This window comes from Hemiscyllium ocellatum, chromosome 8 (assembly GCF_020745735.1).
Source record: "Hemiscyllium ocellatum isolate sHemOce1 chromosome 8, sHemOce1.pat.X.cur, whole genome shotgun sequence".
NCBI classification, from domain to species: Eukaryota; Metazoa; Chordata; class Chondrichthyes; order Orectolobiformes; family Hemiscylliidae; genus Hemiscyllium; species Hemiscyllium ocellatum.
In genome coordinates this window covers 88,420,565-88,492,653 of record NC_083408.1, presented here as the reverse complement: position 1 = coordinate 88,492,653, position 72,089 = coordinate 88,420,565, and the positions used below count along the sequence as shown (strand labels likewise).

General features: G+C 41.5%; 1 protein-coding gene across 2 annotated transcripts; it reads right to left on the bottom strand.

Moving 5' to 3' along the window:
• Positions 1–22,028: 22,028 nt before the first annotated feature.
• Positions 22,029–59,293, bottom strand: snapc1b (small nuclear RNA activating complex, polypeptide 1b). 2 transcript variants are annotated; one of them, XM_060828540.1, is made up of 11 exons: positions 59,207–59,293; positions 54,171–54,295; positions 53,923–54,079; positions 48,447–48,606; positions 45,710–45,850; positions 44,106–44,213; positions 43,738–43,893; positions 40,587–40,652; positions 36,844–36,906; positions 33,786–33,912; positions 22,029–24,175 (listed from the first exon to the last, which is right to left on the bottom strand). In XM_060828540.1, the coding sequence occupies exons 3-11, from the start codon at positions 54,048–54,050 to the stop codon at positions 24,138–24,140; spliced, it is 987 nt and encodes a 328-aa protein (XP_060684523.1). In that variant the 5' UTR covers positions 54,051–54,079; positions 54,171–54,295; positions 59,207–59,293; the 3' UTR covers positions 22,029–24,137. The 2 variants fall into 2 exon arrangements, with proteins under 2 accessions (XP_060684523.1, XP_060684522.1); XM_060828539.1 differs by having other exon boundaries at positions 59,200–59,247.
• Between the last annotated feature and the right edge of the window lie 12,796 nt (positions 59,294–72,089).

Sequence of the window (72,089 nt, the reverse complement as noted above, 5' to 3'; positions counted from 1 at the left end):
ACCATGTGGAAATGCTGGACAGCACTTATTCAACTGAGTTACACAACTGTTGATTTTTATTTGGCAAGGCAGTGAGGAAGACAGCATTGCTGCTTTGAATGAAATAATTCTAAGAATTGCATTCTCATCCTACTCCATGCAGGCAGTGGTTTGTCTATCAGTCAGTGCTGAGGTACCCTGCATCTTTGGCGAATAGAGTTTAGAGGTTAACATCATTGACAATCAGATCCTGCTGGTATCCACAGTTTGATTCTAAACCACTGCAGAATACCCACGCCATAGTTTGTTAAAAACTCAAATAATCCCTATTCATTGTCAATTATTTCCCCAAACCACAATGTCCAAGGCAGAAAGGACAAACCTCCTTTATACATTGAAATCTCCCAATGGGTAAACATACTCTGTGTTGGGGATTCAACATCATTTGTCTAAGGGTATTCATGAAGTTAATGGGTTCAGTTTGAGTTGAGAGGGAAATGTAGAGAGAGAGAGAGAGCAAGAGAGAGTGTGTGCGCGTGCGTGTGTGTGTGCGCCTGCACGCTTGGGTGTGCATGTGAGAAAATAGGTTCTGTAATGAGTCCTGTAGTCTTGCAGTTGTTTTGACCTTTTTAGATGCATCGACTGGGACATTTGGGATAAGAGTTAATCTCTAGATAGCAATTAAACAAACACTTAAATGGCCCTCACTGTGTTACATTATCTTGGTAAAGATCAATGGAATTGGTTAACTAACAGGAATACACTGTACCAAAATGCCCTTTGCCGTTCAAATAGATTCTGGCTAAGCTTACAAAATGATTGGAATGTCAAGCAATGAATCAGGAAGCAGACAGTCCAAAATAAATGCAATGATTTTTTATTGTTCCTTTGGTTGAGCTCTAAGCAATCCCACTCTTGACTGATATGTGGTTAACTAACACTGCTTTAATGTTAGCAGGCTGAACTCCATTCCAACTAGCTGAACTGTCAAAGGATTTGGATCTAAACTGTTAACTGTTGGTGACAACATACTATTCTGACGATCATTAATGTGTGAAATTCTCTTCTTCAAGATGTAGCTGAGGCTGGGTCATTGAATTTACTCAAAGTATTTAGATTGATGTTTATAAACTTGAGAGCCAAGGGTTGTGAGGGCAGGCAGGAAAGTGGAGTTGAGACCACAATCAAATCAGATCAGATCAGTTCAGATCAGATCTTACTTAATAACGAAGAATCATATGGACTACTCTTGCTCTAAGTCCTTATGTTTCTACATTTGTAGATTTAGGAGTGACTGGAACACGCAGCTTTATTTTCAACTCATGCAAGAATTGAAACAGCTCAGAATAAGAAAGTTTTACAATGTCATAAGTGACCTTCTGTAATACTAAATCAAAGTATAGGTAGATAAACAGTTTGATATATTCAACTGTGCTAACTTTTCCTTGCACTACTTTTCAAAAAAGACAAGAATCTATTTCCATTTTTTTGACTGGAGCTGCAAACCTTCAAATTGACTAAGACCATGCTTGAATGGCTTGTCTTCTCTCGACTCAGCATTTTGCTATTGACCTCGACTACGTTAACAGTGGAACTAAAGACATTTCCCCAAGCAAGAGGAAGCAAATGAGGGGAAATGGAAGGTAAGTTATGATAAATACCTATTTACATATCACAAGTTACTTTTATATACATGTACTTGGATCGCTAAACAGATTTCAATATTCTATCAAATGTTGGGATCTTAACAAAGATTGGATATGTATAACACAAGCAAAAAGTAACTTGAAGCATGGCAAATTAATAAAAATGCAATAAAGTAAAGGGTAGTTATTGAGGTTGAAGGCAGATCCAACAATGTTCCACAAGAATTTGTGCTGTGGCCACTGGTATTCGTAATGTATATAAATGAGCTACATTTAGTAACTCATAACAGCATTAAAAATTGCAAATGATACTAAACTGTGGAGTACAGCTAACACTGAAGAAAAATGCAATATACAAAATGACAATCCAAAATGAGCACATGGGGCAGTTAAGTGGCAAAAGAACTTCTATTTCACTTATTGTAGAAGACAAGTTTTGCAGGAAAAATAAAAAATTCACATAAATGTAAGTTCTTGAAAACTTATTCACCTTATGAATCATTAGAAGTTTAGCATCTAAACTCAAGGGGTCTTCAACCCAGGAATCATCTCATTGTTTTATTTCCTACATTAGTCTAACTGGCTGAGGCAGTAGTTGTAGATCCGCTAAGAAAAATTACAGAAGAAAGAAGGGGCTAACAAAGACAACTCAAAGACAAAGATTAAACCAACCCAATACATCAAACCTAACTGAACTATATACTATTCCAACTGATCTGCTGCAGGAGACATCACATTTTTACAGGTAAAAAATGAGGTCTGCAGATGCTGGAGATCACAGTTGAAAATGTGTTGCTGGTTAAAGCACAGCAGGTCAGGCAGCATCCAAGGAATAGGAAATTCGACGTTTCGGGCATAAGCCCTTCATCAGGAATGAGGAGAGGGTGCCAGGCAGGCTAAGATAAAAGGTAGGGAGGAGGGACTTGGGGGAGGGGCGATGGAGATGTGATAGGTGGAAGGAGGTCAAGGTGAGGGTGATAGGCCGGAGTGGGGTGGGGGCGGAGAGGTTAGGAAGAAGATTGCAGGTTAGGAGGGCGGTGCTGAGTTGAGGGAACCGACTGAGACAAGGTGGGGGGAGGGGAAATGAGGAAACTGGAGAAATCTGAGTTCATCCCTTGTGGTTGGAGGGTTCCCAGGTGGAAGATGAGGCGCTCTTCCTCCAACCGTCGTGTTGTTATGTTTTGCCGGTGGAGGAGTCCAAGGACCTGCATGTCCTCGGTGGAGTGGGAGGGAGAGTTAAAGTGTTGAGCCATGGGGTGGTTGGGTTGGTTGGTCTGGGCGTCCCTGAGGTGTTCTCTGAAGCGTTTCGCAAGTAAGCGGCCCGTCTCCCCAATGTAGAGGAGGCCACATCGGGTGCAGCGGATGCAATAGATGATGTGTGTGGAGGTACAGGTGAACTTGTGGCGGATATGGAAGGATCCCTTGGGGCCTTGGAGGGAAGTGAGGGAGGAGGTGTGGGCGCAAGTTTTACATTTCCTGCGGTTGCAGGGGAAGGTGCCGGGAGTGGAGGTTGGGTTGGTGGGGGGTGTGGACCTGACGAGGGAGTCACGAAGTGAGTGGTCTTTGCGGAACACTGATAGAGGAGGGGAGGGAAATATATCCCTGGTGGTGGGGTCCGTTTGGAGGTGGCGGAAATGACGGCGGATGATACGTTGAATACGGAGGTTGGTGGGGTGGTAGGTGAGAACCAGTGGGGTTCTGTCTTGGTGGCAGTTGGAGGAGCGGGGCTCAAGGGCGGAGGAGCGGGAAGTGGAGGAGATGCGGTGGAGGGCATCATCGATCATGTTTGGGGGGAATCTGCGGTCCTTGAAGAAGGAGGCCATCTGGGCTGTGCGGTGTTGGAACTGATTCTGGGCTGTGCGGTGTTGGAACTGGTTCTGGACTGTGCGGTGTCTGAGAACCAAAGTTAGAAAGTTGATCTAAAAATATAGATCCTGAAATGTGCAAAACGGAGTTTCACTTGCACTGTTCTGCAGTCACTGTATTGTTTAGATTTGATTTATTTTCATTCAATGGTTATGAACCTTTTGAACAGTACTGATCGGATTAGAAATATAGTTATATGGCACACTGAGTTTTGTTAAATGTTGATATTCTTCCAAAAGAACCATTATCCTCACACTAACCATCATTCGAGTTACTTTTTAATAAGCCATCTCAGTCTACATTGATGGCACTATGCTCTACTTCCTTCCTCAGTCTCAGTCCTTCAGCAGACAGGTTTCTTCCATCATTTTGCCCACGAAAACACTAATCCACACTATTACCAGTGAGGTGTGACTTTTCCAATGCCTTCTGTACTGCTGTATCATCCTCCATGCTGTAAGGAATCTAATCGAATCTAATCTAAAGCAGGTAGAGAGTCTAGTATACCACAGTCCGCTTTCGCATCCATAATCACCATCCGTCCCTCATTCCCCAGAGAAGTGGCCACCATTTTCCATTTAATTTTAAATAGGACTGCCCCTGTCTTATCTCCATAATCTTCTCCAACAGTAGCTCCTGCTTACACCTTCCTCCTCTATCATTCACTTAATGCTCTGCTGTGGCATTATCTGGTTGTTCCCTCAGCTTGGGAACTTTCCCCTCAGATACTGGACCATGGCACTACCAAAAGTGAGCAAAGGCAAACCAGAAGAGGTTCTGCCAAATAATTTCAATCTTGTCTTATGGCAGCCTTTCAGAGCTTCTTAAAATCACTAGCTCCACAGTGATTTTCCAAAGATCTTTTTTCTCACTGCCACACAAAGTGGTTTACAACTGAGCGCACAGAGAAAGGCCATTGATTTTATGCTGCAAATTAACCTCCTCCCACTCAGTTTATCAGCAGAGAGGAAGTATATATACACATCCTTTTGTTCTCTTTGCTCTAATGAACAGCTTCCCCTTAAAAGCATCTGCCCTGTTTAGGTCTGGCAGTGCATGCCGAGATAAGAGTGGAAAAGTTAGGAACTCGCTCACACTTAGCAAGAATATAGCAACATTCTGAGATCACCTAGACTTTATTGGATATCTGAACAGGATTGCATTGCAAACATCTTGCTCAAGTCCTGTCACTTTTTTCCCCCCTAATTTGTGAATATCCTGTCGTGATCGTGAACAATTCAAAACTCCGGGAGAGATTAAATTGACAGCTGGCCAGGAGACCTACCGTCTAAGTAAACCGACGTTAGCTGAAAACAAAGGTATGTTTACTGACACTCTGCGGTAGTTTTATTTTGAGCTATTGTAGCCATCTCTCGCCCCTCAGAAAAATGTTAAGCTTCTGTAATAGGTCGTTCCACCGACAAGAGCGGAAAGGTAAAGGGGCCACACGCCACCCTCACCAGATTAGGGATTCAGAAGGCTAAACAGGCTGGCCGCACATAGGTACCACCCATACCTCACTGCATTGTAATAACAGAAAGCTTCTTTCTTCGTAGCCCGAGGTCTGCCCAGCGGTGCAGCTAACTCACTTGTTTTCATCGCCATTTCAAACATAATTTCTTTTGGTGCTCCACTATCTATAATATTAAACCAAATTGGTGGCTCAGCCAACCAGTTCCCAAAGCGACTCGTCCCCCCTCAAAATAAAACACACCCCCGCCCAACATGCAATCGCTTAGGAACACTTGGGTATTCAAATACAATAAAATAAACATTGATGTCAGCCCAGTAAAGCCGACTGTCTGATAGTCGCTGCATTCTTCAAAGTGTTTCCGAGAATCCGGCACCTATTGGATCTGAGCACTTGCTCTAATTGCATCCTAATGGATGTTACCAAGCCCCAGCCCGCTTTCTGTTTAACATCGACTGACGCTGCACACTTACTATCTGTCGCCATAATCTGGTCACGTCCGCTGCAGAGTTAACCCGGCCAGCCCTCCCGGTGGAAATTCCTTAGGCAAATCCCAAACATGCAACACAACAACCGCTTTCCACTCGCCTCCTCTAGCAGCACTGCGATCTCTGCAATATCTCTTAACTCCTCCTCCTCCTCTTCCAGCCAGCGCCAATCCCTATCGTCAACTCGCTTTCCTCTCTTCATGAATCTTCTCGTGTGATGAATAGTAAAACCGGGGCTATTATGCCACAGTGGTAGTGTCCCTATCTCTGAGCCAAGCAAGGCCCATTCAAGTTCCGCCTGTTCCAGGGGTGTGTCATAACCTGTCTGATCAGGTTGAATTGAACTTATTGTCACTTGTACCCAGGCACAGCAAAAGGCTTTGTTTTGCCAGCGATACAGGCAGATCACAGAGGTAAGTGTCATAGAGAAGTAAATAATAGGTAAACAGTGGCAAAAACAAAAACACAGGTACAGGCGAATGTTAAGAGTTTGTGAGTCCATTCAGTATTCTAACAACAATAGGGTAGAAACTGTTTCGAAACCGGCTGGTGCATGTGTTCAGACTTCTGTACCTTCTCCCCAATGGTAGAGGTTGTAGAAAAACATTGCCAGGATGAGATGGGTCTTTGAGAATGCTGGTGGCCTTTCCTTGACAGCGAACCTGGTAGATGGATTCTGTAGATGGGAGATTGGCCTTTGTGATTGTCTGGGCCAAGTTCATCACTCTCTATAACTGTCTCCGATCTTGAATGGTACAGTTACCATACCAGGTATCAGACAGAATGCTCTCGATAGCGCACCTATAAAAGTTGGCAAGAGTATTACCTCAGCTGCCTGAGGAAGAAGACACATTGTTGTTCTTTGTAACCAGTGCGTCCACATGAAGAGTCCAAGAAAGCTTGTTGTGAATGACCACTCCCAGGAGTTTGACACTCTCCACTCATTGCACCTCTGTGCTGTTAATGTCTAGGGGGACATGAGTAACATCTCACCGAAAGTCAATAATGAGTTCCTTGGTTTTGCCGGCATTGAGAGCTAGGTTGTTCTCAGTCTACCATTCTTCCAGGTCTTCCACCTCCTGTCTGTTTTGCCATCTGAGATTCGACCGACTATGGTGGTGTCATTAGCGAACTTGTAAATGGCATTAGTCTGGCATTTGGCGATGCAATCATGGGTATACAGTAAGTACAGTAGAGGGCTGAGTACGCATTCCTTGGGGGGCTCCAGTGTTGAGTGTTAATGAGGATGAAATATTGCCCCGAGTCTTTACTGATTGTGGCCTGTGGGTCAGGAAACTGAGGATCCAGTTGCAGAGAGTAGGACTTAGTCCAAGATCACTAAGTTTAGTAATCAGTCTCGAAGGGATAATAGTGTTGAAGGGTGAACTGTAATCAATGAGTAGGATTCTTACATAGCTGTTCTTGGTGTCAAGATGCTCTCGGGAGGAGTGAAAGGCGAGTGATATGGCATCTGACATGGATTTGTTGGTCCAATAGGCACATTGGAGTGGGTCAAGAGTAGTGGGGAGGCTGGAGTTGATTAATGCTTTCAAACCACTTCCTGACCACTGAAATTGTGGCCACTGGGCAGTGGTCATTGAGACATGCTGCATGAGCCTTCTTCGGCACAGGGATGATGTTGGCTCTCTTGAGGCAGGGACAGTGGCCTGCTGCAGGGAGAGTTGAAAATGTCCAAGAAGACCTCTGCCAGTTGATCTGCATGTACCCTTAGTGCACGGCCTGGTACTCCGTCTGGTCCCATCGCTTTCCTTGGATTCACATGAAGGAAAACTGATCTGACCTCTGATACAGTGACTGTTGGGATAGGTTTATCAGGACTTATCAGAATAGGTGTTACCTCTCCGCCGAAGTTCTGCTCAAAGCGAGCATAGACGGCGTTGAGACGATCTGGGAGTGTTGTGTCATTGTCTGCTATCTTGCAATGTCTCTTTTTAGATCCTGTGATGTCATTAAGTCCTTTCCATAGTCGCCGGGTGTCTGTCTGGGTCTCTAGTTTGGATCGGTATTGGTCCTTGGCTATCTTAATAGTGCTGCCAAGGTCCTACTTGGATTCCTTATATTTGAATGGGTCTCCTGATCTGAAGGCCTCAAGCCTGATTTTTAGCAAGTTCTGTATGTCCTGATTCATCCCGGATTTCCTGTTGGGGAACACCTGGATTGATTTCCTCGGTGTGCAGTCCTCCACACATTTGCTGATAAATTCTGTGACGGTGCGGACTGTTTGAACATGGTAGACAGCACTGGAGTTGATCCTCTGCCTCCTCTGACCAGAAGTGGACCTGTATCCACGAAGGGGTCTCCTGCTTGAGTTTTTGCCTGTAAGCCAGAACAAGAAACATGGCATTGTGGTTGGAGTTCCCGAAATGAGGGCAGGTGATGGAGTGGTCGACATCTTTCACAGTGGTGTAGCAGTGGTCTAAAACGTTCAGGTGCCTGGTGGGGCAGGTGATGTTCTGGTGGTACTTGGAAAACACCTTCCTTAGATTGGCTTGATTGAAGTCGCCAGTTACAATAAACAAGGCCTCGGGGTTTTCCATCTCCAGGGTTAATTAGAAAGATCTAAATGAAGGAACAGGGCTGGAGTTTGAGATGGTGATTTAGAGTTATACAGCATAGAAACAGACCCTTTGCCCACCATGGCCCACCAGGTCTATGCCAACCAAAAATAACAAGCTACACTAATCCCATTTACCTGCACTTAGTCCATAGCCCAACAAACCCTGGCACTTTCAGTGCTCATCTAGATGCTTCTCAAATGTTACCTGTCAGGCAGCACATTCCAGATTTCTACCAACCTCTGGTTGAAAACATTTTGTCTGTCTGTTCTCCTCTAAGCCTTATTTTCCACTTTAAACCTATGCTCTCTGGTCTTAGACATGTCTGCCCCGCGGGAAAGATTCTTACGATCTACTCAATGTGTGCCTGTCATAATTTTGGTATACCTCAATGAGAACCCCCCCCCCCCCCCCGCCCCAACCTCAGCCATGGTCAGGTTGCACATCCACCTTGAAGCCCACTCTCATCTCTCAGGCTGACAAGACCGCAAACCTATTGGAAAATCACAGACAATGAGCCTCCACCCTTTACCTGCCTCGTTCACAGTCACACCCTCCTGTCTCTGATCACTGAGTATATCAGAAGACCCTATCCTATATGGTGTGGCTGCATCCTATTACAAAGAATACATTGTGGATTCAGTCTTCAGTAAACTCTGAGACTAAGGTGCAGACAAATTTACCTTGGACCGTAATAGTATCCAGGAGTTCCCACATGCAGCAGCCTTGACACATCACCGGAACTGCCATCCTTGATGAGTTTAATTATGTTACTCACTTCTGATGTACTTTATATATTTTGTTAATGTTACCATAACTTATCTACTATGTTAAATCTTATGAATTGAAAAGAACTTAACTACTTACTAGAGAATAACCAAACAGCTAGCCCCTTTCTCAGTAGTATAGCATGAACAATTCCAATGAATCTAGCTGTCTCTGACAGCCTGCCAGGAAGTCTTTTTCTCACCTGGTGCTCTAGATGATGCTGACTGCCTGTCTTAGGGTCCGTCTCTCACTTGCTCCTCTGGATAAAATCAACAGAGATTTACAAATGACATAGTGAGAGGAGCGGTACAGCTTTAATACACAGTTACATTATAAATCTTGCAAAACATTAAAATTAACTTTTCAACCCTAACATCAGTTGCTTCTGACAGATGAACCTGCATTGACAATGCAATCATGTGTTGTAAACCCATCACATCCACTGGTCAGTAGCTGGGGGAAGCCTCATTTTCCAAACACAGCACCATATTTCTGAACAGTCCTCTGACTCCAATTGCTTCACAGCAGTAACACATTAGCTCAGCACAGTTTTAGGTTGTCCTGGGAATGTGAAAAAAAAATAAATCATTCCTTTTATTCAAAAGATCCATTTAAATGATTTGATAAGAAGGTTGGATGAGGAGAATCTCACAGGCTGTCAAATACCCATCTGTTGGCTAGAGAAATTCCATTCTCTAGTATCTTATTCATGGCAATGGTTCCCAGTTGCCTTCCTGAACACACATTGACACCTGCAGCAATAAAAAATAAAGAACTGCAGATGCTGGAAATCAGAAACAAAAACAGAAATTTCTGGAAAAGTTCTGCAGGTCTGGCAGCATCTGTGAAGAGAAATCAGATTTAACATTTCAGATCCAATGACTCTCCTTCAGAACCTTTCTTCAGCTCTGACCTGAACATTAAGTCTACTTTCTCTTGATACCTATGGCATTGTGTTCCAGGTGAACAATGTCTGACCAGCTCCAGAGTTTTCACTTGAAACTCCTTCTAATATCTTGAACTCCTGCAGAAAAACAAAGTCTCATCCCTTGGTCAGACTCTATTTCACTTCCCAGTTCCTCGCACTCAGTTAGAATGATTCCCTTCACCTCGCAATTGCAAATACAGATGTTGACAATGTATAACATATTTATTTCTCAAAAGAAAAAGAACTATTATCCAACTTCACACTTTAATTTATTTTACTGAGAGTTCAGATATATTCAAGACTGGAAGCTGTTTCACTCCCACATATTTAATTTCATCCCTAACGATTAGCATGGATAGAGAACTGGTTGGCTGACAGGAAATGGAGAATAGGAACATTCACAATATATATCATACAGAGTAAGCATTTTAGGACTGAGAAGAGGAGACATTTCTTCACCCGGAGACTGGTGAGCCTGTAGAGTTCACTACCACAGAAACCATAGAAATGTCATACCTGACAAATTAGGTGGAATTTTCGAGATGGTGATCAGGTGTGGAGATGACGGTAGTGCAATAGACAATAGATGCAGGAGTAGGCCATTCAGCCCTTCGAGCCTGCACCGCCATTCAATATGGTCATGGCTGATCATTCATAATTAGTATCCTCTTCCTGCCTTATCTCCATAACCCTTGATTCCACTATCTTTATAGATTTCAGCAAAGCTTTTGCCAAGGACAACGGAGGACTGATAAAGAAGCTAAAGATCATGGGATAAAGGGAAACTTGGCAAGTTGGATCCAAACTTAGCTATGTTACATTTTTCTGAGAACTATTACAAATTTCAGAAAAAGGTTCAACCAATTTGTCCCAACGACAGTCCTACAAGACACTGAAATCCCAGTGAAGAGCCACCCATCTTTCTACAGTAAAGAAGACAACTGAAACAAGCGTATTTATTTTCTGGAGCTTTCTTCTTACAGACTTTTAAGCACAGACCAAACACTTGGGCTTTCCAGAAACGTAGCTTCCAGTAAGTTTCTGACCAGCATTCTTCCTAATGTAGCATGTCAGCCTTTATTCCCTAGGAAAAAGAAAGGCATGACTGCATTTATTGCAGGGAGATTTGAATACAAAAAAGAAAGAGTAAGGAAGTCTTGCTATAGTTATACAGGACCTTGGTGTGGCTGCATCTCATGGACTAAGTGCAGTTTTGGTTGCCGCATTTATGGAAAGATAAATTATTAATAACTTGGATATCACAATAGCTAGCTATATATTAAAGTTTGCTGTTGACACAAAGATTGATGGCACAGGTCAGTAGTGATGAAGCGAGTATAAAATGTCAAGGGACATTATTAGGATAACTGAGTGGGCAAAACATTGACAGCTGAATTGCAACACAGCCAAATGGGATGTCATCCATTTTGAGCCACCAAAAGATAGTACTAAGTTTCATTTAAATGGTAGGAATAGAGAATATCCAAATAAATTTAGGCATTCCTGTTCATGGATAACTAAAATGAAGTAATACAGCACAAGCAAAAACAAAAATGCTTTATAAGAAGGCTAGATAATAATGAGAAGTAAATTTTGCTACAGGCGTACAATACTCAAGTTATCTGAGAGCACTGTATGCAGTTTTTAGAACTGCACCTTGGAAAGAGTTAAGACGGAATACAATTCAGCTTCACCAGGATGTTACCTAAATCTGAAGATTCAGATTATCAGGAGAGATTTCATAAATAAGGTTTGTATTGGAATGTAGAAAGTTAAAAATGCATTTGACTGCACTAAGATTTTGAATGAAATGCTAAAGAAGATAAACTTTTCCTTTGATGGGTGAATCTAAGATGAGGAACGTAAACTTAAAATCAGTGCAAGGCTATTCAGAGGTTGGGAAGAACTTTCTGCAAAGGGTATGGTGGCAATGTGGAACTCTATACCGTAAAAACAATGGATGCTCAGTCAGTTCCTAATTTGAAACTGATATGGATAGATGTTTCCAGAAGAAAAGGTTAGGCAGCCAAGGATGGTGTACTCCAGTTTTCACAAGATCCTGTGTGTCTCAAGTTCAGTGCTAGAATCCAGTACAGTTGGTTCTGCTATACAACATGAATTGGCTATAATGCGATTGAACAATATAGACCATTATTTGTAGAACATGAACCTTCCTTACCTGTATTGGCTATAACTTGATTCTGGTCCCATTGGTTTAAATGATGTTTCTATTATGTGATTTTCTTATAACACGGGATCGCACGGGAACGGAACTATCTCGGAACAGACTGTATGTGGAACTGCTGAAAGTAGATTTCATTCTACAGTGTTCTCTCATCCATGATGAACTTGTTTCCTCATACCTAGGAAAATTTGGTCCCCATGCCCTTGGGACAGTTCAGGAAAACAGAGGAAGATCCCTCGTCAGAACTGTATAATTAATTTTCATTTAAAGAATGCGACTGTGAGTGAGATATAGCAAAGCCAATTGTGATCTGAAATACACAGTAAGTTCCACTTGAAGGATTTGCTACTGAAGCTGCATCCATTTATTACTAACTTCACCCCATGTAAAAGTGGGGCAGTACAAAAATAAAGAGGGCAGGTTTTACATTGAAATTTCAAGAGGGATCCATCACTTGCATGAATTCTCTACCCAGGAAGCTGCTAAGGTTATTGTTAAGAATAAGCCTAGAATACTTTACCGCCTACACTGTTTAGGTGCTTCTGCAAGCTTCCTTTCAGCAATTTCAGACAGAGACATCTTTCTCTTCCCACCTAACTGTCATGCGTGGGATGAGTGGGATCACTATAATCAATCCTATATATGTGAGGAGGTGAGAGACAAGTCCACCAACAAATGCATGTTTCCCTTCCACCAGAGCCTGCAGAGCACACTGTTCCCTTAATCTCTGAAGGGGTCTTCTTAAGGAGGCAGTAAGTAAGTAAGAAAGAGTAAAAGGTTTTTCTGTCCCATTGCAACCTGACCTTCAAACAGCCTCTCAAAAGGCATGGCATATTCTTTGGAGCAATAGACCTCATACAAACAAGTACTTGTACTATACGCATTACATATGGAACAACAGAAGGATATTCAGCTTCTTAAGGCTGGTCTGTTTTTCCATTAGATTATGGGTTTTGCATAATTCAACTGTCTAAGACCACGTATGTTCATATCCTTTGATTTCATTATCTAACAAAAATCTATTGATTAGTGTTGAAAATTCCCAGCATTTTTTATTTGGTTTCAGATTTGCAGGTTTTTTTCCCACATTGAGACAAGTGGTAATGCCTTCGTAATGAAGCTCTTTGCAATATTAAATGCTTAGCCATTTATATCCAGTTAACAACCATTTTAAAGAATGTTTTTAATGTTTCCCAATAAACATAATCCCCTGCAGAGCTGAAATAAACAGGACAATGTAGCATGGCTCATTACACTCCTCTGCACAGAATGTTTGCCCACACAAAATCAGAACTGAACCACCAGCATATTCAGATGAAATGTTGGCAAACGTGCTTTGCAGATTAAATACAAGTGAAAAAGTGCTGGAAATTTTAAATAAAAACAGAAAATGCTGGAAATATTCAGCTAATCTGGCAGCATCTGTGGAAGGTGACTTTGCCAGACCCCCTTTTTTAGCTTTCTGTTACAGAATAATGCTGAGGAACATAAGGAGGAAGCCATTCAGCCCTTCAAGCCTACTCTGCCATTCTAATCATGTCTGATCATCTAGCTCCATTATATACTCCCATCTTGTCCCTATTGTTCCTTGATATCATTAGTAACTACGTAACAAATGATCTCTGCCTCAAACTTAATGACAGCTTCCACCGTTCTCTGGATTAGATAATTTTAAACATTAACCATGCTCTCAGTAAAAAAGGTCCTCTTTGTTCCTTGGTTCAGAATTCTACTGCCAAGGGAAACATCTGTTCTGCAGATATTTTGTTTATCCCTTTAAGAATTGTAAGTTTCAATGAGATTGCATTTCATTTTTCTAAATTCCAGCAAGTACAGACACAGGCTCCTTAATTTCTCCTCAGAAGCAGTCCCTCCATCCCAGGAACCTAGTCTAGTGAATCTCTGCTGCACACCTTCGAAGGCAAGTACAATATATTCTTCCTTATGCAAGGAGTTTGGAACTAAATACAATAGTCCAGGTGCAGTCTTTCACTACTTTTTATAAAATTGAAGCAAGACTTGAAGCTAACATACAGTGACTTTTAAAGTCTTCTAGGTCCCTTTGGGCATCAACGTTTTCCCATCTCTCTCAATTTAAGAAATACTCCACACCTCATTCCACCCACAAAAGCAGACAGACTTATTCACATTATGCTATGCTCTTGCCCTTTCACTCAGTCCAAGTCCCTCTGAATCCAATTGCATCCTCTTCATAACTCTTATTTCCACCAAGTTTTATCATCTGTAAACTTTGAAATGTTACAACTGGCTCTCACATGCAAATAATTGATATACATTGTGAACCACTGGGGCTCAAGAACTCACCATTGTGATACCTGACTGACCACAGCCCGACAACCCGAGAATGCCCCGATTATTCTTACTGTCTGTTTCTCTGTTTGTGAAGCAATCCACATTCCATGTTACTATATTGCCCCCAATCTCATGCACTTTAGTTTTGTTCAGTAACCTCCTGAATGGGATTATTTTCAGGAAATAAGCACAGATGAATTTACTATTAGTAGAGTGAGAGATAGTGGTAACAGTGGTTTAGTAACCAAAGGCCTGGTTGAATGCTCTGGGAACATGGATTCAAATGTCTTTGTGAAAATTGAAGGAATTGGAATTCAATTCATAAATCTGGGTGATGAAGCTACTTTTAGTAATGGTGAAACAACTATCATCGATTGTTGTAAAAACCCATCTGGTTCACGAATGCCCTTTAAGGAGAGAAACTGGTTTGGCATACATGTGATTCCAGACCCAAAGCAATATGGTTGACTTTTAAATGCCATCTGAAATGGCCGAGCAAATTTCTAGGTTCAAAGTGAATTGGCAACAAATGCCAGTGAGGGCCACCTCCCTTGAAAGAGTAATAAAAAATACTAACATCTAAGGAGAAAACAAGTCAAAATATTAGGATGCAAGGGGCTACTACCTGGATAAGGCAGTATGAAAATTTAATTAAAAAGACAAGGTGGAACCGTGACAATATGTTTAGGCATAAGGTGGATGTAACCTATTCTGTTAATATTCCAAAGAGGATAAAGAGAGTCTATTTTCCAGAATCATAGCTGTATCAGATTAGGTGGGACGAACAAACAAATAAATTCTTTGAACTGGTGTGAAATTGTCACATTTACTTTACTGCAAAGTAATGACCATGTATCTGAACTGATAGGTACTGTTAAATACTAAATTATTACACCTACATTCATTCTTATGCATATAATGTCAAATTATGTGTAAGTACTGATACAATTGCAACATTTAAAAGGCATTCAGATGGGTAATTTAAAAGGAAGGGTTTGGAGGGATATGGGCTGGGTACTGGCAGGTGGAACTAGATTGGGTTGGGATATCTGGTCGGCATGGACGGGTTGGACCAAAGGGTCTGTTTCCATGCTGTACAGCTCTATGGCTCTATTGCATGGAACTCCATTATAACACTCAAAGGCATGTCACATCTGTTTAATGCCAGTACTGAAAATGTAAATTGAGTCAATCAAAATACAGAAATCATTTTTGGAGGCTAACCACAACTGTCATCCTTTTACAGAAATGAATTAATAATCTAAACACAGCCATATACATGTAAATAAAATGATTGATTCTATGTGTAAGACCAAAAGAATACTTTATTGGTGATCTCTTACCTATAAAATCCAAGATTTACAATTAGATGTATTGACATAAAATGGAAATTGATTTTTCAAAAGAATCTAATCTGGTAAATGGGATTTTTAAACCAAGTTAGAAATCACACAACACCAGATTATAGTCTAACGGGTTTATTTGGAAGCACTAGCTTTCAGAGCACTGCTCCTTCATCAGGTGGTTGTGGAGTATAAGATCATAGGACACAGAATTTATAGCAAAAGTTTAAAATGTGATGTAAATGAAATTATATATCGAAAAAGACCTGGATTGTTTGTTAAGTCTCTTATCTTTTAGAATGGGCATGTTGGTTCGGTTCTTTCGTATGTAAATTCTAGAACTTTCTAAAGATTACATTCTCAAGTGAATTATAACAATAGGTGCCATGTCGGCCGAGATAATGCATTGAGGTGCCCTGGGTGAGGCTGTCTGTGACACAATGTTCAGAATGATTCTAATATAAAAGGGATTTACAGAATCTTATATGGATTCATGCAGATTTTTGAGCAAAATAAAATGTAATTCTACAAGTACAAATTCACCCCACAAACTTATATGCGAGTGTGCATGGGTGTGTGTGGGGGGGCGTCATGAGTGTCTGTGAGAGTGTGTGTGTGTATATGTGTATGTCAGTGTAAAGGGGTATAAGTCTGTGAGAGGGTGCTTGTGGGAGTGTATGTGTGAGCTGATGAGACCGAGCTTGTGTATCAGAGAGGGTCTGTGTGAGTGTGTGGGCCTGTAGGAGTGTGTATGTGCACTGTGTGTGCATAGTGTAGTGGGGTCACCTGTAGTGTGACATGAACCCAAGGTCCTGGTTGAGGCCATCCCCATGGGTATCAAACCTGGCTATCAGCCTCTGCTCAGCCACTTTTCCTAGTTGCCTTCTTAAAGTCTGTCTTGGAAGACGGTCACCCAAAGGTCTGAGGTTGAATGTCCTGTACCACTGAAGTGTTCTCCGACTGGGAGGGAACACTCCTATCTGTTGAGACGTAAGGGGCAACTTTTTCACACACAGGAGATGGGGGAAGATACTAAACGAGTATTTTGCATCAGTGTTGACTGTAGAGAAGGACATGGAAGATACAGAATGTGGGGAAATAGACGTTGACACCTTGAAAAATGTCCATATAACAAAGGAGGAAGTGCTGTATGTCTTGAAACACATAAAGGTGGATAAATCCCAAGGACCTGATCAGGTGTACTCTAGAAGTCTGTGGGTAGCTAGGGAAGTGATTGCTGGACCCCTTGCTGAGATATTTATATCACCGACAGGTGAGGTGCCAGAAGACTAGAGGTTGACAAACGTGGCATCACAATTTAAGGAAGGTGGTAAGGACAAGCCAGGGAACTGTAGACCAGTGAGCCTGACGTCTGTAGTGGGCAAGTTGTTGGAGGGTATCCTGAGATACAGGATGTTCATGTATTTGGAAAGGCAAGGACTGATTAGGGATAGTCAACATGGCTTTGTTAAAACAACGACTGCAGATGCTGGAAACCAGACTCTGGACTAGTGGTGCTGGAAGAGCACAGCAGCATAGTCAGCACCTGAGGAGCAACAAAGTCAACGCTTCGGGCAAAAGCCCTTCGTCAGGAATACAGGCAGAGATCCTGAAGAGAGATAAGTGAGAGGAGGGTGGGGGTGGGGAGAAAGTAGCATAGAGTACAATAGATGAGTGGGGGAGGGGATGAAGGTGATAGGTCAGGTAGGAGGGTGGAGTGGGTAGGTGGAAAAGAAGATAGGCAGGTAGGACAAGTCATGGGGACAGTGCTGAGCTGGAAGTTTGGAACTAGGGTGAGGTGGGGGAAGGGGAAATGAGGAAACTGTTGAAGTCCACATTGACGCCCTGGGGTGGAAGTGTTCCGAGGCAGAAGGTGAGGCGTTCTTCCTCCAGGCGTCTGGTGGTGAGGGAGCAATGGTGAAGGAGGCCCAGGACCTCCATGTCCTCAGCAGAGTGGGAGGGGGGAGTTGAAATGTTGAGCCGCAGGGCAGTGTGGTTGATTGGTGCGGGTGGCCCGGAGATGTTCCCTCAAGCGCTCTGCTAGGAGGCGTCCAGTCTTCCCAATGTAGAGGAGACCACATCGGGAGCAACGAATACAATAAATGATATTGGTGGATGTGCAGGTAAAACTTTGATGGATCTGGAAGGCTCCTTTAGGGCCTTGGATGGAGGTGAGGGAGGAGGTGTGAGTGCAGGTTTTGCAATTCCTGCGGTGGCAGGAGAAGGTACCAAGATGGGAGGGTGGGTGGTAGGGGGGTGTGGACCTGACCAGGTAGTCAGAGGGAACGGACTTTGCAGAAGGCGGAAAGGTGGTGGTGGGTCCGTTTGGAGGTGGCGGAAATGTCGGTGGATGATTTGGTTTATGCGAAGGTTGGTTGGGTGGAAGGTGAGCACCAGGGGCGTTTGTCCTTGTTACGGTTGGAGGGGTGGGGTTTGAGGGTGGAGGTGCGGGATGTGGATGAGATGCGTTGGAGGGCATCTGTAACCACGTGGGAAGGGAAACTGTGGTCTCTAAAGAAGGTGGCCATCTGGTGTGTTCTGTGGTGGAACTGGTCCTCCTGGGAGCAGATATGGCGGAGGTGGAGGAATTGGGAATACGGGATGGCATTTTTGCAGGAGGTAGGATGGGAAGAGATGTAATCTAGGTAGCTGTGGGAGTTGGTGGGTTTGTAAAAAATGTCAGTGTCAAGTCAGTCATCATTAATGGAGATGGAGAGGTCCAGGAAGGGGAGGGAGGTGTCATGGGAAATCATGTCTCACAAACTTGATTAAGTTTTTTTTGAAGAATAACAAAGAGGATTGATAACAGCAGAGTGATGGATGTGATCTATATGGACTTCAGTAAGGCGTTCGACAAAGTTCCCCATGGGAGACTGCTTAGCAAGGTTAGATCTCTTGGATTACAGGGAAAACTAGCCATTTGGATACAGAACTGGCTCAAAGGTAGAACACAGAGGGTAGAAGTGGAGGGCTGTTTTTCAGACTGGAGGCCTGTGACCAGTGGAGTGCCACAAGAATCAGTGCTGGATCCACTACTTTTCATCATTTATATAAATGATTTGGAAGTGAGCTAAAGAGGTACAGTTAGTAAGTTTGCAGATGACACCAAAATTGGAGGTGTAGTTGACACCAAAGAAAGTTACCACAGATTTCAACAGGATCTTGATCAGATGGGAGAAGGTGAGGAATGCAGATGCTGGAGATCAGAGCTTAAAAATGTGTTGCTGGAAAAGCGCAGCAGGTCAGGCAGCATCAAAGGAACAAGAGAAGAGGGCCTTCATAAGCCCGAAACGTTGATTCTCCTGTTCCTTTGATGCTGCCTGACCTGCTGTGCTTTTCCAGGAACACATTTTTAAGCTCTTGATCAGATGGGCCAATTGGCTGAGGGGTGACAGATGTCAATTATTTTAGATAAATGCGAGGTGCTGCATTTTGGGACAACAAATCTTAGCAGGACTTATACATAGGTAAAGTCCTAGGGAGTGTTGCTGAATAAAGAGACCTTGGAGTGCATAGCTCCTTGGAAGTGGAGTCACAGGTAGATAGGATAGTGAAAAAGGCATTTAGTACACTCTCAAGAGTATTGAGTACAGGAGTTGGGAGGTCATGTTGTGGCTGTACAGGATATTGGTTAGGCCACGATTGAAATATTGCATGCAATTCTGGTCTCCTCCCTATCGGAAGGTTGTTGTGAAACTTGAAATTTTTTAGGAAAGATTTAAAAGGATTTGAGCTATAGGGAGAGGCTGAATAGGCTGGGGGTGTTTTTCTCTGGACTGTCAGAGGCTGAGGGGTGACCTCACAGAGGTTTATAAAATCACGACTGACAGGGTTAGGATAAATAGACAAAGTTTCTTCCCTGAGGTGGGGAGTCCAGAACTAGACGGCATAGGTTTAGGGTGAGAGAGTAAAGAGACGTAAGGGGCAACTTTTTCACACAGAGGGTGGTGCATGTATGGAATGAGCTGCCAGAGGAAACTGGTACAATTCCAACAATTAAAAGGCATCTGAATGGGTACATGAATCGGAAGTCAGTAAATGAGGGATATGGGCCAAATGCTGGCAAATGGGACTAGATTAGGTTGGATATCTTGTCCGCATAGATGAGTTGGGCTGAAGGGTCTGTTTCCATGCTGTACATCTCTATGGCTCCATCACTATATGAATTCAGAACAGGATTAGGCTACTCAAGGTGTTGAGTATGCATTCAGTAAAAATCGTGCGACATTGCTGCGACCCTCCAACCCCCAAAATCTGTCACCCCTCCTTGTTTACCTCTGCCTTTAAGTTATTCAAAGACTATGGGCTCAATCTTGAGTGTTTTGGTTAAGTCCAACTTGCATCAGGTTATTTGGAGGGCTCATCAGCGTCTCTGTGAAACCTCCCACCATACCTTACCAAACCTACATACCGACTCTGCCCCACAGCATCTCTCAAGCCTGAATTCTACCTTTCAGCACACACCATTTCTCAAACAACTCACCCCCCCACCCCCGGTGATATTTGTCAAAGGACTGGCATTTCTTGTACCTATGCCATCTTTACAAAGGCAGCAGTGCACCCGGAGGAGTACTGGTGATCCAAAGCGCCCCTGCTCATTGATGGACTGTGTCAAAATAAGGTGAAGATGGCACTGCATTTCTCTGACAGGGACCTGGATGTTGTGGGGGGATGGGTCCTCCTCCCTGACCTTGGAGGATGAGAATATGGAGGCTTCAGAGGAAGCATCAGCAATACTACCTCCTGCACCACAATCGCTCCCATCCCCCCACCACCCTCCAGCCCAACCTGCTCAGATACTGAGAACTCAGTAAGAACCCTAGCCATAGGATCATCAAATTCCTACAGGATGAAGGCAGGCCATTCAGCCCATTGAGTTCACACTGACTCTCCAAAGAGCATACCTACCACTTACCCAATCCCTGTAACACTGCATTTCACATGGCTAACCCAGCTAGCCAGCACATCCCTGAACACAATGGGCAATTTAGCATGGCCAATCCACCAAACCGTATATCCTTGGTCCACGGGGGAAACCCTTGCAGAGGCAGGAAGAACATGCAAAGAACACAGTTGCCTGAGGGTAGAATTGAACCTGGATTCCTGGCACAGTGAGACAGCAGTGCAAACCACTGAGCCACCATCCCACCCGTAGACAGTGCGTGTTAGTACACAATCCAATGAGCAACTCAGAGTGACAGCTCTACTACTGCCCAAGAAAGAAATTCCCCAGGTTGCAGGCATTCAAGCAACTGTGAAAACCTGGCACCTGCTCAGGCCAGGGCAGATGATGACCCTGTGGTGCCAGCAATCAGTGATTTCACTTAACAAATAGAAACCTCTGGAGAAATGCAAGGGGTCTGAGATCTTGGCTCTGAGATCTTGGCAAGGCTCAGCAAAACAAGGCAAGAATGACTTAAGGATGCAAGTAGATGCCAATTAAGCAAGCGCTAAGTCAGCAAGGGGCCATCCTGGAAATGCAGGTTGGTGAGGTCTATGCCTTTCCCTGTTCTCAAAGTGTTCCTGTCACAGCTTTCCAATGCTAGTTGCTGGTGTGCTCAGCAATGTAAATCTGCACTTGCATATTGCACTGCCAGTGAGTAGAAGTACCAAAATTGTCACAATGGATTGCCACATTGAGGAAGGGAGCATGTGGCTGGTACCCATGGATTGTGTTCTGTGCTGCTGTTTGCTCATACGTTACATGGGTGTCATTTCGAGTAAACGGTGAGCTAAATTCATCAGGCACATGCTCTGGCTTCTTTGTTGAGTTTTTCTGGCATCTAGCTAGTTTGGCAAGTTTGGTATGATAGGAAGCAAATTATTGATGAGGTAAGTTGTGGTGTTAACAAAGTGTTGAACAAGTGTTAGTCCCTGTCAATTGGTATCTTGCTGCTGCCCAGTGAGAACCTTGCCATATGATTTGTAATGACATAAGATGATCTTGACATTGAGATGGCCTTCGCCACATTTGATTATGCCCATCATCTTGCCAAGAGTTCCAAATACTCTCAACCCTGAGAGAAAAGAATTCTCCACGTATCTTAAATGGACAATCCCTATCTTGAAACTGTGAACAAGAGTTACTATGGGTGCACTTACAGCTTCCACATTAACCCATAACCATCAGCAGTTTAACCGTACAATTCTCATCCACATGGTGTTGTTGGCTGAAACATTGATCCTTAAGTGAAAATTTGCATAACTATCAGTTGTTTAATCAGGGATATTATACCATTCATCGAGGTGTAGCAAGTCTCCAATATCCTAGCAGCACTAAATCATTGAACTTCCAACAACCAACAGGCACAAATTTGACAGGTGCAACATTATGCCCTTGTTATCAATGATTTCAACCAGTTGTACATCCAATATAGACATCTCACGAAATAGAAATGATTAAGAACTTTATTAACTAATGGTGGAAGATACAAAGGAAAATAGTAGTTTAAAATGAAACCTCATACGCTACAATATTTTAATTCAACTAAAAAAAAATCCGTGTTCATTCAGGTTACAATTTAGAAAATAAATAACTCAGTGAAAAAGAATTATTTTAGCTTGTCACAATTTTCAGAAATATAAACATAGGAGTCAGTCAAGATTGTGTACTGAAATAATTGATAAATTGTATCCGAACGAGCAATTTTGTATTGGAGTGACATGCTGTATTTTAGAATTAGAGACCACTGAGAGTTAGAGTACAGGTTTGAATTGCAGTTAAACCAATTGGATGAACAGGTCTGCTTTCTGGTAGAGTTCCAGAGTGATCCCACTAAATATGAAAGGATAGGACAATAATGACCTGTGATTAATTTTAAAACTGATGGATTGAGGAGGAAAATAACACTAGTACAATTGAAAATCTCTGCTGTTACAAATACTACTGAAACATAGCACTATATCTGACTGTGTGTTGACTTACCGTTAAGTATCTAAAATGTTCAAAAGTAGTTGGGTGAGGAGGGGTTCTACTTTTCCCATCTCCTCCATTTCTAAACTGTAAACACAATTCCACCTATCACAAGTTTGAGAGTTTAACTATTTAGGGGAAAAAAAACTTGTGCATTCTGCCGATACAGTTTTAATTCAGTAACCGATCTCAAAGCTTTTACTACACTGAGATAATTCTGTATTGTTTACAGCCACTCCATTCAAGAAACAGGAGGAAAACTGATTCAACTGCAGCATGTGTACACTGAAACAAGGAGTTTAAATGAATTATTTACATTTTCCAGTGAGAATTGCACTGACCAGAAGACATCCAAAAAAGCTCCAGGCTTGATTTGTGGTCAGTCAAGTTGCCATTTCTCTGTCAGAGGTGTTGTTAATATTGGCCTCTATATTCAAAGGGTGCATATTGGAAGCACTAATCACAAACCAATGCACTGCATTGTGAAAGCAAGCAAATGAATATCAAGGATAAGATCAGTAAGGACCTTATACAATTAATGTGTTGACATTTGCTTTTCAGTAGCACTCGTGAAAGATGACTTCAGTTAACTTTTAAAGATCACCACCAACCATGAACCTGAAATCCAGATGAAGAGGTGGAATGGTGGAAACATGGCAGGACCTACAAGCCGTATATCTTTAACATCATTAAATACTCATTACAATCATAATAGCAGCTGCTGTCTGCCAGGACAATCATATTCTTGTAAGTAATAAAGTGCATTGTAATACAATGACTCATGGATTGGGACAACATTGAGATAAGAGAAACAGTGCACAATTTCCAATGTTACTAGCTTGTTATGCAATAAATTCAGATTCAGTGCATATCTGTCCAACATGAATCTGAATTTTGACTGACCTATTGAAAACCATTGTTCAGCATCACATATTCAACGTTGACTCCTCCGTAGTAAATTAAATGAAGAAAGTATTGCACAGAAAAGAAGGATGTCACTTTAAAAAAAGTTAGCTACTGATAATTTTGCGTATGAGAGTGAACCTGTCCACCTGATTGTGATGAATATTAACTAGAAGAGAAGAAACCATAGCTGAGCCCAGCACTGTATTCTCAGGATGGTATAACATGAACATGAGCAGATCCGCAATAAAGTGAACATATAACGTCAAGTCAAATAACATTTTAGTTTTTAAGTATTAGCTAAGAGATTGAAATATCCCAAAAATAAAGTTAGACAGATCCAAAATACAATTTCTAAAAGCCTTGTGCCGACCAGCTGGTATGCAGAAGTATGATGCCACAGTAACTGAACAACAGAAGTAACACTTTCCCAAAATGTTACCCAAATGATGAAAATCTGACTTGATAAGGTCAAATCATACCTTCCTACATTTAATATTAAACAGAATAAAACACAAAACATACAGGGCATATAAACAGAAAAGAGATCTTTTACAATTCATGAGTTATTGCCACATAACAGTGTATTATATCTAAAATCACAAGGAAATGTTATTCATCTATTTTTACCAAATATAAAAGTAGCACTTTGTGGCTGATTCAGTAATCATGCTTTGATCCATTCAGCTTTCACTTTTGATCACATTACTGGAGCTGTCGGGATTACTTGTAGTTGGTAAAGTTATTTCACATCCATTTTAACGCTTCTGCTTTCTCCTCTTGGTTGGTGGAGAATCTACAAACAAATGCAAAGTTAGTGTGAGGCATCTGCAATTCAACGAAAACAAACAATCCAGCTTAACACAATCAATTGCTGAACTGAAGTAATGTACTGATGATCCTAAGGAATATCAATTTTTGAAATAATCTCAGGAGTGACTGGAGAACGTAAATATATTTTTTCAAAAGGATTTTCAGTCAGAAACCCACCATAAAACCTGAAATGTGCTGTGTTGGAATTAAGCAAGATCATTCCTAGTATTTCTGCCATCAGTCATGAAGATACTAATCTCAAATTGGACTGTAATTTAACAGCATGTAAATGAAGGGATAACTGGATTAAAACTTCAGTTTCTAACTGAAAGCACAACAACAATACAGAACCACAAATGAGGAGAAGATTGCTAACTGGAGTCTCAGCAATGATGTAGGAGCAAATTTGTCCACTTGTTCTTCCAGGAATGCTGTGTAACTACAATAAATAAACAATCCAAGCCACACGTCCATATTCCATTTGGGCAGCCAGAACTCTGCAGTCACCATGAGTCATCACGAACCAGAATTAAAGCACATAAGGCCTTGACTGTAAACAAGAGGAGATTTGGAAATCTTGCTCAGCGTATGGTATCATTCATCACAAATGGTAAGAATCCAGATGTGGCATTTGGGAATTAAGAATGAGATCTTGGGATGGTGAAGCAGCTTTTTTCATTCAGATGAATGGAGAGGTGAAGAAAGAGCAAACTGGAAGCTCTGGGAGAGGCAGGTCTAGTGGTCACTGAGAACACTAAACATGTTAATTAGTTAATTTCAGGGGAAAACAAAATTGGTTTTGAAGTATGAGAAAGAAAGCTCTTAAAATTAACCACGTTAATGTTTACCAGGGAATATTGTGCATATCAATAAATGCAAAAGCTAGGAGATAAATCTGCATTTCTACAGACTTCGAGCTAACTAAACAATTCCCATATTTAAGGTAAATATAAACATTAATAAATAAATGTAAAAGAAATGGAAATGAGCAGATTAGACTACATCTCTGGACCGAAAGACAGTTAATGTTTCAAGTCTGCAAACCCTTTATTTATTATTAAGCAATTTAACACTTTAATACTTCTACACTATGTAACAGAACAGTTCTAGGAACTGGAGTAGGTTATTCAGCCCCTTGAGCCTGTTCTACCATTCAATGAGATCACGGTTGATATATGGCCTAACTGGGTTACATAATGCAAGCTGCAACTAAGCACTGGCTTTGTCATATAAAGATTAATGAGTCCTTAGTCCATGTCAATATCACAGTGCATAACTGAGGAGTTATCAGAGGTGCCATCTATCAGATAAGGGTGGCACAACGGCTCAATGATTAGCACTGCTGCCTTACAGTGCCAGGGACCCAGGTTTGATTCCAGCCTCGGATGACTGTCTGTGTGAAATTTGCATATTCTCCCAGTGTGTGGGGGTTTCAGTTTCCTCCCACACTCCAAAGGTGTGCAGGTTAGGTGAATTGGCATTGCTAAATTACCCAGAGTGTTCAGGGGTGTGTAGATTAGAGGCATTAGGCAGGGGAAATGTAGAGTAATAGGTTAGAGGAATGGGTATGGGTGGGGTACTCCCAGAGGATCAGTGTGGACTTGTTGGGCCAAATGGTCTACTTCCATATTGTAGGGATCCTATGAAATGAACATAGGGATTGACTAAGAGGGGGGAACTAGAGTAATAAAGTAATGATGTGGAGGAGCCGGTGTTGGACTGGGGTGAACAAATTTTAAAATATTAAAGTTGCTGCAACCCATTCTAAAAGATGAAAGACTTAACAATTCAGGTTTGTTCAATATATCATTTCAGTTGCTTGACACTAGAATCTTTTCTTAGACATTCTGTGACTTATGATCTTATACTCCATACCCACCTGAAGAAGGAGCAGTGCTCCGAAAACTAGAGCCTCCAAATAAACCTGTTGGACTATAGCCTGATGTTGTGCTTTTTAACTTTGTAACTAAGTAAGTTTGTGGAGAACATACAAACTGATTATAAAAGCCCCGACAGATATCTGAAGACAAAAAGATTACTGAAGAAAAATAATGTCTTTTACAATCAGAAACAAAGAGATGGTAGACTAATTAAATATATATTTCGGAATTATTCTCATAAAAGGAGGACACAAATAACGTCCTAAAAAACATTGGTGCACTCAGAGTCCAGTGTTACAACAAGGACATCAAGCCAAACTAAATCAGTCTCACTGACACTGGATCTGTAATACCGTGAAATTAAAACATTCAATGATCCTCAAAACAGTTCAATTGTTCCTAAACAGACTTTAAAAATAATAAATAGAGTCAAAGAGAATTACAGCATGGAAACAGACCCTTTGGTCCAACCCATCCATGCTGACCAGATATCCCAACCCAATCCAGTTCCACCTGCCAGCACCTAGCCCACATCCCCACAAACCCTTCCTATTCATATATCCATCCAAATGCCTTTTAAATGTTGCAATTGTACCAGCCTCCACCACTTCCTCTGGCAGCTCATTCCATACACATACCACACTCTGTGTGAAAAAGTTGCCCCTTAGGTCTCTTTTAGGTCTTTCCCATCTCACCCTAAACCTATGCCCTCTAGTTCTAGACACCCCGACCACAGGTAAAAAACTTTGTCTATTTACCCTATCTATGCCCCTCATAATTTTGTAAACCTCTATAAGGTTACCCCTCAGCCTCGGACGCTCAGGGATAAATAGCCCCAGCCTGTTCAGCCTCTCCCCATAGCTCAAATCCTCCAACCCTCGCAACATCCTTGTAAATCTTTTCTGAACCCTTTCAAGTTTCACAACAAATTTCTGATAGGAAGGAGACCAGAATTGCACACAATATTCCAACAGTTACCTAACCAATGTCCTGCTTGGCCGCAACATGACCTCCCAACTCTGTACTCAATACTCTGACCAATAAATGAAAGCATACCAAACCCCTTCTTCACTATCCTATCTACCTGCGACTCCACTTTCAAGGAGCTATGAACCCGCACTCCAAGGTCTCTTTGTTCAGCAACACTCCCTAGGACCTTACCATTAAGTGTGTAAGTCATGCTAAGGTTTGCTTTCCCAAAATACAGCACTCGCATTTATCTGAATTAAACTCCATCTGCCACTTCTCAGCTTTTGGCCCATCTGGTCAAGATCCTGTTGTAATCTGAGATAACCTTCTTCGCTGTCCTCTACACCTCCAATTTTGGTGTCATCTGCAAACTTACTAACTGTACCGCTTATGCTCGCATCCAAATCATTTGTATAAATGATGAAAAGTAGTGGACCCAGCACCGATCCTTGTGGTACTCCACTGGTCACAGGCCTCCAGTCTGAAAAACAACCCTCCACCACCATCCTCTGTCTTCTACCTTTGAGCCAGTTCTGTATCCAAATGGCTAGTTCTCCCTGTATTCTGTGAGATCTAACCTTGCTAACCAGCTCCCATGGGGAACCTTGTCGAACACCTTACTGAAGTCCATATACATCACATCTACTGCTCTGCCCTCATCAATCCTCTTTGTGACTTCTTCAAAAAACTCAATCAAGTTTGTGTGACATGATTTCCCATGCACAAAGCCATGGTGACTATCCCTAATCAGTCCTTGCCTTGCCAAATACATGAACATCTTGTCCCTCAGGATTCCCTCCAACAACTTGCACACCACCGAAGTCAGGCTCACTGGTCTATAGTTCCCTGGCCTGTCCTTACCACTCTTCTTAAACAGTGGCACCACGTTAGCCAACCTCCAGTCTTCCGGCACCTCACCTGTGACTATCCATGATACAAATATCTCCGTAAGCAGCCCAGCAATCACTTCTCTAGCTTCCCAAACTGTTCTATTGTACGCCTGATCAGGTCCTGGGGATTTATCCACCTTTATGCATTTCAAGACACCCAGCACTTCCGCCTCTTTAATATGGACATTTTGCAAGGTGTCACCATCTATTTCCCTACAGTCTATATCTCCCATATTCTTTTTGCACAGTAAATACTGATGTAAAATACTCGTTTGTTGGACACCAAGTTTATAATTATTAATAATTCAACTTTACAGAACACAGATGAAGAACAAAGCAATCTAACTGATATCTATAATCCAACCCCCATTCAAACACTGACTCAATTAAGGGATAACTTTTAAATAAAAAAGTGTTAAGTTGCCAATTCTATAACCATTTCAACAATAATTATCAGGTTTTCAAGAAATCCGAAGGCTTGCATTCTCAAGACACTGGCCAATGCTAACAGTTTCCAGAGACCTTGGAAACTTTTCCTTATTTCTCATAGGCTGGGATTTTTTCTCCCCCTCAGATATATCAATAACTGGAGAATAGCTGAAGAGAAGGCAAAACCAAAACCCTAATTTGGCAACTTCCAAAACAATACTGCCTCCTGCCCAAAACCAGTCCTTCTTTGGTTTCTCTTTTTGCAACATTCTCTGTGGTTGACTGACCAGTGCAGCTCCGTCCTTGATTAGCTACTTCAACATCCAACCAGATGTCAGTCCCTGAGCACAACAGCATCTCATTGCCAGTTTGTCTATAGTGTTCTTAGTGCTTATCTTTCCAAGTCAGTTACCAATAGTAAACAGCAATCTTTTGTTCTCTCTTTTTTTAAATAAAAGCAAGCTGTTATTCCATATTCAATTATCAACTGCAATTCACATTTCCAAACCAAAATAAGAAATAAAGAAAAATAATATTAATGGTATCAAGTGAGAAGGAGGAACTGAAAGAAATCAGTATTACCATGGAAAGGCTGCTGGAAAATATGATGCAATTAAAGACCCTGATAAACCTCCACAGCCCAATAATTTACATCCCAAATTACTTAAGGAAGGGGTGCAAAGGTTTACCAGACTGACTCCCGAGATGGCAGGACTGACATTCAAGGAGAGACTGGATTGATTAGCACTATATTCAGTGGATTCTAGAAGAATGAGAGAAGATCTAATACTAATGAGAACAGACAAGGTAAATGCTGGAAGGATGCTCCCAGAGGCTGGGGAATCCACACATAGGGGTCATGGATTAAGGATATCAGGTAGGTTATTTAGGTGTGGGATAAAGGGAAATTCATTCACCCAAAGAGCCTGTGAAATTCTCTGTCACAAATAGCAGTTGAGGCCAAAAAATTGTCTGGATCAGATGAATTAGCCATAAAGGAAAGGTTGGACAAAATTGGATGGCTTTTGTTAGTGTCACAGGCTGAGGGACGAACTGCTAGAAGTATATAAAATTATGAGAGGATGTATATATTATATATAGACGAGTCTAGGTTGGGAAACTTGGGTGGCATGGATGAGTTGGACTGAAGGATCTGTTTCTGCACTGTATGACTCTGTAACTCTATGCATAGATAAGGTGGATATCAGAGTTTTTATCCCAGGGTGGAAAAGACAAATTTTAGGGGCATACATTTAAGGTAAGCAGGACAGGGGTGCAGTTTAAAGGAGATGCGCAAGCAAATTTTATTTTTAAAAACACACCTGTGTTGTACTGTTCAATTTATGTTCTATTGAATGTTTTCAAGAAGGATATGGATATAGTTCTTAGGGTTCAAGGGATTGACGGGTTTGGGGAGAAAGCAGGAACATATACTGAATTGGATGATCATACTGATTAACAGAACAGGTTTGAAGGGCTGAATGGCCTGATGCTGCTCCTATTTTCTATGTTCCTAATTTGAGGTCCTGTCTGCCTCTCATGAAGATGTAAAAGGTCCCATCACACTACTTACAGAAAAGCATCATCCTGGCTAATATTTATTCCTCAACCAAGTCATGGAATAAAAATGTTTGTCAAATCCCACTGTGCAGACAGTTGCCACTTCTGCCTACATTACAACAGTAGCGAGACTTAAAAGATTTAACTGGCTGCAAAGCTCTTTGGGCATCTGATGAGGTGAATAGTGCTAGATAAATACAAAATCATTCTTTCTTTAAAGATAAAGTCTATTATTTTATCAATGTGCCAATGAACAGTTATATTCTGCAACTATTATATTGTTTTCATTTACTGCTTGCTATTCTTTGTAACAAAATAACACCATGGTTTATATCCTAAGCCACAATCAGGTTGAATGTTTATTCAATCACTTTGAGGTTCTGAAGATCACGAAATTATTCATGATACAGTCCACACACTAAACACAATAACAAATACCTTATTCAACTCTTATGCTTGGTATAGCACCAGATAATGGCTATAAAAAGCCACAAAGTGTTCACACGGATCCAAGATGCATTGGTGTTGAACAAGAGGCAATTAGCTGAGTCGTAGTCTAAAAACACTTTTTGGTGGGACTGGGGAAGAAAAATTAAAACAACAAGGAATGGTGAGTCCATAAAAATGACATTAAACAGATACTTGCTCGCTTATTCTTCCCTACCCAAATAATATTCTAAATCTTGATGAGGGCCTGATCTTTTCATTGGCATGCTGAGCTTGTTCATCTTCGTTTCCAAGGTAACCATTCAATCTTTCTCAGCTGCATTTTGTCAGATGAAAGGCTTACTTTCATAAAACCTTCAACTACCATGGCACAATGTAATTCCGCCGCATGAAATGAGGATGGATACTGAAAAACCCTAATGTGCATAAATCAACACCAAAATGCTGCGTTAAGTCAAAAGATCTGTGCAGACCATCATATGTGGATGCATTTCTAACAGTCCTGAAAATATTATCATCCTGTAAACTTACAACCAGTTTCCTTTGCTCTTATACTGAAGAGGAGTGAGAGGATTTATTGTTATGAGACAAATTACCCAAACAGAAACTGGTGGAAATAGAATTCATATTTGCTTTAAATAAACTGGTCAAATATTTGTTTAAAAATGAGGAGGCACGTCCCAGGGTATGGAAAGAAATGAGGGATCAAGTTTGTTGAGAATTGTGAAGGGCAGGAAATAAAAATAAGAGAAGACCTGTCAGAAAGTGGAAGGAAAGCAAGGGGAGATTAAAAGGATGATGATCACAAGGCAAAATGAGATTATAATAGACCACGTAAAGGAATAAGAAAATGGGTCCAGAGGAAATGGAAATAGGAATAGTGGAATCACTGCCAACAACTGCTGCCTCCAACAAAATGAAGATTCCGTGCATATTATCTGAAGTTGATCAAGTCAACAGCCACTGGAATGCTGAAAGTTGAAGGAAAAGTATTATGGTGGTGGCATCACACTGATAGCAGAAACGTCAGACTGTGACACAGACTGGTGAGTGGATGGTGTGAACAAGGGATCGCTGTTGTGATTCTGGGAGGAAAGGACAATTGGGAAGAGGTGACAGTAGATGTGAAGAAAATAAGAAATCATGGGTCTTGACACAAAATATTAACTTCTCCTTCAATCTTTACCGATGCTGCCAGACCTGAGCATTTTGTTCAGGATATTAAATAGTGCAAACAAGATCAGCAAAAGGCAGCAAAATATTGCCTATTACTGATTTAAAGTCAAACATCCACCTGCAAATTTGCCTCACACTGCATTCACCCACATACCTATCTCCCTTTCAAGGAAATACGACATTGTCGAGGTTTTGCTGCTGCTGACCCTCTGTGCAGATAGTTTTGGGTTCCCAGGACCACCAGGAGTGGGTGGTTGCAGTTGAAACTGGGCCCTTAGGATTGGGAACACGGAGTGAGGGAGTTTATCCATGATCGGAGTCAGGATGGGCCTTCATTCCTTCAGTCTATGTGACCAGTAGCACAGGCTCTGGGTTGTTGGGGATCTGGGAATGGGTAATTTCCCCATCACAATCTCCCAGGCCAGATTCTACAGACCAAGATATAAGCTGCTACTTTTCAGCCTGTATACACTGAAATTATAAATATTATTTGATAACTGTATTTGCTGGTTAAACATGATCAATGTAGTGGAAATAGAGAAAGAATACGTTGCATAGGGTGTGCCGTATTAAGATATGTCTTAACACAGGTGCTGCAGCTGCACATCACCGAATCCAGTCAAGCAAGAAGTAGTGCAACCAAATAATTTCCTCAATGTGACTTCTCTTTGGTCCTTTTTTAAGCTGAAGAAATAAGCTTTAGAAATAATTTCTTCATGTAAAGGGTGACTATGATTTCATATGATTTTTGGGCTCATTCAAGACCCAACTAAACCTGAAAAATGAACAAGATCTATGCCTTTCCTCATCTCCTTTGATCTTATCTGAAAAGCTTGTTGACAATGGTATGAGAATACTGTATTTATTTCTCAGTCTCAGAATAATATCCCATGTGACTTTTGTGTGTCAGGGAAGGCTGACACAGAGAGATCTAAATTATTGATAACCTGAGAAAAGTAACTTCCAGTTGCACAACAAAGCACAGGCTAAAGCCTAACAGAGTCACTTGTCATTTCTACCCCAGGGGAACCTACAGGGGTCAGTATTAAATAAAGCTTTGAAGCAATGCTGCAGCTAGAGTCTAGCCAACTAAAGTCAGTGCAACACTAATGCTGGCTTTCCAGAATCACACTGCATTATTGGAACACAGGATGTTCCAATCAATTCCAGAATCTGGAAAGCTTAGTCACCACTATCCATAGCAAAAGTCTAAAAGTAATGTTTACTGGACAGGTCACAATTTTATAGCAGTGATCGTGCGGAGCTCTATCATCAGAATTGCCTTTGAGTGCTGCGATTTTCTGAATAATTTTGAATAATAAGCAAAGTTTCGATATCTCAGTGAATTATTTTTTTTAAAAGTATTAAAATGGTTACATTTGTCTCATAATCCTTTAGGATATAAAACAGTCCTGCTGCAAGCAGTATTTATTTGTTTTGCTTTCAAGTATTCAAGAATTTTCATGTATAAAACAAATATTAACTACCCCTTGCCCCTTTAATTATTACACTAAGGAGGACATTTTTATCATAGGCATTGCATCTATTCCTAACATTAAGAAATAATTTTCAGATGTAAAAACAGAAAATAATGAAAACATTCAAGTGGTCAGACAGTATCTGTGAAGTACAAAAGAGTTATTGTTTTAGGCTAACAAACTATTATTCCAAATTCTAACATTTGCAGCATTTTGTCTCTGAAATTTTTCTAATGTTAGTCAAACTTACTACATTCATGTGATCGGCAAATGGATGCTTACGTTTTAGGGTGAAGTGGTTAGCACTACTGCATCACATCACCCGGGTTCAATTCCTTTTTGTGCAACTGTCTGTGTGGAACTTGCACATTCTCCCGCATCTGCATTGGTTTCCTCCAGACGCTCCGGTTTCCTCCCACAGTCCAAAAGATGTGCAGGTTAGGTGGGATTGACCAGCTAGATTGCCCCACAGTGTCCAGGGATGTGCAGGCTACGTGGGTTAGCTACTGTAAATGTGAGGTTACAGGGATAAGGGTAGGGGCGGAGTCTGGGTGGGATGCCCTTCAGTGGATTTGATGGGCCGAATAGCCTGCTTCTATACTATAGGGATTGTAATAAGACTGAGATTTCATCTTTTTGTAAAAGCATATCAAAGGATAGTTTCTCAAGGGTCGATCTAACAAAAGCACCCACTGCGACCCAGAGGAACACCGAAGATGATCTCGACAAGGATCAATTTTCTTAACACAAGCTCCAAACATTACCTTTTTCTCTGCTGTGCTTTTTAACTGAGGAATTCCGATTTCTTTCAGAACTCTTCACTTGTGCCCAGTCAGACCCAGATTCTGAAGACTCCACTTTCACTTGTCGATGCCTTCTGGATCTAGATGCCTTCATGTGAAATAACAATATTTTGAAAAAAAAATTAATGATTGATGTTGAAATTATTTATTAAATGTAACAAATTATTGAGCTGAATTTTACATGCCCCTTTCAGGTATATTTTCAGCAGCTGAAAAGAGGCATAAAAAGAGTGGGTGACCAGCCCACCATCTTCTCAATGACTTGGGTTTCTCCATAAGCGGAGGCCTCAACAGGTGCTAAAAATCAGCAACATGCCTGTCATGCTTCAAAAAATAATGAAGGATCAACTGAGATCATAAAAGGTCAATTAGAGTCACACAGCATGAAAACAGAGCCTTCGGTCCAACCAGTCCATGCCGAACATAATCCCAAACTAAACTAGTCCCACCTGCCTGCTCTGGGGCCCATATCCCTCCAAAACTTTCCTATTCATGTATCCATCCAAATGTCTATTAAATGTTGTAATTGTTCCTGCACCCACCAGTTCCTCAGGAAGCTCATTCCACACACAAACCACCCTTTGTGTAAAAGATATGCCTCTTAAGTTTCTTCCGAAATCTCTTTCCTCTCCCCTTAAGAATCTGGTCCCACTCTTGAAATCCCCCATCACTGGGAAAAGAAAACTACCACCAGATCAAGCTATACCTCTCATTATCCTATAAACTTCTTGATCCAATATTTTGCTGTCCATGAAATAACTGAAATAGCATAGACAGGAAAGCTAGTCTGCATAGCTCATTTGTAAAAATAATAGTTTTTTTAAAAGGCAGGAATGAAAGAGGGTCCTATCTTTGGTAACCTTTGTGTGTGGGAATGCTCCACACCTTGCCCAATATCCCTGACTTACTGAGGTCTGAGATTACTGGGGTCTTCACCCAACGTTGGAATCCCAGGATCCTCCACAGCCAAACTAATGGGACAGCAAGTGGTGCTAGCCTCCAATCAAGTCCCATGCTGTCCTTGTTAATGTTGTCCATACTGGATTTTAGCTGCAGAACTAATATGTTTCTTCACTGTCAGAAACCAACAAAATTCTGCCCATTGTTTTATAGTCACGACAATGCAAAAGGATGAGTGCCAAGAAATTAAAGCCTGAACAGATACACATAAACAAGAGGAATAGAAACCTTCAAAGTGATTTACCCCAGGCCAGTCAATGGGATTGTTGGACCAATCCTACAAAAAGGTAGTTAGTAACTGACTAGGATACATTGATACAGATGAAGATTGAGATAATGAAGATTGAGATTGAGGATGAGAAATTCCAAAAAGGTGGCAGTGCAGTAGGGCTTCTGCACTCCGGGCTTGACTGCTCTATCTGCAGAGTGGACTCAAGTAAGCCCAGCAGTGCAGACTCGTGGTGGTGGAGACGGGTTTGGGTTCCTAATAATATCTACACATTCAGTGCAGATTCATGGAGGTGGCAGAGGCGAGTGGGGTTCCTAGTAAAATCTGCATCCAGTGCAGATTCAGGGAGGTGAGTTTGGGTTCCTTGTAACATCTGCTTCCAGTGCAGATTCATGGAGGTGACACAGCTGAGTTTGGCACCCTAATAATATCTACACATCCAGTGCAGATTCATGGAGGTGGGGGAGGTGAGTTTGGGTTCCTAATAACATCTGCATCCAATACAGATTCATGGAGGTGGCAGAGGCGAGTTTGAGCCCAGTACAAGACCCAGCAGCAGCTGCATCAGTGAGGTAGGCCCAAAGCAGACTCATGACAGTGGTGGAGTTAGATTTGGGCTGGTACAGTACCCAGCGGAATCTGCATGGCAAAGTCCAGCGAGGACTCAGTGACAAAGGCATTGGTGGAAGGGAGACAGCACCTAAAGAATGACAGCTTTCATTCCAGCAGCAACAGCAGTGTGGTGAAGAGAACTCGTGCCTGGCCACCAGGCCCATGGCCTACAATGGTATACTTTAACAAGAAGGACTGTAAAGTTGGATACTTTCTTTATTTTTTTGCCTTCATGTTCAGTGTTTTGATTTATTTTTCTGTGATTTAAGATGACGTTAGAGATCGACAACACTAAAAACACTTTTCACTGTATTTTGTAACAAGATACATATGACAAAAAAAGTAAATCAATATTGAAAAAGAAAGAGGTCAAGAGTCAACACCGTCTTAGAATTTTGCAATTCATGGACCGAACTTGATTATATTTTATCTGCAATGTTACAGCAGGTATCTCTAGATTAGGAAAGCACTCCTGTTACTCCAGGCTCCACAGGGACACCTATGACGCTATATCGAAGTCTACTGTGAAAAATAAATGCTCATAGCATCAGAGCTAGCAGGAAGCAGAGAGAAGGAATAAGTGGATCTCTCTCAGACTGGAAGGGTCCCAACAGTGCCATGCTACAGGGCTCGGTGCCAGAGCCTAACCTTTTCCAATTTACAGAAACAATTTGAATGAAGAGACCAAAGGGATGGTAGATACATTCGCTATTTCACAAAGATATGTGGGTAAATGAGTTGTGAAGAGTAAATAAGAGGCCTACAAAGGGGATATAGATAGGTTAGATGAGTGAGCAAAGAGCTTGCAAATCAACTGTAATTTAGAAAAGTGTGAAACTGTCTATTTTGTCAGAAAGAATAAAAAAGCATAGTGTCTAAACGGCGATGGTTGCAAAGCTCTGAGATTGAGCGATCCTTCACAGAACATTATGCAGGTGTAGCAAGCAATCAGGGAAGGTAATTGTCCAGATCTTTGCACACGGACTGTTTCAGCTTCTAAAGAGTTTTAACTGCTGCTGAACATGGTGTAGTCATCAGCAAACACCACCACTTCTGACTTTATATGGGGAAAAGATTTTAAAAATGCACAATGCGATTATGAGATCAGTTCTCCATCTTGGGGTAACAAACATTAATTTTTGAAATCATTCCTTATCATTCATCAGGGATAAGCAATAACTAGGTATTTTAACAAAAACGAGTATTTGGCATACAAACCTTCACTGTGGAATTGTATGATTTTGACTTGATCTTTGCCAGGGTCTGTGCACGACTGGAGCCCTAAGAAGAACAAACACCCACTTTAACCAGTTTCAGCATTACTTTGCTTAATTAAAGAATACAAAGTAGAACGAAGCATGGCTAAATAAATGATTTTTTTGCTCAGTTTTAACCAATTTTTCCGTTATGCATTTGATTTGACATTAAAAATGTATTGTAATAACCTCAAACTTTTGGTTAATGAGGCTGAAGTTGATAACATTGTACCTCAGCTTTGGATCAACTGTAGGTAGATTGGGAGTATGGGACTCAATGCATTGATGTATTTTTCCACTGATTTCAGAAGGCCAAAATTGGTTTTAGATACAAATCAAGCCACTGCCCTAATTACAAGTATTATTATACCTGGACTTTCTTCTCAAAATGTTATCAGTGCATGCTAATGTAAGCATCTGCAATCAACCATGACGTGATGTAACAGTGTGACAGCAGCATTTTGTTCATGAGAAGAAGTGGATATTAAAAGGGAAGATTGATGCAGCAACTCAGTGCCTTTCTGTTGTAATGTTGGCCAATGGAACTGCTGCATAATTGCAGGTGTAGCTATAGTGACAAAACGTTCACAAGCAACACCTTAAATACACTGACATCAAACATACACTTCATGTTAAACAGATATCATCATTTAGAAGTCAAGCACTCAATCAAAGAAAACACTTGTGCACTTGATTTTCACCATATTATTTTTGCTGGCAAATGCATAAAATTACTCACTGATGCAAATGCCTTGCAAATACAAGTACGGGATCTCGTGGTCAACTACATAACCATATGTAATTAATATATTGGGCAACACTATGCTATGACACTGCCTTCAAAAAGCATGTACTGACAACATTGGATACTTGGTTAGCAGTATAAAAATACCAGTTTAGAATACTTCACAACAATTATATATTGAAGAGAGGAAAGAATAAGGAAGGTGTACACCTTTAATGAATTCAACTTAGCCTGTACTTAAAAGATTAAACTTTTCACTTGATTCAAACTAACATTCTGCAATGGATGTTTATATTTAGCTAATAACTAACAGCAAATCCGCATGAACAAGGTGACAGAGTTGGCTCTAAAGGTTGTTTACAGTTTCCATAGTGGACTACCAAAACAGGGACACCTCAGGTGGGGACTAACCTGCAAGAGCTTTTCCCAGCTTCCAGTGCTGGTACAGCAGCCTAACGTACTACACACATATAAGCAACTCCAGCTATGTGGGGGTTCTGACTATTACCAGGTGGTCAATCGACCCTATATAAAATTATTAATTTTTTTCAGATCTCAGTAAATATGGCAGTATCACTTGAGAGGCATTTGCAATATAAATGAACCACGAATTCGAGTGAAACAAATATACAGCATTTCTCTCTTGTGAATCTAATGGCTCTTGGGTTGAGAACAGGAAAAACAGAATAAATTCTGCAAGCTGAAGGCAAAATTGTACTTATGACTTATGAGTTTAGCACAGCTTTCCACGGCTACAAATTGATATAGGTTTTTGCTTTTATATTGATCAAGTGTTAAAAATGATCATCTAATCCTTATAAAATCTCCATAGTCACCAACTGCGTAAGTACTAAAAATTAGATACATTTAATAATTTCACTACCTTGCTCCTTCTCTTTCCTTTCAATCAACGCTAAAATTAATCTTCGATTCTTTACCATGTCAGCCTGGAGTGATATCCTTGATCATACTGCAATCCTAAAAATGAGGTTTGAAAACTCTCCAAAAGTGACAGGTGAATGGACCTCAGTGGGAGATGGGGTATGGGCAGCAGAGTGAAGACCTCATTTATAAAGTGGAGAAGACAGGAGGCTCTCCAGCAGGTGGCCAGAACAGCACTGTAATAGCCAGAACTAGAAGGAACAACAGCAAAAATATTGATGCAATTTTCAGCACCAGCAAGCAATATTGTGGATGGGAATAGGAAGTCTTTGTGATGTGAACAGATAGGGAGTGAGGAGATAATACAGAACACCAAAATCATGAACTGGCAGACACTGGCCAGAGAGACCATTGAAGTCAATAGCAAAGAATAGAATTTAAGACAACTTAATGAAACCAATGCATCAAAACTAAGTGAACTCTTCAACACTCCAATGATCCTCTTCCATAAGGATATGGACTTTTTGCATTTATGAAGCAGTTAGAAAGTTAATTCTGCTGATATTTCTTGTGACTGACCTCATAACAATGGCCTTTTGTAACACTCTTTTATGATGCTCAATCTTTGGAGTAAGTATTAAACGTTAGAGTCAAAAAGAGTGGTGCTGGAAAAGCACAGTCGGTCAGGCAGCATCTGAGGAGTTGTCACAGATCTGAGGAGCAGGAGACTACAACACAGCATTACTCGCATGCCATACAGGGTAAGTTCCAAGTGATTGACAAAGCTAAGCAATTCCACAACCAATGGAGCAGATTAGAGCTCTGCCACATCTAGTCCTGAGCAGTGGGGGACAAATAAACAACTGACTGGATGAGAAGGATGATAGATATGTCATCACGCATACACAGTGCAGAAGAGGCTCTTTGGCTCATCAAGTCTGCATTGACACATGAGAAACACCTGACCTTTAACTGAATCCTAATTACCAGCACTTGCCCCACAGTCTTGAATGTTAATGATGTACCAGGTGCTCATTCAGGTATGTTTTAAAGGATGTGCCTCTATGACCCCTCAGGAATTCGTATTTTTGTAGCTTACCCTATTTTCTCTGAGGTCTTTGAGAGTCCTGTGAGAAATTAATTTCAGAACATAAATTTTTAAAGTGTTGGAGCATGTGATCAACAGTGCCATTATGCAGCACAAGCTCAGCAATGATATGAGCATTGACACTCAGTTTGGACTCCACCGGGGCAAGACAAAGACAGCAGATACATGGGCAACTTTCCAAGTCATTCACCACTCTGACTTGGACATTTATCACCTTCAGTGTTCCTGTTCAAAATCCTGGAATTCCCTCCCTAGCAGTCTTTTGGGTGTATCTACACCATACAGATTGCAGCAGTTCACGAAGGCAGCTCATCACTACCCCTCCAGAAGAACTAGGGATGGGACAATATATACCGACCCAAACACCGACACCCACATCCTGTGAGTGAAACAAAAAAAAGGACATGCTACAAAATTTATCAAGTGCATGAAAAATTGTACCTTGCTGATTTTAGTAAAGACAGAATTCAGTTTCAAATGATCATCAAAGATCTGGTTTCAACATTTTTGAAAAGACAAAACTCAACAACTGGACTGGAAAGTTTATATAAGAGGTGCAGGCTTAGCTCCTGAATAAGATCCAATACAAATCAGTGTGTCAATGGATTAACAGTAGCAGTACTAGAAGAATCAAATATAATTCTTATCAACTGGCAAGCTGTTAATCAAAAATGTTGTAATTTTTGAAATACAGTTGTATGCACTAAGAAGTATTTTGTTCATAATATCCAAGAGTGGAAAGTTTACACAATGGACCAACACAAATGCAAAATAGCAAAGGTTCATGATTAATTCATGACCCCATGTCATTTTTACAGACAGTGATATAGAGAGAGTAAAGGCAGCCAATGCCAAAACTCAATGCACTACAGTATCAGATTAGCTGGTGACATCGATTCCAAATCACAACAGTGCACTCAGAAATTTCCCCTCCAGCACCAAGATCAAATTTTAATGATACTCCTCTCACCTTCTGACAATTAGATTCATCACCATCGGATCCAGAGATTTCTGGTTGGTCAGTCAAGCTTGAGTTCTGTAAAATTTGAGATAAAAGAATGGTGTTATTTCTTTCCTTAAATCACCAAAAAATAATGCTTAAACACCTGAATTGACACCAAAAATATGACACCAAGATCAGATTGGATGCATCCAACCACAATGAATGTCTTCTTCTCAGGTTAAAGAAAGACAAACCAGCACTGAAGCAAACAGGGACACAGCATTTAATATTCTGAACTCAGAATTTAGAGATCCTGTCACCGGTTTGTATTTTATCAGATCATCAGACTACAGACATTCCAATATCAGAACTCACTTGTCAGTTCCACATTTGGCTTTACATATATATGAATACTGGCGTGTAAGGTAAGATATTCAGTGAAGGGTACAATGAAGCAGAAAACATTCAAAATACAGGATGAGTAAATTTGATATGGCAACTGCATATTTTAACTGACTTTGTTTTACTTATGTTGGAATGTTGCCACTCAATTCTACAACAAAGCAGTACATAAAACTACACAGCACAACAAATGATGCTCTCGTAATGTAATTTTAATAGGCATTAACAATGTAAAACCTTTCTGATTGAGTAAACAATGTTTAAAAGTAGGTTCTGGCCTTTAAAAATCTAATTGATTCAAAATAGCTGCCAGTACCTCACTACAAAACAAGAGGGGACTTATCAATTTTTCATCTGCACAGTATGAGGTAAGGAACGGTTACTACTCCCCCTTTTCCTTATTCCCTCGTGGTCAGTTGCAACAAATGTTTTTTCTTTTTATAATTTGAAGCATGATAGCTACATTCAGAAATTAAGTTAACCAAATAAAAAATGGAGAGTCATTTCCAAGGTTTGCTGAGTGATTTTCAATTACCTATTACCCCAAAACAATAATAAAATGTGACAACAAACACACACAAATAGGAGTTGGGACATAATGTTGCAGTTGTACAGGACATTGGTGAAGCCATGTTAGAATACAGCATACAATTCTGGTTGCCTTTCTATAGGAAGGATGTTGTTAACTTTGAAAGATTGCACAAAACACCTACAAGGATGTTACTGTAACTGGAGGGTTTGAGCTAGAGGGAAATGCTGAAAAGGCAGTGACTATTTTCCCATGAGCATCAGAGGCTGACGGATGACCTTATAGAGGTTTATAAAACCATGAGGAGCATGGATAGGGTGAAGGGCTAAGGGTTTTTTTCCCCTGGGTGGGGGTATAGAGGGCATAGGTTAAAGGTGACAGCGAAAGGATTTAAAACAGGCCTATACGGCAACTTTTTCATGCAGAGGGTGATGCATGTATGATGTGCTGCCAGTTGAAGTGGTGGAGGCAGGTACAAATACAACATTTAAAAGGTATCTGCATGAATATATGAAAAGGAAGGGTTTACAGGGATATGGGCCAAATGCTGGCAAATGGGACTAGGTCAGATTGGAATGTCTGGTCAGTGTGGACGATTTGAACCGAAGGGTCAGTTTCCATCTGTATGACTGTACAACATCAAAATGTTGTTCATTTCGCTGTCGACATATAGACACTAATGGCAGCATCAAGATCAGTTTGCAGTGCTTCAGTCAAAAGGCACTTGACATAACTGCATTAGTTTAAATACCACATGTTATGCAATCTTTTGGCAACATATCCATGCAATGATAAAAAGAATTCATCAGTAATATTGTTACTGAAAAGCAACTGCATACCAGGTTCAGTAGAGACTACTTTCAAATAAATTATCAATCTCATTATGCATTTGGCTTTCAATTATTTGCCCCCACTGTATAAATAGGCATTCATTTCATTTTGTACTAACTTAAGGCTGTCCCAAATCAAAAGCTCAGAACTGAGCAAGCCTAACGTATCCAATATTGCCTCTTTAAACCATGAAAATTCAACAACCCAATATATATTGCACAATTACTTTCAATGCTAGAACCTAACGTATAAACAGCTGTGGCAAAGAAAAGGAATCTAACTCTCCTGCTACTATACATGGTCTGTTCCAACTGGGTCTTTAGCTAAGGACTATATGGTGTGTTAGAACCAACTTTCAACATTCAGCAAACCCTCTCTGATGTATAATCCCTCTCTGAAGGCAAATCTCATACAGGCTACTTCAGCAATTGCTACAGCCCTCTATTAACTGTACTTAAATGGTCATTCTTTATGTGTCAGCCTCGTTAATACCAGCAGGTTATTCAGACATAGACAGAACAATTCAGCAACCAAGTGTGATCTTATCTTCCCTTCTATCAACATTTCCACAGATGCATCTGACGGCATAGAGCATCTCATTTTTTTTCTCTACATGATCACATAAATAGGAAGGCCAACTGAGCACCTCAGTTGCCAGAAAGGATTAATTTACTCATCAAGCATTAACAATTAAACCTGGACTTTTCACGAAGTATATGGCTCAGCAAATGTTGCATCAATAAGCCTTCACACAAACTCATAGCAATGACATTTTTATCAGACCTGATGAGCTGCCCCACAAAGACCCTGACAGAAAGGTCACAATGCAATCCACCACAGTATGTTGATACAAAATAGGGTTGAGGTAAAAAAGATAAAAAGATTATTCCATTTTATAAACTTACCTGCGTACCAAAATCTCAGAATTAGATTAGATTACTTACAGTGTGGAAACAGGCCCTTCGACCCAACAAGTCCACACCGACCCGCTGAAGCGCAACCCACCCATACCCCTACATATTCCCCTTACCTAACACTACGGGCAATTTAGCATGGCCAATTCACCTGACCCGCATATTTTTGGACTGTGGGAGGAAACCGGAGCACCCGGAGGAAACCCACGCAGACACGGGGAGAATGTGCAAACTCCACACAGTCAGTCGCCTGAGGCGGGAATTGAACCCAGGTCCCTGGCGCTGTGAGGCAGCAGTGCTAACCACTGTGCCACCGTGCCACCCTAATTGTTTCTAAAGTCCCAGACAAATCATATCAGAATTTCTGCATGACTAATGTCCAATTTGTCAGCAGAGAGAAGAATTTAGGCAAAACAAGCAACATGTTCTCGATCTTAAATCAATTTCAAAAATCATTAGACTGAATTACAAATATTACTTCACATTACAAAATAAATGTTACCTTTTTCTCTTGCCACTGTTGGAATTCCAGCGTTATGTTCTTTAAGTCAGAAACAAAGTCACTTCGAATTAAACTTAATGCCTTGTCCAGCTGGGTTTTGTTTGCAGAGATCATACGTTTCATTGTTTGATAATGATCATGGATATTCATAAGTTCCTTTAAAATACATGAAGTAAGAAAAAGTATTTAAAATCCCTTGTGTCAGTCTATTATTCTTCTTGGAGGAAAGTATGAGGTTGAGACTCCATTAGCCTCAGCCAACTGCATGTGATCATGAATACAGCAAAAGACCAGTCTTTTACTCCAGTGATGCTCAGATTTCAGACTCAAACATTTTTAGACCCAAATTACTCTCCAAAACATCTTACCTCCAAAACATCAACGGAAATGAGTTCAGACACCAGGTTAGATCTCTCCCGGAGGTTATCGTTAATAGTATTACTGGGTATTTTTCTCCTCTTCTTATTGTAAGCCAGCTGAAAAAATTAAAGTGAGCTTTCAGAAGTCAAGTGGTATCTTTCATTAAGAGGAAATATATTATTTTAATATTTGCAGATGACAAACTTATTGCATATTTTGAGAAAGAAACAAGTGAAAAATTATTACAGGTGCACAATCCTTTATCCGAAATGCTCAGAACCAGCTGGTTTTCAGAACTCAGAAGTTTTCGAATTTCAGAATAAGTGTCAGTTTGATGTGAATTTTTAAAAATCTTTCCAAAGTATAGACTTACATGAGTAAAACAGGCCCCGAAATAGAATTAAGGCCTGCCAGAGCTGAGCCCCGCTCCCACACATCACATCTGAGTGACACGCATCGAGTGGGTGTGGATTTGGGTTAACTGTTTACATACCAAACAACCTTGTTAATGAGAAAAAAACTCCACAAAAAAACCTTCAGACTTTGGAGCTTTTCGAATTTCGGAGTCAGGGTCGTCAACCTGTACAAAGTGGAGTATCTGTTCCCAGCACACAAAAAAGATGGCCACTGGATTCCATGCACATGTAGCCCCACGCAGCATTCCCTTTAATTTTTTTAACCAGCTGAACGAGGTGAAAGCACAGCAGCAACTTCTGGAATTGAAGGTCAATGCCGCAATTGGCATTCCGATTGTAATCACCAATGTGAAACCTTGGAGGGGCTGCAGCCTTGCAGCTTAGAGGGAGTGTTGTTCCCACCCCCTCCATGTACATCATATCAGTCAGCTGTGACATGACTTGTACTGCCAGGATGGATCGATGTCATCATGAGCTGGTATATGATGATGTCAGGACCCATGCACATGCAGAACAGGAATATGGACCTGCATCTACACTTGCGTGTGTATTACCATTGACAAACAACTGTGAAATGAAAAATGTGTTTTGGGCTAGGAACTAAGGTCAGGCATTGCAGAGTGCCAATTGTCTGGTGTGATCCTTCATCTGTAGGTATGTGTGCATTAGGAGCAGCACTTGACTTTTAAATTAGTCCCTCGTCAACTCCATAGAGGAATAACTCTTTGTAATCAGTCCTCAAAGTGTACCCTACTCCAGTGAGCTGTAATGCAAAGTCAGCACATTGTTTCAATTATTTTCCCATCACTGGACATAGTGGTTGCCTAAAAGAGAAGCCTTGTTTAGCCAAGATTCCTAAGAAGCTTCTGATGCTTTAATTCTGCACAGTCTGTATAATCGCTGTCATTACAATTTGCAGTGACCTCTTTGTGACAGGCAACTGCCAATCCATTATGATGTACATAAAACACAGTCAATACAAAAATCTACAGCAACCTGAAAATAACACCAGATGATAAACAGAGATGTGGCACTTCCCTATCAAACATCTCTTCACATTATCTGAATTAACAGATCAAACTAAAATGAGTTGGTGCCTCCATTAAAATAGAGAAAGATACTTTATCCATTATTTTAAAGGTTCGCACATTGCACTGAAGTTCCAACAGAACTTCAACTCAACAAGCAACACTTACTAATATTGGCATTGCTGTGAAATGGAAGGCTTTGTCATGTAAGAGTTTTTTCAGAACATAAACAGCATCAAAATGTTCTGCTTTCACCATTTCTTCTTGGCAACTTAGCACCTCATCCCAATCTTTCAGTGCCATCCTTATCTGTAGATAATAAAAACATAATTGTCAATTAAATAAACATTATTCAAAGCATTTAATGTGATCTTTAATCATAGCACGAAGCACTGTAACGGGGAAAATTACCTGGAGACTCCATTGCATAGAGAGAGAGAGAGAGAGACAGAGAGAGAGAGAGAGACAGAGAGAGAGAGACAGGGAGAGAACTGGTGGCAAGTTTAATCTGATGGTCAACATGCCTCAGGCACAGGGCAAGGATCTAAAGATGTGCAAACCTCTTCCAGAAATAATAAACTCTCAACTTCTCTACTTATAAACCAGTCACCCCTAGTTTTTTCAGTAAGATGAAACATCCCTTCCATTTCCACACTGTCTAGACTCCTCAGGATCTTACTGTTTCAATTGAGTCACATCTTACTCTTCTAAGTTCCAGCAGCTGTAAGTCTAGCCTGTCCAATCTTTCCTCATGACAATCCCTCCAATTACTGTTATGAGTCTAATGCTTCTTCTCTGATATTTTTCCAATTGATTTACATCTTTCCTTAAGTAAAGAGACAATATATTTCCATTAAGAGAATTCCCGATGTGATCTCTCGGTACAACTGAAACATAACCTCTCTACTTTTGCATTCAATTCTCTTATAATAAATAAGATTCTACTGGCTTTCCTAATTTATTACTGGAGCTGCATGCTAACCTTTTGCAACTCATGAACTAGGATGTTCAGGTCCCTCTGCATCTCAGCACTTTGAAATCTTTTACCATTTAGATAATAATTCCTTTTAGTTCTTCCTGCCAAAATGGACAATTTCACATTTCCCATTGTACACTGCCTTTGCTAGATCTTTCCCACTCACTTAACCTTTCAATATCCCTTTGCAGTTTCCTTACTTGCAGATTTGTCTCTGCTTGTAGACTTCTGGTTGGATTGACAGCAAGCAGATAAAAAGCAATTAAACTGGATTTTGTGCAACAAAAATAGAAAGGAACAGGTGAATGTCATGGAATTACAGCACAGAATTAGGCCATTTGGGTCCATTTTGGTGTCTGTGCTCTACCCAAGTCTCCTCTCTCTATTATTTATCTAACCTCATCAACACTCCCTTCAATTTATTTCTCCTCTATGTTTATCGAGCTTTCTCAAATACACCTGCCGCATTCACTTCAAGTACTCCTATCAGATTTTAACCAGTCTTTAAAAACAAAGAAAATCTCACATTATATATAGCCCATTTTGTAACTACTGGATATGTGGTGTAGACCATGATGGGCCAGCATTTATTATCCTAAGTGCCCAGAGGACAGCTATGCGTCAACCACATTGGTACAGGCTGGAAACAGTGGGATGGACTGGTAAGAATGCCACATTTCCTTCCATGAAGCACTTTAGTGAACTAAATTAGTCCTTACATCAAATGACAGTGGTTACATGACCACAATTAAACTAGCTTATTTTCTTTTTTAAATCCCAGATTCCAGTGGGAGGGTGAAAGATAAAGAGAGCGTGATGGAATGGGAATGTATTGATAATGGCAATGGGAAAAGGGATGAAAGAAAAATATTTTATAATTTACATGCAAATCCTAAAGCTTTATAAAGCATTAATGTGGGAGAGAAATATCTAACTGAGCCCAAATCCCAGGCCTCTATCCTGTACCACAACACCCCTCCCCAGGTTCTCCTCTACTCATACTCCTCTAGAGTTGCAGCTACTCCAGCAGCACCTTCCCACCGTCCTCTAGCTGCTGCTCCACTTTATCCCACTGTCAGTGGGTAGTTCATCTTTGACCAGCACAACTCAGCTTGGATCAGGGCTCCCCAGCAAATAGAGCCAAGGATCTGGAGCTTAGAACCAGGTTTGCCAAAGAGTGAAGAAATCCCACCCCTGATTGTTTGGGTAGCATTGGGATCCCGAACAGGCCAAGTCACAGCCCACAGTTGAGACAGTCAGCTGGAATGAAATTCTGTCCAGGGGCTGGAGCTGGAGCTGGAGCCTGAAGCCTGAAGCTTGGATTGGGCAAGCTGATCCTCCCATCAATCCTGCACAAGTGGTGCTGACTCCACAAGAAGATGGGCCAGCTCAGGAGGGCCCTCTGCAGGCTACTCAAGAACAGTAGCTATTGAGAGCATGGCTTCGACACCTGCAGGGAATCAGTCAGAATGGCCAAGGAATTAAAGAGAAAAGCAGCCAGGTGATGGCTCCCATAGACCAGGCAGAGGTTATGACTAAAATGCACAAGGGGAATTCCATGATCTAAAAGTTGGAATTGTATCATATGGCAGAAATTCCACGCCTATGGAAAACTACACAGAAATATCAGTCTTACACTTTATCCTCACACACTGGAGTGGGAAAAGAACCCAGAGCCTTGTGAGATGCTATTACATGAGCAATGGCTGATATCCTGAGTAAAATTATTTTCTCTGTATTTCATATTGGATGTATTTCTGACCATTTTCTAGCTCCTAGTCTTTGATTCCACCGACAAGTAAAAATAACCTGAAGTACATTTAATAGCTAGAGAACATAACAGTACAAGTCTTCAGCAACTGTTACCATATTGGAATAAACACAGGCTGAAGAAGAAATTAATCAAAAATATTACGATCCTATGCTTACCTTTTCTTTTGGCTGACAAAGCTGGGTATAATAAAGTCCATAAAGAAGGTACAAGCCCCCAAACCGGATCTGAAAACTATATGGGGGGAAGAAGTACTGACTTGCCAAGAGTAATGCTTCTCTGGTGAACTTCCTGCCATCAGTTTTACCCATTTTTCCACTGGAAAAGAACAAATGCAGTTATGTCAACATTTTGAAACCCCATGGTAAGCAAGTGGTATACATGCACCAATCTGTATACCAAAAGAGCAGAGGGACACAGGATGTTGTGGTTTAAATTCATTCATAACCCACATTCCTGCTACTGCTGCTGCTGCTGGATTTTTTAAACTTAATCTGAGGAAATGGAGTTTTGGCTTTGATTAACTATTGAAATGCTACAATCTTATAAGTTCTACTGTATTGCAAGAGAAATTTCTGTCTGTTTTAATTTAAATCAGCCACCAACACAAAAAACAGAAAGCGTGAGAAAAAGGCTGTGGAAATTAAAAACGTTAACTTGCTTTCATACAACACCTTTAATCCAGCAAATCAACTCAAGATGCTACACAAGAATGGCGGTAGAGTCAATTTGACATTTATATTCATATTGATAGGAAAAACTTGAAAAGACAATATAAATTGATAAAGTGCATCGAAGGTTATAGCAGGAAAAAAGCTCATGTTGTAGTAGTTAGCATAAAGGATTGGATGTAACAGGAAGCTGACAATAGACATGTTTACACCTTTGTCAAAGAGCGTGGTGCTGGAAAAGCACAGTCAGTCAGGCCACATCCAAAGAGCAGAAGAATCGATGTTTTGAGCATAAGGTCTTCGTCAGGAGCTTCTGCTCAAAACATCGACTCTCCTGCTCCTTGGATACTGCCTGACCAGCTGTGCTTTTCCAGCACCAAACTCTCCAACTCTGATCTCCAGCATCTGCTATCCTCACTTTCTCCTACATTCTGCATCTTTGGCAAGATGTGACAAGTTCATCTTGGATCCACAAGAATCGGTGCTGGAACCTCAACCACTCACAACTTATATAAATTACTTAGATTAAGAGACTAAATTTGTTATCTATCTTTGCATTATCAGCAAAGTAAGTTGTGAAGAAAATAAAGCAAGGCAACAAAAAGATACAGAATATATAAAGAATGGCAAATGGTGTATAAAGTCGAAAGATGTAAAATTGCCAAGTACTTGGATACAGAGGGATCTAGGTATCATAGAGGTTTACTACATCGGTAAAGCAAGTCATGGTCATTGTGTCAAAGAGATGTACAGTATGGAAACAGACCCTTCGGTCCAACCCGTCCATGCTGACCACATATCCCAACACAATCTAGTCCCGTCTGCCAGCACCTGGCCCATATCCCCACAAACCCTTCCTATTCATAGACCCATCCAAATGCCTTTTAAATGTTGCAATTGTACCAGCCTCCACCACTTCCTCTGGCAGCTCATTCCATACACATACCACCCTCTGTGTGAAAACGTTGCCCCATAGGTCTCTTTTATATCTTTCCCCTCTCACCCTAAACCTATGCCCTCTAGTTCTGGACTCTCCGACGCCAGGGAAAAGACTTTGATTAATTATCTTATCAAGCTCCTCATGATTTTGCAAACATTCCTAAGGTCACCCCTCAACCTCCGACGCTCCAGGGAAAACAGCCCCAGCCTGTTCAGCCTCTCCCTATAGCTCAAATCCTCCAACCCTCGCAACATCCTTGTAAATCTTTTCTGAACTCTTTCAAGTTTAACAACATCTTTCCGATAGGAAGGAGACCAGAATTGCACGCAATATTCCAAAAGTGGCCTAACCAATGTCCTTACGACCACAACATGACCTCCCAACTCCTGTACTCATTACTCTGACCAATAAAAGAAAGCATACCAAACGCCTTCTTCACTATCCTATCTACCAGTGACTCCACTTTCAAGGAGCTATGAACCTGCACTCCAAGGTCTCTTTGTTCAGCAACACTCTCTAGGACCTTATCATTAAGTGTGTAAGTCCTGCTATGATTTGCTTTCCCAAAATGCAGCACCTCGCATTTATCCGAATTAAACTCCATCTGCCACTTCTCAGCCCATTGGCCCATCTGGTCAAGATCCCATTGTAATCTGAGGGAACCTTCTTCGCTGTCTACTACATCTCCAATATTGGTGTCATCTGCAAACTTACTAACTGTACCTCTTATGCTCACATCCAAATCATTGTAATCAGGAAAGTTAATCGAATATTATAATTTATTGCAAGAGCAATTACATTCAGTTATAAAGTTATGATTCAGTTTTAAAGGACAAAGGTCAGATGGCATGAGGAATACTGTGCACAGTACTGCCCACTTTATTTAAGGAAGGATATAAATATATTAGAAGCAGTTTAGAAGTATATTAGACTAATGTCTAATGAGGAAAGGTTGAACACATCTGGCTTATATCTGCTGAAACTTAAAAGAATAAGAAGTGATTTGAGTTAAACTTATAAAATCTACACTGGTCTTGATAGAATAATGTCATTTCTTGATTCCCATTACTGCTTCTCCAGTGCTCCAGTGTCCATTTATGTCCTCTCTTACCTTTTCCACATCTAATAAAGAAAGAATTTAATATTTTTTTTTAAATACTAGCTAGCTTACTCTCATATTTGTTTCCATTAGGCGAGGAGACTAGGACCCATGGACACAGCCTCAGAATTAGAGGAGGTCAATTCAGAACAGAAATGCGGAGACATTTCTTCAGCCAGTGGAATTCATTGCCACGGAGTGCAGTGGAGGCAGGGACGCTAAATGTCTTCAAGGCCGAGATTGATAGATTCTTGTTGTCTCGAGGAATTAAGGGCTACGGGGAGAACGCTGGTAAGTGGAGTTGAAATGCCCATCAGCCATGATTGAATGGCAGAGTGGACTCGATGGGCCGAATGGCCTTACTTCCACTCCTATGTCTTATGGTCTTATATTTAATCTTCTTCCTCTTATTGTCTTTTTCTGTTGTTCCCTGCTGGTTTCAGAAGACTTCCCAATCCTCTGACATCCCACTTCACCAAATTGCATGTTTTTTCATTTGCTTTTATGCCATCCCTGACTTCCCTCGTCCTCCTAAGCCTTTCCATCTCTCTTTTCTTAAGATGTGCTTTAAAACCTAGCACATCGACCAAGTTCTTTATTCTTTCTGAATAGCACTATAGCAGGATCAGCTTGTGCTTGTTTAGCATTGGTAAAAGATAACTGTCTTGCCAGCAATGCTCAAATCTAAGTTGAATTGTAAAAATAACCATTCCCCTAAATTCTCTTGGCAGGTTCAACTATATTAAAAGGGTCTATATAAATGCAAGTTACTATTACTGGAAAATGGTGCCTCACTAATACTTGTAATTTCGTTTACAATGCTGCAGCGTAAAAACAGTACAGCATCTTATGTTCTACAACAAGCTTTTCAACTCAGGGTCTGAGAGGTATCTGGCAAAAATCAATTCCCAAACAAGCATCACCGAATGATATCCAGGACTACCATGGAAACCACCATATATGGTCAATGGTCCAACATGTCAGCAAAGAGACATGGTCAAATTTCAGCAGGGATACTCCATTCAGCTTGCTAGTTAACAGGAAACAAGTGAGAGATGGTGCAGTCATCAACACGATCAGTATTCTTATCAGGTTGGTGACACTTTGGCAACCTTCCTTATAGAATTATACTGAAGCAGATAAACTACCAATCTCAGTGCTTGCCAAACTCAATGATAGCTTAATCAAAGTCAATAACAGTCTAACTGGATCAGAATTCAACTTCAGGGACAGGCTTAACCTCATAATAAATCTCGCAACCTCTATGGGGAGAAAGTGAGGTCTGCAGATGCTGGAGATCAGAGCTGAAAATGTGTTGCTGGAAAAGCGTAGCAGGTCAGGCAGCATCCAAGGAACAGGAAATTCGACGTTTCGGGAAGGGCTTATGCCCGAAACGTCGAATTTCCTGTTCCTTGGATGCTGCCTGACCTGCTGCGCTTTTCCAGCAACACATTTTCAGCTCGCAACCTCTATGCCAACCTATCAACTTCAATAATATATTCTCATCTTCACCCTACCAACCTCAGCCACAGTTTACTCAGATCAATGAGTAGAATCAAGATTAATTTAATGTGAAACCTCCACATCTCAAAGGAATTGTTGTTCAACATCAGTAAAATGTTTCACAATAAGTAAAGCAAAAACGATACAAACATTTAGTCGCATAGTTGATTTTTAAACAGAAGGAATACTTGCACTTTGTGACAGAGGTTCAGAGCAATTTTATTACATAATAGATTGAATCCTCAGAAGCAAAAAGGTTGAGAATCCCTGGCTAATAAGGTTTGTATCTATGATGGAATCAAGCTTAATAAATGCTAGAGTGTTTAGCTGGGGAGGAATGGAAAAGGATTGATCACAGATTTGCCTGCTTTGCTTACACATCTCAATTTATGGTCTACTGGCTTGAATATTGTTAATACCATTCATTCCAATGCATTGCAGGAGACGACAGCCAGCGTAGATGTGGTAGGTTTCCTTTCCTTAAGAATGAGTGAACCAGTTGGATTTTTACAATAAAGACATGGTCACTTTGTTGCTAGACTAAATCATTAGATTCAGAGAATTAATTTATGAAGAAATTTGAATATTCAACCTCTGGTTAGCTCATGCAGTAACTTAACAAACTGGTCTGTGCCCATAAATACTGTACCTTCTCATGTTTGAAATATTTTAAGCTACCCAGATTAATACCTATCTAGTAAAAATCACACCAAATAACCGAGTGAGGTTTTGAACTTTTAATTCTTAATTACACAAGTATAATTTTTTAAATGGACAGCTACCTAACTTTTGAGAAGCTGATAACTTGAATTTGCTTATTACAGTTGGTGATAAGATTTGCTCTGAAGACCCATTTTGTAAATACAAAACTAAAACAAGAACCGCAGATCTTGGAAATCCGAAACAAAAACATAAATTATTGGAGAAACTCAGCAGGTCTGACAACATCTGTGGAGAGAAAACAGTCAATGTTGCTGGTCTACTGACCATTCTTCAGAATGTGGGTCACTGGACCCAAATCATTAACTTTGTTTTCTCTCCACAGATGCTGCCAGACCTGCTGCATTTCTGCAGCCATTTCTGTTCTAGGTAATTATGCGGCATATTTGTGGCTGAGCATTTCACACTGGGTTTAATCACTGGTTTATGCAGAATTAACTAATGGTAAGTGCAGGGCCACTGATCTAACCAGCACTAAATTCAGCCTGGGTACATGCATGACCTGAGTGGGAACTAGATCAGGTTCAGCTGTAGTGCACTTTGTGGCTAAATAGATGCAATAGTCACCATGTCAGCTCACACATTAATAAATATCATTGATAAGATATTGAAGGAGAACCAACACCTTTAGAAATGCAGCCTAGCAGCAGCAGCCAATGCATAGAGGGGATAACTGTCTCACAAAAGAAAATGGTTCTTACTAAAAGATAGTGGAAAACTTCATGTCCCTCCAGATTGCAGAGAATTCCTCATAGCGCACACTTTCAGTCTGTTGGAAACGCAACAGCAGCCTCTCAAAGTCATTCTTCAATCCCGCTGTCAATGACATGATTTCTGCAATGTCGAGTCACAGATAGGCTAGCAAAAGACAAACATCAACCTCAATAAGACACTTTTCGAGAACAGGTTAAAGTACCAAATATGTTTGTGTGCATAAAACACTGCCTACCTATTTTTCAAACCAACAGTAAGATGTCACTGGAAAGGCTTGTTCAGTCAGTGAATAGCTGAGCCACACAGAGCACAAACTTCAATCAGATATTGTTGCTTGTTAATTGCAAAAAACTAGAGCACCTGTGAATAAGAAGAATAGGACCTGTCATTCAATCAAGAAGATCCCATATTCGCCTGCTAACCTGCGATAAATTCGCTGACTTTAGTGTTCCAGGGACAAGAAAGAAAATAAATTAACCAGGTTTTCCAATCTGAGTATCACCAATTCAAAATAAAGATGATTGTCTGCCATCAAAAAAATCTCAGTAAACATCAAACCTAAAATAGATGCAGCTATGGTATTCAATATTGAGTCCATTCCCAAATCTGTCGCAAAGCTACAGCAAGGGACTTTTGTTTGTCATTCTTTTCACCGCATTGAGAGACACTTGGTAGGCCAACACTGATTTCACATTCTCTATATGCAACCAAGAAAGTGTTAGTGAGTTGTCATGTTTAACTGTCACAAACCACATGGTGTGGGTATACCCACAGTGTTGTTATGAAGTTCTAATATTTTGATTCAGGATCAATAATAGAATGGCAATTAAAGTTCTAAGGGTCATGTATGGCTTGAAGGGAATTTTCAAATGGCCAAGTTCTCATTCATCTGTTGGGTGTCATGGGTTTATATATGAACACACAAACAAGGAATAAGGTTTAGTCCTTTAAGCCGGCTCTGGCACTCAATAAGGTCATGGCAATCTGATTTTCTCAAACTCTACACTCCTGCATATCCACAACAATCTTCCATCCTTTTAGCAATCAAGAATCTACCACTTCTTTAAAAATGGAAAGAAGCTGCTTCCACTGCCTTTTGATATGGGAATTCCAAAGACCCTCAATACTGAGAGAGAGAAAAAAAATTCCTCATCTTTGTTTTAAATGGACACCCTTTATGTTTGATCTATGACCCCTAGTTGTAGATTCTCTCTCAAGTGGAAACATGCTTTCAGCTTCCAATCAGTTAAGTGCCTTCATGAACTGATGTTTCAGCTAAATCACCCCAGATTCTTAAGCTCAAGAGGAAATTTTCTCGTCTTTCCTCATGAGGCAACCTGTTCATTTGAGGCATTAGTTGGAAATGTTCTTTGAACTGCTTCCAAAATCCTTCTCTATGACACTGACCAATACTGTACAGAGTACTCAAGATGCAATCTTACCAATGCCCTGTATATCTGACGCATAACCTCCTTACTCCTGCATTCAATTCTCCTCACAATAAACTACAGCATTCAATTACTTGCTGTACCTGCATACTAATTTTCTGCGAGTCATGTGCAGAATCTCACATTTGGATCTCACTACATCTCAGAGTTCTGCAACCACTCAACATTGAGATAATATACTTTTTTAAAGTTATTTTTGACAAAGTGGACAATTTCAACTTTTTCATATTATACTCCAATTGTTAGATCTTTGACCACTCATTTAATCTATATCCTTTCGTCAGCTCGTACCCTCTTCTCAACTTACCTACCTACCTACCTATCTTTGTGCTAAGCTACCACACATGGAACAGTACAGCAAAGGAACAGACCCTTTGGCCTACTATGTCTGTGCTAACCTTGATGCCACTCTCAACTAACGCCATCTGTCTGCACATGGTCTGTAACCCTTTTACCCTCCCTGTTCACATGTCGAAGTGTCTCTTAAACATGCTGTCATACATCTTTGATCATGTCATCCAAATCATTTATATGAATTGTAAAGAATTAGGCACAAGCACTGATCCTGGTGATACACCAAGACACCCTGCCAGCCTGAAAAAGATGCACTCATTCTTAGTCACCGCATCATCATAGCTAACTATTACATTTTATTTTAGAACTTCCTATGACTAAAACAAGTGCACTAATTTAAAACATATTGTCGTGTTGAGTGATTATCTGATAGCACTAATTAATTGATTTTTTTTAATTTTTCTAAGTTTTGGTTAAGATCAGAGAAAGGCATGGCTTTTACAAATTTATTTTGCAGATTCTGCTGAAAGATACTGGATGAGTTGTTGCAGTACATCTTGCGAACTGCCACTGTTTATTAATAGTGGAAGAAGTGAATGTTTAAGGTGGTGGATGTGGTGTCAATCAAGCAGACTGCTTTATCCTGGATGGTGTCAAGTTTCTTGAATATTATTGGAACTGCACCCATCCATAGGATCATAGTATCATACAGCATGGAAACAAACCATTTGGTCCAACTAGTCCACACCAATAATGTTCCCAAACTAAACTCGTTTCATCTACCTGTGTTTGGCCCATATCCCTCCAAACCTTTCCTATTCATGTAATTGTCCAAATGTCTTTTAAACATTGCAACCATACCTGCATCCACCATGTCCTCTGACAATTCATTCCATATACTGACCATATTATGTAAAAAAAAAGTTGCCTCTCGTGACCTTTTTAAATCTTTCTCTTCACATCTTAAAAATATGCTCCCTATTTCCCCACCTTAGGGCAAAGTCCTTTGCTATTCACCTTATCTATGCCCCTCACAATCTTAAAAGGTCACCCCTCAATCTCCTACACTCCATTGAGAAAAGTCCCAGCCTATCCGGTCTGTTTTTATAACTCAAACTTTCCATTCCTAATAACATCCTGGTAAATCTTTTATGAACCCTCCCCAATTTAATAATGTCCTTCCTACTAGAACTGCACACAGTAGTCCAGAAGAGGCCTCCTGCACAACATGACATACCAACCAGTATACTCAAAGGTCTGAGCAGTGAAGGCAAGTGTGCTAACTGCCTTTTTAAACCACCCAGTCTACCAGTGAAGCAAACCTCAAAGAACTATACAACCCTTACGCGTATCTGTTCTACAATACTGCCCAGGACCTTATCATTAATTGTATATGTCCTGGTTTGTTTTATAAAATTGCATTTATCAAAATTAAACTCCATGTGCCACTCCTCAGCCCAATTGATCAAGATCCCTTTGTAATCTTGGATAAACTTCTTCACTGTTCGCTATAATCACTCTAACTGCCGGAGGAAACATCACAGAAGCACTTCACAGGAGGCTCCCAAGCACTGAGGATGTCACCGAGACAGGGAACGAAATGTCTGCAACACAAATTCCCAGCTCGGCGAACAGAACCACAACAACTGTTCACTATACTTCCAATTTTGTGTCATCAGCAAAGTTACTAACCATGCGTATATTCTCAGCAAAATCATTTATGTAAAATGAGCAACAAAAGTGGACCCAGTACTAATCCCTGTGGAACACCACTGGTCACAGGCCTCCAGTACGAAAAACAACCCTCCACCATCATCCTCTGTCTCCTGCTATCAAGTCAATTTTGTATCCAGCTGACAAGCTCATCTTGAATCTCTCATGATCCAACTTTAATTATTAGTATACGGTATGGAACCTTCATACATCATCATAGAATCCCCTTCAGCCCAACAAGTCCACACCAACCCTCTGAAGAGCAACCCACCCAGACCCATTCCCCCACCCTATTATCCTTACCCGTGACCAATGCAACTAACCTACACATACCTGAACACTATGGGACATTTAGCATGGCCAATTCACCTATTCTGCACATCTTTGGATTGTGGGAGGAAACCGGAGCACCTGGAGGAAATCCACACAGACAGGGAGAACATGCAAACTGAAAGAGTTTGCCCGAGGCTGGAATTGAACCCAGGTCCCTGGAGCTGTGAGGCAGCAGTGCTAACCACTGAGCCACCGTGCCACCCCAAGCCTTGTCAAGGGCTTTACTAAAATTCAAGCAAACAACATCTATTGCTCTACCCACATCCAGGCAAGTGGAGAGTACTATCAAGACTTGTGTTTTGCAGATGGTGGATAAGCTTTGGAGAATTAGAAGGCCAGTTACTCACATCAGAATTCCTGCTCTTGTAGCTATATGGCTAGTCCAGTTCAGTTACTAGTCAATGATAACCTCAACATGCTGTCTGTCGAAATTTCAGCAATGGGAATTCACATATCAAAGAGAAATGGTTGGATTCTCTTGTTGGAGATGGCTACTTGCCTGACACTTGGGTGGTACAAATGCTATTGGCTACATGTTAAACTATCATTGGAGACAGCACAGTGTTATCTAGGGATGGATGATGCTCAAATGAGGTGTAATAACATCTCTGAATAGGGTGATTAGAAATATCTAGACATAAAGAATTTCTAACATAAATGTACATTCGTTAGCAATTAATCATGTCACGTGTGGCAACAGTACCTTAATATACATATGCCTTAACTGCAGCTTACAATAAACAAACTCACGCAAATGTTGCAAATCAGAAAATGCTGAAAACATTCAGATCTCAACCCCAGCTGAGAGAACAGGCAAATTAATGTTTCAGATTTTTTCCTAGATCTTATGTCCCAAAGAAGAAAACGTTTTGCAAAACCTGAACTTGTTTGTTAAATGTGCACTAGTGCCAAATAACCCGGTTATGATCTGTTTCCCGGGCTGTGTGCCCCAGACCAAAGCAGACCAAGAAATGTGGAGGGTTAGGCCATTCGGGCCATCGACCCCCCTGCTCCGACAAACCACCCATATTCATTATCAATCTCCCCGCTACAGATCAAAAAGAAAACTCCTCAGGAGCAGCGAAAACTCCTTTTTAGCTTTGGTTTCAAGGAGTAATTTCTGAGACAGAGTTTTGTTTAACTGGGCCAAAGGGAAGGTGTTGCTGGACAACATTAAACATGTGCACACACACACACACAGGGTCCTTAGCTGCACTCTGCTCAGACCATGCGGTGCTTTCACGTTCCCAGCAGTAAATTCTAGAAGCATTTTTTAATTTTTAAATACAAATACAACCCCCCTCCCCCATCACCAGTAAAGGTGGGCCCAGGGAGTCCCGGGCCCAGGGACACACGTTCATATCCGAGCAAAAAGCCGGGGGAGGGGGGAGCTAAAATGCTCCCATCGCCGGCCCTGTCGTGACCCTTTGACTGCCCGCAATCGCCTCAGCTCCCGTCCCTCTCCCTCTCCCAGACCCGTTACCAGGCCCCGGCTCGAACGCCTTCCTCCACCCGCGGCCAGAGCGCGGCGTCTCCGAGCGACAGGAACCTCGAGCCGCCGTCCCTCCGCTGGCCACTAGGGGGCGGGGGGGGGGAATAGCGCGAAGCCGTCTGACCAACACGCTGTGCTCCAGGGAATGTACAGTCATCTGTGTATGTTCCCAGTGAGGAACATAGTTCTGCACCACACAAACCAGTCAACTACATTAACATACGCGTGTGTATGCGTGCAAAATAAATTGTAACGCAAACTGCATAAGGTAGCTTTCCTAAAACAAAACGTGCTTCCCAAAAGGGTGTAGGCATTGCCAGAATTTATCACCCATCCCTTGGGTGAGTTGTGGTGACTATTTTTCCTGGAGCCTTTGGTTGCAGGTACACCACAGTCCTGCTAAGGAGGAAATTTCGGGATTTTGACCCAGCCACATTGCAGGGACGGCAGAGCCATGTAGTTCATAGCCAGGATGGGGGAGGTGGAACTTGCAGGCTTTAGTGTCCCCGTTTATCTGCTGCCCTTCTTCTACATGGTAGTGTTCATGAGTTTGGGCAAGTTGGATTTGTCCTTTATTCCAGGCAGGACAGACCTGGACAATGTGCACATTGTCAGGTGGTTGCCAGTATTGTGAGTCTGTATTGGAACAGCTTGGCTGGATCCTTAACTGAAGCAAAATGTAAATCAAAATGAAAGCAAACTTAAATAAGGAGAATTTTTTTGAAAAATAGCTTGACAAATATGAAACGTTAAGATGTGGAAACAGACCCAAAATTGCCATAACAATAAAATAGGAGGTACTCTTGCATTTCCGTGTGATTGATCTTGTGCAAGATCTATCAGAAGAGAAGAATGTGAGATGCAACCTTAATGGCAATTCTTCAATATGGTTGGAAGTGTAGCAATGACCTGACTATTTCTGCTTATTTTGTGCATCAATAATATTTATACTGAGGATGTTCAGGTATGCAGTGGAATCCCTTCTGCGATTATCCTGCCCAGACAGAATTTCACATTGGCCCCAAAGTCCCAAACTTCCCCAGGGAACCCGTGCTCCACAACCTGAGTCACCTCCAGAATTTTAGATTTGTCCCCTTTAAGGACACAAAAAGGAGGGCACTGTATTGACTGCTGCTGCACACCATCCACCTCTTCTCCCTCACCCACCACCTGGACACGCCTTGGTGTGCTCATTTGCCACTGGGCAGTGGGGATCTCCAGTAGACGGCTTTCTATGTGGGAGTCCTCCCCCTTTCTCTCAGGGATCTGGGGTGGAGGGTGCTGCACACAGCAGTCCCCTGCAACTGCAGATTGCAGTGGTTCACGAACTCCCAGCCCAACCGCTTGTTCTGTGGTGCTGGGGAATCCGTGGACCAAGTATGTATTGGGTATGGGTGCCTGCACTCCCGTTTTAATTTTCTTAAAAACCTCCTTCTCTGTTCTTGGTTGCACTTCAGTCCCACAGTCCTGATCTTCGGGCACCCCGTACGGAGGAGAAAGGCAGGTCTGAAGACCTCCTCGTGGGTCTGCTCCTGGGCCTGGCCAAACTGGCCATAAACAGATCCAGGCAGCGGGCCATGGAGGGGATTGTTAGGGCCGATTGCCTGACCTTCTTCTGCGGTTTTGTTAGAGCCCGGTGTCCTTGAAGAAGGAGCACGTGGTGTCCACTAACACCCTTGAGCTATTCAGGGAGAGGTGGGTGCCGCAGGGAGTGGAGTGTATTATTTATAGAGCCATAGAGATGCACAGCATGGAAACAGACCCTTCTGTCCAGCCCGTCCATGCCGACCAGATATCCCAACCCAATCGAGTCCCACCTGCCAGCACTCAGCCCATATCCCTCCAAACCCTTCCTATTCATATACCCATCCAAATGCCTATAAAATGTTGCAATTATACCCGCCTCCACCACATCCTCTGCAGCTCATTCCATACACGTACCACCCTCTGCGTGAAACAGTTGCCCCGTAGTTCTCTTTTATATCCTTTCCCTGTCACCCATAACCTATGCCTTCAAGTTCTGGACTCCCCGACCCCAGGGAAAAGACTTTGCCTCTTTATCCTATCCATGCCCCTCATAATTTCAGAAACCTCTATAAGGTCACCCCTCAGCCTCCAATGCTCCAGGGAAAACAGCCCCAGCCTGTTCAGTCTCTCCCTATAGCTCAGATCCTCCAACCCTGGCAACATCCTTGTAAATCTTCTCTGAACCCTTTCAAGTTTCACAACATCTTTCCAATAGGAAGGAGACCAGAATTGCACGCAATATTCCAATGTCCTGAACAGCCGCAACATGACCTCCCAACTCCTGTACTCAATACTCTGACCAATAAAGAAAAGCATACCAAACACCTTCTTCACTATCCTATCTACCTGCGACTCCACTTTCAAGGAGCTATGAACCTGCACTCCACGGTCTCTTTGTTCCGCAACATTCCCTAGGACCTTACCATTAAGTGTATAAGTCCTGCTAAGATTTGCTTTCCCAAAATGCAGCACCTCGCATTTATCTGAATTAAACTCCATCTGCCACTTCTCAGCCCATTGGCCCATCTGGTCAAGATCTGTTGTAATCTGAGGTAATCTTCTTCGCTGTCCAATACACCTCCAATATTGGTGTCATCTCCAAACTTACTAACTGTACCTCTTATGCTTGCATCCAAATCATTTATGTAAATGACAAAAAGTAGAGGGCCCAGCACCAATCCTTGTGGCACTCCACTGGTCACAGGCCTCCAATCTGAAAAACAACCCTCCACCACCACCCTCTGTCTTCTACCTTTGAGCCAGTTCTGTATCCAAATGGCTAGTTCTCCCTGTATTCCATGAGATCTAACCTTGCTAATCAGTCTCCCATGAGGAACCCTGTTGAACGCCTTACTGAAATCCATATAGATCAAATCTACTGCTCTGCCCTCATCAATCTTCTTTGTTACTTCTTCAAAAAACTCAATCAAGTTTGTGAGACATGATTTCCCACGCACAAAGCCATGTTGACTATCCCGAATCAGTCCTTGCCTTTCCAAATACATGTACATCCTGTCCCTCAGGATTCTCTCCAACAACTTGCACACCACCGAGGTCAGGCTCACTGGTCTATAGTTCCCTGGCTTGTCTTTACCGCTCTTCTTAAACAGTGGCACCCCGTTTGCCAACCTCCAGTCTTCTGGCACCTCACACGTGACTATCAATGAAACAAATATCTCAGCAAGAGGCCCAGCAATCACTTCTCTAGCTTCCCACAGAGTTCTCGGGTACACCTGATCAGGCCCTGGGGATTTATCCACCTTTAACCGTTTCAAGACATCCAGCACTTCCTCCTCTGTAATCTGGCCATTTTGAAAGATGTCACCATCTATGTCCCTACCGTCAATATCTTCCATTTCCTTTTCCACAGTAAATACTGATGCAAAATATTTATTTAGAATCTCCCCCATTTTCTGTGGCTCCACACAAAGGGTGCCTTGCTGATCTTTGAGGGGCCCTATTCTCTCCCTAGTTATCCTTTTGTCCTTAATATATTTGTAAAAACCCTTTGGATTCTCCTTTATTTTATTTGCCAAAGCTATCTCATGTCCCTGTTTTGCCCTCCTGATTTCCCTCTTGAGTATACTCCTAATTTCTTTATACTCATGTAAGAATTCACTCGATCTATCCTGTCTGTACCTGACATATGTTTCCTTCTTTTTCTGAACCAAACCCTCAATTTCTTTAGTCATCCAGCATTCCCTATACCTACCAGCCTTCCCTTTCACCCTCTCCATCTAAACCTTTAACACTATGGGCAGTCCCAGTCGATGTTTGGAAAGTTAAAATCCCCTACCATAACTACCCTATTATTCTTACAGATGGCTGAGATCTCCTTCCAAGTTTCCCCCTCCAACTCTATTTTGATTTAGTCCCTGCCCTCCCCTTCACTGTTTGATCACACAGCATTGCCCTTTGATGTGGAGGGCACTGCTTGTCACTGGCCACTCGGGTGTTTCCTTTCTTCCTGGTGGTGGAAACTGAATAAAAATTTGCGCATCATGTGGCTTTCACTGTCTCACACCTACACAACAAAAAAGAAAAAAAAGAAAAAAAATGTTTATACTGAACTTAAGGCAATGGTGGCCAAATTTTCAGATAACTTGAAATAGGAGGCATAAAAGAAATTCTGAGTGCCGAAAGAAATGGTGACAGGTTTTTACTAAACACACATTTGCTGATATGGTAATATTCCAGTGTTTTTATTGCTTAACTCTCCAGCACTCCCATTGAAGAATAACAAAAGTAATCCTGGAGATATTAGAATATAGCGGAATATATAGAATATATTAGAATTAGGGAACTGGAGCTGGAGTTGCATGAACTGAGGATTATTCGAGAGGCTGAGAGGGTGATAGATAAAAGCTACAGGGACATTGTTTCGCCAGAGAACAGAGGTAGCTGGGTAACAGTTAGAGGTAGGAAGGGGAGGAAGCAGGTAGTGCAGGGATCCCCTGTGGTCGTTCCCCTCAACAATAAGTATACCGCTTTGGATACTGTTGGGGGGGATGGCCTAGCAGGGGTAAGCTGCAGTGACTGGGTCTCTGGCACGAGGTCCAGAAGGGAAAGGGGCAGAGGAGGAGAACACTAGTTATAGGAGACGTTATAGTTAGAGGGACAGACAGGCGGTTCTGAGGACATGGGCGAGACTCTCGGATGGTTTGCTGCCTCCCAGGTGCCAGGGTCTGAGACGTCTCGGACCATGTCTTCAGAATCCTTAAGGGGGAGGGTGTGCAGCCAGAAGTCGTTGTGCACATTGGCACCAACAGCATAGGTAGGAAGAGGGGTGGGGAGGTCATTCAAGAGCTCAGGGAGTTAGGCTGGAAGCTAAAAGCTAGGATGGACAGAGTCGTCATCTCTGGGTTGTTGCCGGTGCCACGTGACAGTGAGGCAAGGAATAGGGAGAGAGTGCAGTTGAACACGTGGCTGCAAGGATGGTGTAGGAGGGAGGGCTTCAGGTATTTGAACAACTGGACTGTATTCTGGGGAAGGTGGGACCTGTACAAGCAAGATGGGTTGCACCTGAACCAGAAGGGCACAAATATCCTGGGAGGTAGGTTGGCTAGCACTCTTCGGGAAGGGGTTTAAACTAATTTGGCAGGGGGATGGGATCCCCACTTGTAGTCCAGCAAGTAGGTTAGCTGTTTTTCAGGATGTCCAAGAATGTAGGGAGGCTGTGGAGAAGGTAGCACTGACAGGGAATACTTGCAAGACACAGAGATGGGCTCAAGTGTGTATATTTCAACGCAAGGAGTATCAGAAATAAGGTGGATGAACTTAAGGCGTGGATTGGTACTTGGGGCTATGGTGTTGTGGCCATCACAGAAACGTGGATGTAAGAGGGACAGGAATGGTTGTTGGAGGTTCCTGGTTATAGATGTTTCAGTAAGATTGTGGGGTGGGGGGGTGTGGTAAAAAAGGAGGGGGGTGGCATTGCTAATTAGAAATGGTATAACGGCTGCAGAAAGGCAGTTCGAGGGGGATCTGCCTTTGGAGGTAGTATGGGCTGAAGTCAGAAATAGGAAAGGAGTAGTCACCTTATTGGGTGTTTACTGTAGGCCCCCCAATAGCAGCAGAGATGTGGAGAAACAGATTGGGAAACAGATTTTGGAAAGGTGCAGAAGCCATAGGGTAGTAGTCATGGGCGATTTCAACTTCCCAAATATTGATTGGAAACTCTTTAGATCTTTAGATCAAGTAGATTGGATGGGGTGGTGTTTGTGCAGTACGTCCAGGAAGTTTTTCTAACTCAGTATGTAGATTGTCTGACCAGAGGGGAGGCCATATTGGATTTGGTACTTGGTAACGAACCGGGACAAGTGATGGGCTTGTTAGTGGGTGAGCACTTTGGTGATGGTGACCAAAATTCTGAGACTTTCACCTTGGTTATGGAGAGAGATAGGTGCGTGCAACAGGACAGGTTTTACAACTGGGGGAAGGGTAAATACGATGCTGCAAGACAGGATCTGAGGAGCATAAATTGGGAGCATAGGCTGTCAGGGAAGAATGTCGTTGAAATGTGGAACTTTTTCAAGGAACAGATACGATGTGTCCTTGATATGTATGTACCTGTCAGGCAGGAAAGAGATGGTCATGTGAGGGAACCTTGGTTGACGAGGGAGGCTGAATGTCTTGTAAGGAGGAAGAAGGAGGCTTACATAAGGTTGAGGAAACAAGGTTCACACAGAGCGTTGGAGGGATACAGGAGGGAGCTGAAGAAAGGGATTAGGAGAGCTAAGAGAGGGCATGAAAAATCTTTTGCAGGTAGGATCAAGGATAGCCCCAAGGTCTTTTGTGCGTATGTGAGAAACATGAGAATGACGAGAATGAGAGTAGGTCTGATCAAGGACAGTCGTGGGAGATTGTGTATTGAGTCGGAAGAGATAGGAGAGGTCATGAATGAGTACTTTTCTTCCGTATTTACAAATGAGAGGGACAGTATTGTTGAAGAGGAGAGTATGAAACGGACTGTTAAGCTAGAGGAGATACTTAGGAAGGAAGATGTGTTGGGCATTTTGAAAAACTTGAGGATAGACAAGTCCCCCGGGCCTGATGGGATATATCCTAGGATTATGTGGGAAGTAAGAGAGGAAATTGCAGAAACATTGGCAATGATCTTTTCGTCTTCACTGTCAATGGGGGTGGTGCCTGGGGACTGGAGAGTGGCAAATGTTGTGCCCCTGTTCAAAAAAGGGAATAGGGATAACCCCGGGAATTACAGGCCAGTTAGTCTTACTTCGGTGGTAGGCAAGGTAATGGAAAGGGTACTGAGAGATAGGATTTATGAGTATCTGGAAAGACACTGCTTGATTAGGGACAGCCAGCACGGATTTGTGAGGGGTAGGTTTTGCCTTACAAGTCTTATTGAATTCTTTGAGGAGGTGACCAAGCATGTGGATGAGGGCAGAGTAGTGGATGTAGTGTACATGGATTTTAATAAGGCATTTGATAAGGTTCCCCATGGTAGGCTTATGCGGAAAGTCCGGAGGCATGGGATAGTGAGAAGTTTGGCCAGTTGGATAGAGAACTGGCTAACCGGTCGAAGTCAGAGAGTGGTGATAGATGGTAAATATTCAGCCTGGAGCCCAGTTACAAGTGGAGTTCCGCAGGGATCAGTTCTGGGTCCTCTGCTTGTTTGTAATTTTTATTACTGACTTGGAAGAGGGAGTCGAAGGGTGGGTCAGTAAATTTGCAGATGATATGAAGATTGGTGGAGTTGTGGATAGTGAGGAGGGCTGTTGTCAGCTGCAAAGGGACTTAGATATGATGCAAGCTGGGCTGAGGAGTGGCAGATGGAGTTCAACCCTGTCAAGTGTGAGGTTGTCCATTTTGGAAGGACAAATAAGAATGCGGAATACAGGGTTAACGGTAGGGTTCTTAGTAAGGTGGAGGAGCAGAGGGATCTTGGGGTCTGTGTTCATAGATCTTTGAAAGTTGCCACTCAGGTGGATAGAGCTTGTAAGAAGGCCTATGGTGTATTAGCGTTCATTAGCAGAGGGATTGAATTCAAGAGTCGTGAGGTGATGTTGCAGCTGTACAGGACCTTGGTAAGGCCACATTTGGAGTACTGTGTGCAGTTTCTGGTCGCCTCACTTTAGGAAAGATGTGGGAGCTTTGGGGAGGGTGCAGAGGAGATTTACCAGGATGTTGCCTGGAGTGGAGAATAGGTCGTACGAGAATAGGTTGAGAGTGCTAAGTCTTTTCTCATTGGAACAGAGAAGGATGAGGGGTGACTTGATAGAGGTTTATAAGATGACCAGGGGAATAGATAGAATAGACAGTCAGAGACTTTTTTCCCCGGGTACAACAGAGTGTTACAAGGGGACATAACTTTAAGGTGAAGGGTGGAAGGTATAGGGGGGATGTCAGGGGTAGGTTCTTTACCCAGAGAGTGGTGGGGGCATGGAATGCGCTGCCTGTGGGAGTGGCAGAGTAAGAATCATTGGTGACCTTTAAGCAGCAATTGGATAGGTACATGGGTAGGTGCTTAAGCTAGGACAAATGTTCGGCACAACATCGTGGGCCGAAGGGCCTGTTCTGTGCTGTATTGTTCTATGTTCAATGTTCCAATATAATTGCTACTAGGTATCTACTCCAACTGGAGCCATCTAGATTTCAATTAACAATGGATGACTGTCATATCATATAAAATTGTGGAATTGGCAAAAGAAACGATGGAATTCAATGTCAGCAAGCATGAGGCATGGATGAGTTGGAGCAAAGGGTCTATGAATCTATATACTTTAGAACAACACAGAGAATTTCAAGATTCAAATTCACAAGGTGTTAAGAACAGCATCTTGCAAATAAGGTTACTTTCTAAAAAAAATTGTTTAATGGCAAAAGAACCATAACTTATAAGTTCCATAAATATATTATTAAGGTCACAGTTAAAGTAATTTTTAGGTTCCATAGCATAGGAAGGACACAGAGGCAATATAAAGAGTAAAGCACAGATTCCCTAGAATTCTACTTCATGTGGTAAAATTGAAGTATGAAGAAAGATTTGAAAAATTGAGGCTGTTTTACTGGAATAGTGAAGATTAATAGATGATTTGATTAGTGGTTTTAAAACTAATATAGAGCTAAACAGAGAAGAAAAAAGCAGACTGTTCGAAGGTCTGATCAAAAGGTTTAGATATAAGACTAAGTAAAAGATCTGGGATATAAATTAGTCTAAAGGGTTTTGAGCCAATAGAACATATTACCAGAACTAATGAGAAGCAGAGACTGTCTCAACATTTAAGAATAATTAGCTAGAAGTTCTTGGGACACAAACAATAATATATTCAGCCATAATAATTTAGAATTCAAATTGTGAAACATGAATCCTTTATTATCTCTTCCTAGCAGACTCCCTCTGCTGACACATCTATATATGGTAGCCTACTAATGCAATTTACATACACTACAGATGGTTAAAGGAAGTAATGATAAAGTGACATCGAAATAAAGTGAGAACAAAGGATTAGGCCTACCACTCATGTCGAGGACAAACACCAATGTAGACTGATTGGATAAAATAAACATTAACTGTCCTATAATTTTCTGTTACATTTTTCTGTACTTTGATGATTGTTACTGAATGAATTGTACTTATTAAGAAACTGCCAAACTGCTGCTACAACAAGTTACAAATTTAGTGTTGAGAGATGCTCAATAGAACCTGTTGCTCTCTATTAAGGCTTTGAGATCAATACCAAAAGTGGCACTTATATTGATATTGATATAGCTTTTAAAACATTTACATTGTGATTTAATTCTAATAACCACACAAATAATTTTCAAATAGATGTAAGGTTATACAAAAGAACAAGACAGAATGGTAGGTAGTGGTTATGTTATTGGACTAGCAATCAAGCAGCTTGGAATAATATTCCAAAGTTCTCAAGTTGTTCACAGCAACTAGTGAACTTGAGTTTAATTAATGAAATACATCTACAGTGGACATGCTAGTAACCATGTTAAGAATGTAACAACCAGATTGCAATTAAAAACCATCAAAATGAGGAGCTGGGATACAGTCTTGACCAGTTGATGTGCTGGAAATTTTGGAAAACATGAAGATTGATAAGTCCCCAGGGCCAGACCAGATTTGTCCTAGGCTGCTCCGGGAAGCGAGAAAGGAGGTTGCTAAGCCACTGGTGAAGATATTTGCCTCCTCACTCTCCACAGGAATCGTACCGGAGGATTGGAAGGAGGCGAATGTTGTTCCTCGTTTCAAGAAGGGTAATAGGGAAATCCCTGGCAATTACAGACCAGTCAGTCTTACATCTGCGGTCAGCAAAGTTTTAGAAAGAATTCTGAGGGATAGGTTTTATGACTATTTGGCAGAGCATAGTGTGATTAAAGGCAGTCAGCATGGCTTTGTGAGGGGCAGGTCATGCCCCACAAATCTTATTGAGTTCTTTGAGGAGGTGACAAGACAGGTCGACAAAGGTCAAGTAGTGGATGTGGTGGATATGGACTTCAGCAAGGCATTTAATAAGGTTCCCCATGGTAGGCTCATTCATAAAGTCAGGAGAATGGGATACAGGGAGATATGGCTATCTGGATTCCAAATTGGCTGGCTGACAGAAGGCAGAGAGTGGTTGCAGATGGAAAGTATTCTGTCGGGAGGTCAGTGGTGAGTGGGGTCCCACAGGGCTCTGTTCTTGGGCCTCTGCTCTTTGTAGTTTTTATAAATGATTTGGATGAGGCTGTTGAGGGGTGGGTTAGTAAATTTGCAGATGACACAAAGATTGGAGGTGTCGTCAATAATATAGAGGGCTACTGCAGGCTTCAGTGCGACATAGACAGGATGCAGAGCTGGGCTGAGAAATGGCAGATGGAGTTCAACCTGGAAAAATGCAAAATGATGCATTTTGGAAGGTTGAACTCGAATGCTGAAAATAGGATTAAAGACAGGATTCTTGGCAGTTTGGAGGAACAGAGGAATCTGGGTGTGCAAGTATATAGATTCCTCAAAGTTGCCACCCAAGTGGATAGGGTTGTTAAGGAAGCATATGGTGTTTTGGCTTTCATTAACAGGGGGATCGAGTTTAAGAGCCACGAGGTTTTACTGCAGCTCTACAAAACCCTGGTGAGACCACACTTGGAATATTGTGTCCAGTTCTGGTCGCCCTACTTTAGGAAAGATACAGAAGCTTTGGAGAGGGTGCAAAGAAGTTTTACCAGGTTTCTGCCTGGACTGGAGGGCTTGCTTTATGAAGAAAGGTTGAATAAGCTCAGACATTTCTCTCTGGAGAGAAGGAGGAAGAGAGGAGACCTGATCGTGTATACAAAATAATGAGTAGCATAGATAGTCGATAGCTAGAGACTTTTCCCCAGTGCGGGATTGACTGGTACAAGGAGTCATAGTTTGAAGATATTAGGAGGAAGGTGTAAAGGAGACATCAGAGGTAGGTTCTTTACGCAGAGAGTTGTGAATGCATGGAATGTGTTGCCAGCTGTGGTGGTGGAAGCAGAGTCATTGGGGACATTTAAGTGACTGCTGGACATGCACATGGACAGCAGTGAGTTGAGGGATGTGTAGGTTAAGTTACTATATTTCACATTAGGATTAAACGTTAGTACAACATCATGAGCCAAAGGGCCTGTTCCGTGCTATACTTTGCTATGTTCTATGTTCTAAATTCACTATGTTTATTAGCCTCATTTCCCATTCCCTTGACTTTCTTGGAATCCAAACCTCTGTCAACTTCAGCCTTGAATATATGACCAAGTATCCTACACCCTCTCAGTAGTGAATTCTAGATTCTCCTGCCAGGGACAACCACATCTACCCTCTCAGGATCTTAAACGTTTCAATGTGATAATCATTCATTCTGCTGAACTCTTGAGAGATTTCTCCTAGTAGAACAATTCATTCATTCCAGGAATCAATCTAATGAATCCTTCATTGGACTTTCTCTGATTCATAGAAAGATAGAACCCCTCAGTATGAAAAGTTCGGTCCATTGAATCTGCACCCACCCTCCAAAAAGCGTCCCACCCAGACTCAGCTCCCTATCCTTCTAACCCCTGCATTTGCCACCTAGCCTGTACCATCTCTAGATACTGCAGACAATTTAGCACGGCCAATCCACCCAACCTGCGCATCCTTGGTCTTTGAGAGGAAACTGGACCACCCTGAGGAAACCCACATTGACACTGAGAGAACGTGCAAACTCCGAACAGAGAGTCACACCCCTCATGCTGTGAGACAGTAGTGTTAACCATTGAGCCACTGTGCCGGCTCAATCTTACCTTAGGAACAGTGGCCAAAGTATGTCAATATTTCATACATGACTTTATTTGTACAACTTGATAAATGATTCAGGAAATTGGGCCAAGCAGTCATTTATTTTCATGCGTGGACAAGGAGAGCTAGTCCTATCATGGTCAAGTTTTAAAACATTCTGCTTGGGTTATAGACACCTATATAAAATAATACAACATACGTATTACAAATCCCACAAGTCTTTGTCCAGGTGCACGGTTTTGCCACAGTTTTCACAGGCACTGTCTGTATTTTCAGTGCTATCTTGCTGATATTGCTGTTCCTGCGGTACATTTGGAGTTCCCATTTGCTTTTCGGATTGAAAATTTTACTCTGAACTAACTGGAACTGATTCAATTCCTTCACTTCTTTCTTGATCACTTAGTTATATATATTTTTGTATATCTAATTTGCAGAATTCCAGTCTACTCCTCACAGATGACTTTCCAACTTAATTTTATATCATCAGAAAATGTGCAAGCATTACACCTTGTTTACTCACTTAGCTAATTAACACAGATTATAAATGCTGACGTTGAAGTACTGACCCTTGTGACCTTGACTAGCAACAGCCTGCTGTGATCTTCTTACCCATGCTTTTTGTTTTCTGGCCCGAACCCAAGCTCTATCCCTATTAGTTTATTACTGTCAATCCAACGAATCCTTGCAATGCACAGCAACAATTCAAACATAACCTTACTGAATGCATTAGTTCCTCTTTATCTACCCAAATTATATCCTGAAATACTCCAGCAGATTTGCAAAAAACAATGTTTTTCTTCGTAAGACAATGTGATTTTGCCCAGATGGAGTGTGAATTTCTCAGTATACTCTAATTGCTTCCCTCATCATTATCTTCCAACCCACTGAGATTGTTCCAAAACTCTAAGGAATTTTGGAAGATTACAAACAGTACATCAATGCAAAACACAATCAAGTTTTTAAAATTTAATTAATACGAGCAGTTGTGCAGGTAAAACATACAAGACAAATGTAAAACATTAATTAACCTTGAGAGCATATTACTTGCAATTTTAGATTAGATTAGATTCCCTACAGTGTGGAAATAGGCCTTTCGACCCAAAA

Bases quoted from the DNA above. Each gene is read 5' to 3' on its own strand.
- snapc1b (XM_060828540.1), bottom strand. From the start codon at position 54,050: ATGTCATTGACAGCGGGATTGAAGAATGACTTTGAGAGGCTGCTGTTG. The intron at 45,851-48,446 runs GTAAGCATAGGA...TATTATCTACAG, and splicing joins TTTGTCAGCCAAAAGAAAAG to ATAAGGATGGCACTGAAAGA. The intron at 43,894-44,105 runs GTAAGATGTTTT...TGTATTTTAAAG, and splicing joins TTTCCGTTGATGTTTTGGAG to GAACTTATGAATATCCATGA.